Source organism: Oryctolagus cuniculus, chromosome 9, assembly GCF_051225735.1.
Source record: "Oryctolagus cuniculus isolate XC-2025 breed Fujian yellow rabbit chromosome 9, ASM5122573v1, whole genome shotgun sequence".
In the NCBI taxonomy this organism is placed as follows: Eukaryota; Metazoa; Chordata; class Mammalia; order Lagomorpha; family Leporidae; genus Oryctolagus; species Oryctolagus cuniculus.
The window spans coordinates 110,818,948-110,889,760 of record NC_142875.1 but is presented as its reverse complement, the minus strand read 5'-3'; the positions used below and the strand labels follow the sequence as shown (position 1 = coordinate 110,889,760).

General features: G+C 44.8%; 2 protein-coding genes across 3 annotated transcripts in view; both read left to right on the top strand.

Moving 5' to 3' along the window:
• The first annotated feature begins 12,819 nt into the window (after positions 1-12,819).
• On the top strand, positions 12,820-44,956 carry HEBP1 (heme binding protein 1). The gene is made up of 4 exons (XM_002712658.6): positions 12,820-12,952; positions 24,796-24,934; positions 27,115-27,295; positions 44,361-44,956. Exons 1-4 carry the CDS (start codon positions 12,875-12,877, stop codon positions 44,530-44,532), a joined length of 570 nt encoding a protein of 189 aa, XP_002712704.1. The 5' UTR covers positions 12,820-12,874; the 3' UTR covers positions 44,533-44,956.
• A 21,669-nt stretch (positions 44,957-66,625) lies between these two features.
• The window catches only part of GPRC5D (G protein-coupled receptor class C group 5 member D), a 12,443-nt gene continuing 8,255 nt past the window's right edge, over positions 66,626-70,813 (top strand). For both annotated transcript variants that reach the window (XM_008259607.5, XM_002712647.6), the window contains exons 1-2: positions 66,626-66,687; positions 68,750-69,687. In XM_008259607.5, coding sequence (XP_008257829.1) covers positions 68,793-69,687 — 895 coding nt within the window. In that variant the 5' untranslated portion in view covers positions 66,626-66,687; positions 68,750-68,792. The remainder of the gene's footprint in view (positions 66,688-68,749; positions 69,688-70,813) is intronic.

The following is a 70,813-nucleotide window of genomic DNA, read 5'->3' as shown; positions in this document are numbered from 1 at the left end:
AAACTAACCAATTAATTAATTTGAGAGACAGTGAGCTAGCTCCTATTCACTGGCTCACTTTCCAAATGACTGCAATATCCGGGACCAAAGCCAGAAACGGGCACACAATCCAGATCTTCCACATAGGTGGCAGGAACCAAATCACTTAAGTGTGGGATCTACATTAGCAGGAAGCTAGAGTCAGGAGCCTGAGTTGGGAGTTAAGTCCAGCCACTCCAATGTGGAATGCAGGGGTCTTAACACCAGGCTAAACCCTTGCTCTCCTGATGACTTCTGCATCTATTTCCCCAACTTAAATCTCTTCCCTGAGCCTAGTTCTCAGCTTCAGCTTCCAGGGTTCAGAAACTTCACTTACCAGCACCCAAGAGAAAAAGAGGCCTTTTTCTCTCAAGAAAAACTGTTCTAATTGTTACATACTGAAGACTCGAAAGATGTGAGGAGCTATTTTCCTTGCACTGATGTTATTGGTGTTTTGCTAGTATAGTCACCAAAGCAGATATATTTAAATAAAATGACAATTTCTAAAATATGTGAGCAACTTTTTAAAACAACGTATTACAGCCCACCCTTTAGCGGGGAGACCAAAAGAGAAATGGTTCCTCCTGCCTGTGTCAAATATTCTCTTGTTGACTACACTCTACTCAGGCTGTCTGGACTCTTTACCTCTGAGGCTCCTGTGTTCATCTCTGTATTGTCCAATTGTAGCAAAACCCTGCTAAGTCAATGGAGCTAGAATCCCTGCCCTCAAGATTTGATCATCTTCTGTAGCTAATTAGTTTCCTCATCACCCGCCATCCCACAGGCAATGTCCTGTCACCCTGGCCTGTCTGCAGCAAGAATCCCATTAAAGCCAGTTTGGTCAGAATCCCCCCGTTACTCCTTATGCTTCCTCAGAGTCATTTTCTACCCAGTGATCCTACCCTGACACTTGGCCTTTAATTCCCACTTTGGGGGGCTGGTGTTGTGGTATAGTGGGTTAAGCCACTGCTTATGATGCTGACATCCCATCTCAGAGCATCAGTTCAAGTGCTGACTGATCAGTTTCTGATCAAGCTCCCTGCTAACATGCCTGGGAAAGCAGAGGATGATGGCCCAAGTACTTGGGCTCTTGCCACCCATGTGGGAGACCCAGATGGAATTCTACACTCCGTGTGGCCATTTGGAGGAGTGAGCCAGCAGAGAGAAGATCTCTGTCTCTCCATCTCTCTGTGTCACTCTGCCTTATAAATAAAATAAATAAACCTCTTTTTTTAAAAATTCCCATTTTTCCTTCTTGCATTCAGAGTTGAGCCCAGCTCTCTCCCCCACTGATAGAGCCCATTGCGATGATCCTTAAACCTATAATAATAGCCCCTCTTGAATAAACCTTCCTTCTTTCCTTGCTAACATCTTTAGCAAGTCATCAATGGGACTGTGGCGTAGCAAGTAAAGCCACCACCTTCAGTGCTGTCATCTCATATGGCCGCTGGTTCAAGTCCTGGCTGCTCCACTTCCTATCCATCTCTCAGCTATGGCCTGGGAAAGCAGTAGAAGATAGCCCAAGTCCTTGGGCCCCTGCACCTGTGAGGAAGACCTGGAGGAAGCTCCTGGTTCCTGGCTTCAGATTGGCACATCTCTAGCCATTGCAGCCAACTGAGGAGTGAACCATCAGATGGAAGACCTCTTTCTCTCTCTGCCTCTCCTTCTCTCTCTGCATAACCCGACTTTCAAATAAATAAATAAAATAAATCAAAAAAGAGTCATCAGTGGCTTTTTTCTTTAATACCTGGCTACTATAAGGTGCAACAATAGAACAACAAGGCTCCATGATTCAATTCTATCTGGGAATAAAGATTGTGCAGAATGGCACATCCTCAGTGTAAGGTGCATCCTGCAACTTTGACTCAAGGAAATAATAAAAGTAAAAGACAGGGTCAATCAAACGTAACTCTAAAGTTTAATCTGAACCTTTGTCGCTCATCTTACCTCCTCAGAAGGCCAGTCTCTACTCCAAATTCCCATAAAACCCTGCTGATTTGAGAGCCTCCACAGGTTTAGAGATGGAAGAAGGAATCAGCTCCTGGGTCAGAAGGAAAAATGTCCCTTTCAAGTCCCTTTTCCCACAACCATCTTCCTTCCTTCTCTCAACACTCACCTCAGCAGCTTCTCTTTCCATGCCTACAACTTTGTTGATTGAATTCTACTCTGTCTTACTTTACAGGTAAATATTCCTACACCCAAAACTACACTCTCAGGCTAAATTCTATCTCTGAATGATTCTCCCACAAAGCTCCCTATTCTGAGCTGGTTCTTCTGCTGTAGATATTGTAGGGGTGGAAACCCCTACACTGAAGGAGTCATGAACAACATCTCTAGCAAGAAGACAGGATAACGGAAGATAACAAGCATTTTCTTCATAGTTTTATATGACACAGGAGTCTTCAGATTGAAGATCCAAAGATACAAGGGAAGCTGTCCGATACTGTGTACATGTTATATGTTTTGATGAAACAGGACAGCCATGAAGAAATGGGATTGGACACAAAAGGCATGAGTTAATAGAACCAGACTGAGTGGGGGACACCCAGCAAGGCCTAGCTGTCTAGGTCCTTCTGGGCCCCTCGCATAGAACATTTTTTCCCTTGTGGGTATGGGACAGGGTCTCTCTGGAATGAAGATCTTAATTTCTTTATTGTTAAGTATTTTTATTAAAAAATATTTATTTATTTGAAGGCAGAGTTACAGAGAGGCAGAGGCAGAGAGAGAGAGAGTGAGAGGTCTTCCATCCACTCCCACTATGGCCACAACGGCCGGAGGTGCGCATATCCAAAGCCAGGAGCTTCTTCTGGGTCTCCCATGAGGGTGCAGTGGCCCAAGGAGTTGGGCATCTTCCACTGCTTTCCCAGGCCACAGCAGAGAGCTGGATTGGAAGTGGAGCAACTGGGACTCAAACAGGTGCCCATATGGGATGTTGACACTCCAGGCTGTGGCTTCACCCGCTATGCCACAGCGCCAGCCCTTATTGTTAGGTCTTACAGAGTAGTATTTTTAATTTTATGGCTGGCTTAGAGCAGAGGGGTTCTGGTTTCTATGAGCTGTCTCAGAGAAGAGGAATTCCAGTTTCTACTGCTTGACTTGGGAGAGAATGAGGGGTGAAAAACAGGTCAGGAGAAGATCAGGGAGAAACTTAAGACCTTCACTTTGGAGTGTCATTTTCTGAGCCCCAGCAATATCAGACTCTCCCTGTCCCCTCATCTCTTGAATTTATCTCTTTCCCTGGGTATCATTCTCGGGAAAACAATGCCAAGTAGTTGCAAGTTCTTTTAACTGTAAAACCCCCTACCCTACCTCCCAGGGAGCTTAGATTAGCTCTGGCTTTACAGTATCTTCATTTGAATTCCACCTCACCATTACTAGTTGCCTGTTCCTAGGTTCTCTATGCCCCAATCTCCTAATCTGAAACTATGGGGAAATAATAATACCTTCTGTCCAAGTTTATTGGGAAGGTTCAGTGAGATAAACCAAACAGCACATATGATGCTTGCTGGCTCATATACAGCTCTCAAGAGAGTGAGGGGCCAGTGCTGTGGTGCAGCGGGCTAATGCCCTGGCCTGAAGCGCCGGCATCCCATATGGGCATTGGTTCTAGTCCCGGCTGCTCCACTTCCAATCCAGCTCTCTGCCATGGCCTGGGAAAGCAGTAGAAGACGGCCCAAGTCCTTGGGCCCCTGCACCCATGTGGGAGACCTGGAAGAAGCCCCTGACTCCTTGCTTTGGATCAGCGCAGCTCTGGCCATTGCGGCCATCTGGGGAGTGAACCAGCGGATAGAAGACCTCTCTCTCTCTCTCTCTCTCTCTCTCTCTCTCTCTGCCTCTCCTTTCTCTGTGTAACTCTGACTTTCAAGTAAATAAATAAATCTTTAAAAAACAAAATAAAATATACAAGAAATTATATTTTTAAAAAAGAGTGAGATATTATCTCTCATCCACCAAATTCTGCTTAATCATAAGATTATATTCTTAGAAAAAAGCATGAACAATGCATATAATATCTTTTGTCTATAGATTATACACATACACACACATGCATATTATTCCATCTTAATACAGGTTGAATATCCCTTATCCAAATGCTTGGGATCAGAAGTATTTTGGATATTGGATTTTTTTTATTCTAGAATATTTGCATGTCATAATATTATATCTTAGAGATGGAACCCAAGCGTAAACACAAAATTCACTTATGTTTCATACATACTTTGTACACATAGCCTATTTTTAGTGAGCTCTTGTTTTGACTACAACCCATTACATGAGGTCAGGTGGGAGATTTTCCACTTGTAGCATGCCACTGGTGCTCAAAAAATTTCCAGTTTCAGAGTATTTCAGATTTGGGATTTTCAGATTAGGGATGTACAATCTCTACCTAATAAATTGCAAAGGAAACTTGTATCACAACGTATCAAAATTTTCAGATAAAGAAAAATACCTAGCATTTTATGTTTCAAATGTTCTTGAAATAGCTGTGTTTAGTTCTCAATGGCAGAACAAATTTGACCACTGGGGTGGGGAAAGTCCAGCCCTGAGCAGTGTACACAGTGCTTTTAGGCACCTGAGCTGCTATAATCCTCACAAGAGCACTGAGAAACAGCATCATCCCTAGCATTGCAGATGGAGAAACTGAGTCTTGCAGAGATGCAGAAAAGATTTTTGTTGCATAGGACAGAGCCAGACTAGAATCCAGATCTTCTGACCCTACATCTTCTGATTCCCAAAGGCTTTTGCTACTTCACCATGTTGAGGAATGGGCCCCATTTCACAGTAGCTAGTTTAGTCAACAAAATAGATGATTAGATCTAATGTCAACAACAGTTTTGTTACTCATTCAACACTCATTGATTAACTCCTGGGTGTGGCTAGTGAGCAAAAGCTAAAGAAAAATAGATCTTTGACCTTGAAGAAATCAAAACAGGCCACCCTGAAATAGGCTTCTTTAGCATAGTTCAAGTTATTTATTCAGAGGAAGTGTGAATGTCTGCCAGACAGAGGAATGGTCTAAAAACTGTCCTTCTGTAAGTCCTTATCTACATTGATAAAGTAAACAGTGGGAACAGACAGAACTTTCCCCAGTATTCCCCCTCTTTTTTTGCATTGGAAAGATCTTTTCACAAGACAAAGAGATTGGAGGTCTACACCTGGCCTAGAGGGAGGACCACAATTGGTCTGATGACGCTACCAGTGAGACTTTATCTGCACAATGAATTTCTTTTTTTTTTTTCTTTTTTTTTTTTAATTTATTTAATGAGCATAAATTTCCAAAGTACAGCTTATGGACCACAATAGCCTCCTCCCCCCACCCCGTGTCTTCCCTCCCATCCACAACGCTCCCCTCTCCCACTCCCTCTTCCCTTCCCCTTCACATCACAATTAATTTTCAATTATCTTTATATACAGAAGATCAATTTAGCGTATGTTAAGTAAAGATTACCACATTTTGCTCCCACACAGAAACATAAAGTGTAAAATACTATTTGAGTACTAGTTATAGCATTAATTAAACACCTAAGAGTAATTGTGTATTAATTACAGAGCTCAACCAATAGTTTTAAGTAGAATATAAAACACATCTTTTGCATTGTTGTGACTTCCCCCCGACCTCCCTCCCTCCCGTGGCCCTCCCTTCACCCACTTCCTCTCCCCTCTCCCCCCTTCATCACGTTTCATTTTCAGTTACCTTCATATACCGAAGATCAATTTAGTATATACTAAGCAGGGATTTCAACAGGTTGCACTCACACAACCGAACCAGGTATAGGGTATTGTTCGACTAGTAGTGTTGTTTTTGAGTTTCATAGATAAACATATTAAGGACAGAGATCCTGCGAAGGGAGCATGAACCCAGTGACTCCCGTTGTTGATTTAACAATTGGCACTCTTATTTATGACGTCAGCAATCACCCGAGACTCTTGCTATGAGCTGTCTAGGCTATGGAGGCCCCTTGATTTCACCAACTCTGAATTTGTTTAGTCAAGGCCATATCACAGTGGAGGTTCCTTCCTCCCTTCAGAGAAAGGCGCCTCTCTCCTTGATGGCCTGATCCTTCTGCTGGAGTGTTGTTCGCCAAGATCCTTCATTTAGATTGTTTTTTGCCACCGTGTCATGGCTTTCCATGCCTGCGAGACTCTCATGGACCTTTTAGTCAGATCCGAATGTCCCAAGGGTTGATTCTGAGGCAGGAGTGCTTGCACAATGAATTTCATTCACTACATTTTCTTTCTCTTTTCCAACTTGTGTCACCACCTCCCCCTCCCCCAGAAACCCCAATTCCCTATTTCTTTCTGTAGCTAAAAATGCTACTTAATAGGGCAAGTGTAGTGAGGCAACAGGTTAAGCCACCACTTGGGATGCCCACATCCCATGTGTCTAAAATCAAGTCCCACCTCTACTTCTGATCCAGCTTCCTGCTAAAGTAGCTGGAAGTGGATGACAGCTCAGGTTCTTGGGTTATTGCCACCCATGTGAGAGACACTGATGGAGTTTCTGTTTCCTGATTTCTGCCTATCCTAGTCCTGACTATTGCGGGTATCTGGGAAGTAAACCAGTGGATGGAAGCTCCCTCTCTCTCTGTACATCTAGTTCTGTCACTTTGTCTTTCAAACAAATTAATGAATGAAACTTTGAAAACAGAAATGCTACTTAAGCTTCAACTATATGGCCCTTTCTTTTGAATCCTGCATTTTGTGTCTGATTCCTCTGTTTATGTTCATTAATAGATTTATATCCATTATCCTTTTCCCTGTTAATATGCCTATTGTCTTTTTATTTCACAAACTAAAATTAAACCTTCAGAAAGAAAAAATTCAAGAATTTTTAGGAAACTCAGTGAGATTCTAAAGGAGACAGATCTTGAGGAAAGGAAGGGGATTCAGGAATGGGCCCAGCTCAGTGTGAGGGTCTGGTCAGGGATCCACTCGGATTGGGGCTTAGAGTAGGGCTCAGACTAGAGGCATTCATGGTGGTTTCAGAAGAGGCAGCATCCCTCCCAATGGGGCAATGAAAAAAAAATATGTTCTAGAGCAGGGGTGTGGGTGGGGAGAGGCCAGGTTAGAAACTGTGGGATGGGTTCTGTTAGTGGTGAGAGGGAATACCCCTGACCGTAATTGGGCATTGAAGTAGCCTGGGAAGAGCTGAGTGATGTGGCTTAAAGGGTGGGGGTTCCACAGAGACCCTATACCTCTCCCCAGCCCATGGTGAGACAGGTAAGTAATCAGGGACAGAGCCAATAGGTCTGTGGGTAGGCCCATTCTTCTTCCCCCTCTCCCTGCCTCCATCTTGCTCACACCCTTACCCATTCCATCTCAGGTGGTTGGAGGCCCAGTCCAGAGCCCCATCCTGCTGTTGGTAGTGCCTGCGTTTGTGAGTTGCCATTGGTCTGGTTATGGCCCCTTCCCACACACCCTTCAGTACTATTTGAAGATTCCCTCCCTAAGGAAAGACACAATTAAATCCCTCAACCACACAGCAAAGGATATAATTACAACAATTAAGTTTAAAGATGTTAATTGGCCTTATTTTCCATTCCAGAATCAGACAACACTTCATTCCATAAAATAGAATGAGTGTTCCTATGAGCTGAGAAGAGAGGGTTAGTTTTGAAGACAGAAAAGGGCTAAATACAGAGAAACAAGAAACAAAAATAAGATTGGTCATTTTTTTTAAGATTTATTTATTTTAAAAATCAGATTGCTCAATGGCCAGTGCTGGGCTAAGCTGAAGCCAGGAAAGAGAAACTTCATCCAGGTCTCTCACACGGGTGGTAGAGCCTAAACACTTGGAACATCTTCCATTGCTTTTCCAGCCCATCAGTAAGAAGCTGAATGAGAAGTGGAGCAGCTGGGATATGAACCAGCATCTATATGGGATGCCAGTGCCACAGGTGGCCGCTTTACCCATTATGCCACAATGCCAGCCCCAAGATTGGCCATTTTAAAGTTACCTTCTTTGTAAGACAGGCACAGGGAGATGGAACAACAAAAGAAAAACTGATTTACTAACATCAGGTTACTTTAAGTTATCTTTTTTGTGAAAGGATTAAGACCAAGGGAACTTCATTACTTTGCCAACTGACAGTGGCCTGCTTGGGAATTTGGGGTGTTCTCTCTCTAATCCTAACTTCTCAGAAGTTTAGATAAACAGCCTAGTTTCACCTGGTGACATGCAACTTAAGCATGAGTTTTGATCTTTAGAGTGTTCTGTTCAGACCCAGTGCCGGAGCTTGGTCCAAAAAAGAATGACTACCTGTAATTTTTATTTAACATGCCTGAAACAAGACAGAGAGAGAATTTTTTTTTCTTTCTTTTTTTTTTTTTTTCAGACAGAGTGGACAGTGAGAGAGAGACAGAGAGAAAGGTCTTCCTTTTCTGTTGGTTCACTCCTCAATGGCCACTGTGGCCGGTGCGCTGCGGCCAGCGCACTACGTTGATCCGAAGCCAGGAGCCAGGTGCTTCTCCTGGTCTCCCATGCGGGTGCAGGGCCCAAGGACCTGGGCCATCCTCCACTGCACTCCCGGGCCACAGCAGAGAGCTGGCCTGGAAGAGGAGCAACCTGGAAGAGGAGCAACCAGGACAGAACCCGGCGCCCCGACCGGGACTAGAACCCAGTGTGCTGGCGCCGCAGGCAGAGGATTAGCCTATTAAGCCATGGCGCCAGTCTCAGAGGGAATTTTAAACATTCCTATACCCTCTAGGAGAGAAGTCTGTAAGAAAGGACACATGTCAGTAAAAAAGAAAGATCCTGAGACTTTTAAAAAGCAACAAGACAGAGGCTGGCACTGTGGCTCAGCAGATTAAAGCTGTGGCCTGAAGTGCTGGCATCCCATATGGCGACCAGTTCGAGTCCTGGATAATCCACTTCCAATCCAGCTCCCTGCTAGTGCACCTGGGAAAGCAGCAGAAGACGCCTCTGCACTCACGTGACAGACCTGGAAGAAGTTCTTGGTTCCTGCCTTCAACCTGGCCCATTTCTGGCAACTGTGGCCACTTAGGGAGTGAACCAGCAGATGGAAGATCTCTCTCTGTCCCTCTGCCTCTCTGCCTTTCAAATAAAATAAATAAATCTTTAATTTAAAAAAAAAATGACAGTCTCTCATGGAGGTAGACATTTGTCCTAGTGGTTAGGATGCCACATCAGAGTATCTGGTTCAATTCCTGGCTCTGGTTCTTAAGCAGACCTGAGATGGAAGCAATTGTAGTTGGGCTCCTGCCACCCATCCACATGGAAGGCCTGGATTGAGTTCCTGGCTCCCAGCTTCACCCTCCCCTGCCTCCACTGCAGGCATTTGAGGAGTTAACCAGCAAATGGGAGCTCTCTGGCTCCCTGGCTTCTCTCTCTCTCTCTCTCTCTCTCTCTCTCTCCCCCTCTCTCTCCCTCTCTCTCCCTCTCTCCCCCTCTCTCTCCCTCTCCCTCTCCCTCTCTTTCTCTCTCTGCAGTCTCTTATAAATTGTAAGCTAAATGCTATTTCATATTTTAATATCTTTGGATGCATTTAAAATCAGTTGAAAATCACAGTTTACTTGGTAGCATTTGTTTCCTTTATTATTAGAACATGGTATGAGTGCCTCCTACAATCAAGGGTTTATCAGAGCCATGAAATAATTAACTGGCAGTTTAATCCACCATAAAGAAAAATATTTGTCCAAAAGTAAATATTTTTCATACAGTTAATAAAGTTAGTGTTTGTCACCACAAAACTAAGGTCATCACTGTTATTGATCGCCACTGCCTGGCTCAGGCTCAACTTTCTCTCAAGAGACAGGCACAGGGGCCAGCATTATACTGTAGCAGGTAAAGCCGCAGCTTGAGACACTGGCATCCCAGGTGGGCGCCAGCTTCAGCTCTCTGCTAATGCACCAGGGGAAGCAGCGGAAGATGGTCCAAGCGCTTGGGCCGCTGCACCCATGTGGGAGACCCAGAAGCTCCTGGCTCTTGGCTATGGTCTGGCCCAGCCCTAACCATTGCAGCCATCTGGAGAGTAAACCAGCGGATGGAAGATCTCTTTCTCACTCTCTCTCCCTGTAATTATGCCTTTCAAGTAAATACAATAAATCTTTTTTTTAAAAAAAAAAAAGATTTTTTAAAGGCACAGCAAGAAGGCCTTGGTGCAGGGAAGCCTCCACAAATTAAACTAACAAGTTAACAATTTCAAATGACAGCCAGTTTATTAAACCAATGGATTAAAAGTGCATAAAGAACCACCATACATGAAAAAACAGTACAGAGGTTCCTCAAAAACTGAAAGTAGAAGTGCCATATGAGCCATCAATCCCACTACTGGGTATACATCCAAAGGAAATGAAATAATTATAACAGAGAAATACCTGCAGTCCCATGTTTACTGCAGCGCTATTCACATGAGCCAAGACATGGAATCAACTCAGGTGTCCATCAGTCATGAACGACAAAAGAAAACATGAAGCAGACACAATGGAATAGTATTCAGCCATTAAAAAAATGAAATCCTGTCACTTGCATAAACATGGATGGAACTAAAGGATACTATGTTTAGTAGAATAAGGCAGTCACAGGAGGACAAATATCGTATGTTTTCACTACATGTAGAAGCTAAAAAAAGCTGATTTCACAGAAGTACAAAGTAGAATAGCGATCACTAGAGACTAGGAAGTGCAGGGGAGAGGGAATTAGATAGAGGCTAGATAAGGGGTACCAAACTACAGCGAGACAGGAGGAAGAAGATCGCGTGTTCTACGGCACAATGGGGTGACCATAGTTTACAACAATGTATTACATCCTTGATAAAGATCTAGAAGACTGTGAAGGTTCCCAACACAGAGAAATGATAAATGTTTGAAGAGACAGAAATGCTAATCTGATTTGATCATTACACATTATATACCTGCATTGAATTATCTTACTCTTACCCTCTGTGTATAATTATCTATGCATCAATTAAATTTTTAAAATATCTATTTATTTATTTATTTATTTGAAAGGTAGAGTTAGAGAGAGAGAGAGAGAGAGAGAGAGAAATTAGAGAGAGAGACAGATCTTCCATCCACTGGCTCACTCCTCAAATGGCCACAACAGTCAAAGCTGGGCCAGGCTGAAGAAGCCAGGAGCCAGGCGCTTCATCCAGGTCTGCCTTGTGAGTGCAGGGGCCCACGCACTTGGGCCATCTTTTGCTGTTTTCCCAGGCTCGTTGGATCAGAAGTGGAGCAGCTGGGACTCAGAGCAGCACCCATACGGGATGCCGGCACTGCAGTGCATGGCTTCATCTGCTAAGCAACAGCACCAGCCCCCAATTAAAAACTTTTTTGAAAAAAAAAAAATCCACATGGGGGGGCAGCATTTGGTGCAGTAGTTAGGACACAGTTTGGGATGTCCACATCCATATTAGGATGCCTGGGTTCAAGCCCCGACTCTGCTTCTGATTCCAACTTTATGCTAATGCACACCCTGGGCAGTAGCAGATGATGGTTCAAGTACTTGTGTCCCTGCCACCTGTGTGGGAGCCCTCATGGAGTTCTGGGCTCCTGGCTTTGGAGTGGCCTGGCTTCAAGCATTTGAAGAGCGAACCAGCAGATGGAAGATGTCTCTCTATGTCTGTCTCTATCCCTCTACTTTCAAATAAATAAACGCCACCAAAGAATTTTGAAAAGCCATATAGTCAGAACGTGAGAATAAATAAAAAGGACCACACAGCGTTCATGGAGAGTGTCTGCAGTGCATTTTCAGAGAAGTCAAATACAAAGGGGGAGTCCAAGGGGCAAGCTGCCCTGGTGCAGGGGTCCGTGTTGCACAGAGGTGGAACATATGGAGTTTTGGGGAAGCATTGCCACATGTAGACGTGGCTTGGATGACAGGGTGCAAAGAATCGGGGCACTGACACCACAGGAAGACACTCCACACCTGATTCAGCCGCCCCCCCACCCCCGCAAAGTCAATTATTTTGAGGATCAGGTTCCTCCTCTGTAAAGTGGCTATAAAATACCACTTTTTAGTTGCATGAGGAGTAAAGACAACGTTTGTAAAACATTTGGCAGGGAGCACTCAACCCAACAAATAGGGATAAAATTGTTACAAGGTTATGAATAGGAGTGAATGCGCAAAGCTGCTGCCTGGTGACACAGTAGGATCTCAGTAAAACGGACTGTAGCAGGCTGGCCTTTGGGCCAGTGTGTGCCAGTGCACACCCTGGGAGGCAACAGGGATGGCTCAAGTAGTCAGGCCCCTGCCACCCACGTGGGAGACCCGGAGAGAGTCCCAGGCTAGGCTCGGGCCAGCCCCCACCTCCCCCCATTGCTGGCATTTGGGGAGTGAAACAGCAGACAGGAGGTCCCTCTGTCTGCCTTTCAAATTAAACAAATATTTAAAACGACCGTAGGAAAGAAAGTGTTCTGTAGGGAACTCCGTTAGAGGATCCTTCATCGTCTACAGATGAGGTAACCGGGTAGGGTGGGGGCGGTAAAAGACCGTACCTCCCTGAGACTCCGCGGCCAGCAGCCTCCTCCCTTCGCCCCGCCCACCTGGCGCGACTCGCTCAGGCCCACCTCCCGGGGCATCGACCCCCGCCGCAGCACTGTCCCGCCCTCCCGGTTCGCCAGCGCCCTAGCCGTCCTCCTCGCCCCGCCCACTCGACTGGGCGTGCCAGCCAGGCTCTCCCCGCCCACCGGATTCGCTCCGCCCACCAGGCGCCCCCGCCAGTCAGGCTCTCGCTTGGCGCCCTGCTCACCCCGCCTACCCTACTCGCTCCGCCCTCCCGACGCTCCCCGTTCGCTCCGCCCTCCGGACTCGCCCCGCTGGCCCCTGCCGTGCGCTTCGCTGCTCAGGCTGCGCCTTCCCGCCGTCCCCGCACCCTGCAGCAGCCGGAGCGACAGCATGTTGGGCATGATCAGGAACTCCCTGTTCGGGAGCGTAGAGACATGGCCTTGGCAGGTGCTGAGCAAAGGGGACAAGGTAGGCCCGCAGGGCTGCTGGAGCCTGGAGGAGGGTCCGGCCGGAGAGGCCTCTGAGGGACCGCTGTGTGTGTGTGTGTGTGTGTGTGTGTGTGTGCGTGCTGGTTTCTTCCCGGGCGCGGCCCTTTGCGGCCCAGCTCTTGGAAGGAGGGAAGTTCATGGTCCGGTGCAGCGGGTTACAGGGCATTGCGGGGAGGAGGGAAGTCAGAGAGGAGGTTGATGGGGGGAGGACCCCAGCGTGGCGAGTTGGACACCGCCTGTTGAATGCCTGCGTTTATCCGAACATACCAGATGTCCTCAACAGTTTCTGTTTGTTGAGAGACTCTTGACTGCAGAAATGACTGACACAGGCCTTGTGGGCCAGAAAGTCCCCGCTACTGGAGAGCTGAGGACAAGAGCGTAGTGTCAGTACTGCCTGTGGGCGGGGTCGCAGGGCCTGGAGCAGTGACGGTCTTCAGCTGGGCAGAACAGGAAAGCGCTAGCAGAAAGGGCAGCTAGCGCTGCAGGAGTTGGGGGCCTGGAATCCATAACTATGTATTCCCCGAATTTACACCGGTGCCAACATGGACTGCCTCCCTGAAAACAACGGGGCTGCCACCAGACTATCATCTTCTGGCGGGCAGGCCCGCGTCCTGCATCAGAGTGTCTAATTTCAGCTTCTGCCTCCTCATTTCCACTTACTAATGCAGACCCTGGAAGGCAGCGGGGACGACTCTGCCACCCACGTGTGGAACCTGGATTGAGTCCCTGATTCTTGGCTTTGGCCGGCATTTGGAGAGTGAACCAGCAGATGGGAGTTCACTCTCCCTTTCTGTCCTCTGCCTCTTAAATAATAATAATAATAATAATAATTAAGTTTCTTTTGGTGCAAAACCACTTGAAACCCATGTATATGAGAGGATCTTCAAAATGCTCATGACATTGTGTATTATGGAAAAACTATGCATGGGTTTCAAACATTTTTCACACCGATACAAACTTACAGTTGCGTTTTCCCATCAACTTTTTGAGGTGCTGGGTATGGAACTCCCAGCACAGCGTCTGATTTATTAACAGACTAGCTGAGGAGTAGGTTCTAGTACCTGGTGCAGTGGTCGTCACACCGAGTCCCCAGTGAGACTTGAGACTGCACTCGTCAAGCAACCAGAGAGACCTGTCGCTTCACCTGTCCCTTTCTCCGTGTCCCGCCACTGTACGTGGAATGAGCAGATTACCCCTAATCAAGGGTCCCAGGGTCAGGTGCCTACAGTAGCCTGGCAATGATGGATATGAGTGAGGCTGAGTGTTGAGGACTATATGGCATGGTGGGGACTGAGGCAAATCACAGAGAGATTCCCCCATCTTCAAAAGGGCAATTCTATCAGTTGTTGCCATACAGTGATGTGAGCCAATATTGCCAGATTTTTAAGGAAAACTAAAATCTGGTTTATTTGAGAAGCATAAAGAGAAAGAAAGAGTTCGCATCTGCTGGTTCACTTTCTAAATCCCTGCAATGCCTGGGGCTGGGCCAGGGCTGGAGCCAAGAGCTGGGTCTCCCAGATGATTGGCGGGAACCCCATTTTGTGAATTATCACCACTGCCTCCCAGGCTCTGCATCAGCAGGAAGTCAGGAGCTGGATCCAGGAAACAAACCCAAACGCTACAGTATGGGACATGGGGATCTTAACTGGTAGGCCAAATGGCCACTGTTATAAACAAACTGCTTTTTGGGTGCCAGTTATGTGCAGGGCACTCTTCTAGGCAATGGGGATAAAGAAAGGACAAAACCAACACAAATCCCTGCTCTCCTGGAGCTTATGTTTTAATGGCTAATGATCAAGTCAATAGAGAAAATATAAGAAAAGCAAACAGGGAAGAGGAGGTTAGGGCTGAGCTTATGGTTTGTGGGTAGGGCGACTGCATCAGTTTTAACTGGCTAAAAATGTTTGTGAACACTGATTATGCCTTGGTATGAGGCCGTCTATGGATCTGGCCTGATGAGAGTTCCTGCTGGCACTAGCATTTCTGAGAATCCACACGCTGGGGCTGACATTATTGCGCAGCGGATGAAGCCGCCACCTACACTGCCAGCATTCCATAGAGCGTGCTGCTTCAGCTTCGGGCTGCTCTGCTGCTTCTCCGGCTCCCTGCTAATGTGCCTGGGGAAGCAGCAGAAATGGCCAAGTACACGAGACCCTGCCACCCACATGGAGACCTAGATGGAGTTCCTGGCTTAGGTCTTTAGCCTGGCCCACACCAAGCCATTGCAGCCATTTGAGGAATGAATCAGCAGCTGGAAGATCTCTTTCTCTCTCTCTCTCCCTCTCTGTCTCTCTCTGCCTTTCTAATAAATAAAATACATCTTAAACTAAACAAATAATCCATGTGTTACTGACAGTGCCCAGGAAAGGTTCCATCCTGTACTGGCTGGGACTCACCTTGTCTTTGGGGTTGATGATGACTGCAAATGCAAACGGAGGGGCTGGGCTGCTCTGTGGCCTCTGCCCTCAGTTCTTCCTCACCATTCCTTGCTCTGCTGTTGTGCCCACACGGAGTGAGGCAGACCCTTGCCGGCTCTGGTTCCCAGGCTCAGGTGTCAGGCAATAACGGGAGACAGGAAGAAGAGAGAAAACAGTCATTCTCTCTCCTGAATCCACATCAAGTCTCTAATAGCAGGAGCTTCTCCTCTGATTTCTGCAGCACAGACTGCCCAGGTCTGGCCTCTGCCAGGTGATCCAGGTGTCTGAGCTCAGGAAACAGGTCATACTTCCTTCCTCCATCTCTCCTAGGGCACTAACTCACCTCAGGTTGCCTCCCTTGGCCCTGTTGGGCATCTCAGCTCTTCTCTTATCTGTGTACCAATTCGATAAGTCATGGTGCCTCTGCTCTAAATATGTTAATGATTTCTCATATTGTGTTAGGCCCTCACTGATAGGGTGTCACCTGTTGCTGATTTGGCGCCTCTGGGATAAATGCAGCTCCTTTATAAGCTTCTTCCCTCTTTTACTGGGAATATGGAGCTGTATGTGATATTGTTACCAGGCTAAAGCAAACCGTTTATCCCAACTGAACCTCAACAACTGAACCTCAATTTCTGACACTGTAGAATGGGTATAAAAATCTTTTCCACGTACTTCCAGGATTACTATAAATATTAAATTTTTAAAACATGAAAATGTTTTATAAACTGAGCACTCTACAAATGCAGTAATATCATTATGTAAGACCTCAGCTCCAGTCTTACTAGCAGGCTAATCACAAGTGATGATAATAGTTCCTATCTCTGTAGATTGTTTTTAAGTTTTACTGAGATCACACAATTACAAATGGTTCAACAGAATACCTAACACTTGGTTGGGCACAGTACATGGTAGGATCCCCTTAGTTTTAAAGGAAATTTTGGGTAGGTTACTTAATATCCCAACCACTATGAATCCACAGATTTCTCAACTCTCTGACAAGAATGGCAAAGCCAATGTGACAACTAAATACTTGAAGATATTTGTAAACTTTTTTCTTAATGTACAAAGTCATGTGTTATTTTGAAGAGAGCCTCTTCTTGAAGTTATTTCTCTTTCCCTAGAAAGAGTCTGGGCGTGTGGATAGCACACTGTGTGTCCCAGGTAACAGGGATGTTCAAGACTGATTATAGGTGCTGGGCGGGAGGCGCACACAGCCTCAGGCCTTATCAGGTGCCTTCGTCATGGCTAAGAGAGAGAGGATAGATAGCTTTCTGTGTCGGATTGGGTGTTCCTGTGGCTGCTCAGAGTAGGACTGATGTTCTGACTTCCTTATTAGATTTGTGTCCAACCTTGTACACATTGATTAGGACCTGATAGCTTGGGTTTGAATCCTGGCTCCACTGCTTGTCCACTGTAACACAGGCGTGTTACTTAATTTGTTCTCCATTTTCATCTGAAAATGACAATTAAAGCACCAATTTTTTTACAGGGCTATTGGAGAGGTTAAATGAATAAATTCATGTAAAACATTTAAAATAAAACTGGACACAGAGAAAGTACCCTGTTAGGCTAATTTTTATGATTAATATTTTCATAAAATGAGAGGGCAGGCTTCCAGGACAACTATGTATATACACGACATCAGAGGTCAAGAGAAAAACAGACTTTGCAGTGGGCTGGAAAACCGTATAGTCAGAGGCATCCTTGTGAGGCCTTTGTTTGGGACTTGAATATGGCTAGGGTCCCTACTGAATGTCGAAACTGGTGTTTATAGTTAAAGCCTGCAATCCTCATCTAAAATCTGGCTGGGAGGAAAGGCTAACTGGACAGGGAGTGACGGAGGTCTTTGACTATGTTCCATGTAACCAGAATGTTAAGAGAATCAACACTGTATTTACTTAGATGCCTTATGCTCAGCAAATAGAGAAATCTGGTTAAATAAATTTCAACAGAGCTTCCTGGAGAGCTAGATACATTTATAACATCTGTCTCTCACACCTAAGTGGTCCCAGTGGTACAGTGGTTCCGATGAGAGTCCATGGATACTGTGCAACAGGTGGACCTACAGTAGAACTGGTTTTACACATCGTGACCCTGCTTTACTCCAGGAGCTGTTTTAGACTAGGTTCTCATCTATCTACCTCTATGACTATGGCATTCCTTGTCCTTAGAGGAAAACCAGGTTTCACTCTGCTACCCTCCTTTCTCACCAATATTTAATGCAAGTTGTGTTAGTCAGCTCTTCATTCCTACAACAAAATACCTAAGACAAGCTACTTGTGAAGGAAGGAGGTTTTATGTAGGCTCACAGCTTTGGTGGGTCTAGGCCAAGGTTGATTGCACCATCTGGTGGGGCCGGAGGACGGCAGTGGTGGAGCATGAGCAGAAGGGTCACAGCAAGCAGAGCGAGGCGCTGGGCCTGACTCAGGCCTTAGTAACCAACACTCTCTGCAGAACTGCCTTCCAAAGGTGCACCCCCCGATGACTTAAGGACTTCCCACTAGGCCCACCTCCCAGTCAGCATAACAGGATTAACTTTCTGCTTTCTGAGTACTATCAACTTAGGACCTAGGGATTTAGCTGCATGAGTTTGGGAGCCAAATCCTATTCAAACTGTAGCATGGAGGTACTTCAAAAAAAAGATATGGACAGATGGAATTAAAAGATAAATTTAGTGGCCTGCGTTGCCAGCACCCCGGGTTCTAGTCCCGGTCGGGGCGCCGGATACTGTCCCGGTCACTCCTCTTCCAGTCCAGCTCTCTGCTATGGCCGGAAGGCAGTGGAGGATGGCCAAAGTGCTTGGGCCCTGCACCTGGATGGGAGACCAGGATAAGTACCTGGCTCTTGGCTTCGGATTGGCGTGGTGCGCCGGCTGCAGTGCGCTGGCCACGGCAGCCATTGGGGGTTGAACCAACGGAAAAGCCAAGACCTTTCTCTCTGTCTCTCTCACTGTCCACTCTGCCTGTCAAAAAAATAAAAAATAAAATAAAATAAAAATGTAAAAAGAAAAAAAGATAAATTTGTTGTGAAAAAAAAAATTGAGATCATAATGTACAGTTTCCATTAACTTATTAGGGTTTCCCCCATGGAATGCATGCAACGTGCAAGACGCACCAGATAAAAAGAGATCCAGTGCTGAGCAACAGAGACCTCATGGGGTTTATGGTTCAAGATGGGGGTTAGACACATTATTACTTAATTGTAATTACAGTAAGTGTTGAATTGTGAAAGTAAAGGGGCTTATTAAAAAAAATCCTGAGAAGCCTGTTTTAAAAATAGGATCCTTTTTATAGCTTGGAGGTTGGAATCTGTTGGATGAGTAGGGAGTCATTGGACAAAGACGGGAAAGAATCATGCAGGCAGAGGAAGCAGCAGGTGCAGAGACCCTAGGTAGGCATGACCATGACATTAAAGGAAATAAAAGGCCAGTGAATAGGTGCTTTGGATGTGGCAAGGTAGATGAAAGCTATGTGGTGCCTGGATTATCTAGGGCAGGTTAAAAACTCTCAAATCTATATATCTGTGCCTGTCTCCCATTCTACACCTGTGTGTGCAACTACTTCATGGACAGGACAGTTTGGTCATCTCCCAGGAGACACATGAGCTAAGAGACTGTCAGTGAACCATGTAATGCTCCCTGAACTGAGAAGGAATCCTGAGACTGACGAACGAAGAAGGAGCTCCATACAAGAGTAAAAGGGTTTATTAAGCCAGTTTATGTATGGGATTCCAGACCAGGTGGACAGGCAATCTAGCCTGAAGCTGAAGTAAGATTTCTTCCATAAAGGGCACCAGATGAGGCAAGATTTTATACATTTAAAAATAGGGAGCTGGGGTAGAACTTGTGTTACAACAATTCTCGACTGTTGCTTAGGATTTAGCCCCTCAGGTGCCTGGCTGGTTTTTCTGACCTCAACAGAAAAGCTTGTGATAGCATTTAAACATCATAGCTGGAGAGTGGCAGCAGGTAGCCTAGCAGGTAGTCAGCATCCTCAGAGAGAGAGAGAGAGAGAGAGAGAGCACTATGGAGGGGCAAGATGGTATTAGTGTGGTTTGCTGTCACACACACACACACACACCCCTGAGGGCCCCAGAGTTAGCTGACTTTCAGAGTTCACAGAAAGGAGTAATCACTCGGGAGGAAGAGGTGAAGCTGACTAGGCCTTACGGGATGGTAGACTTTATTACGGGGTTCTCAGGATCCAGCTGCATTCCTTTCTTAACAGCCTTTCTTTCCTTGCTGTGCACTTTGCCTGGGAGTAGGCTGAGAACTTAGGTCACTTGTCCTATTTCCAAGAGCTCTTTTCTGCTCCAGAGACCCTCCACTCAAGCCTCAGACATACTTGCATATCTTTAGTTTTTAGAAATGTATTACCCTATTTATTTTCATTTGTTGGTAAAGCATCGAGATAGAGATTGTCTATATGCTGGTTCACTCCCAAACTGCCTACAAATTGTCAGGGCCAAGCCAAACTAAAGCCAGGAGCCCAGACCTCAATCCAGGTCTCCCATTGGGTGGCAGGGACCCAGGTATTTGAGATGTCACCTTCTGCCTCCCAGGATGAACATTAGCAGGAAACTGGAATCAGAATCAGACCTGAGATTCGAACCCAGGCACTTTGATATGTGGTACAAGCATCACAAGGGGCATAGTAACACTGTGCTAAATGTCCACCCCATAATCCTATGTGTAAATCCCAAGCGTAACTTAAACTAATTTAAGGTGGATGAAACTGGCTTGCTGTCAGGTCACCATCATTGGGCTACTGGCTATAAAATCCAGCTCTCTACCACAGCCTCTGAGTTCTGGGATTTGGCCATCTCCCTTGCTGTGGCCTGCCTGCCTGGCTTTGCTCCAAGTCATATTGTCATGGGCCTCTCTTACATTTGGGGACCCCAACAGCTGGAATCCCCATTCCCAAATCATCAGAGGAATCACTATATCATATCAGTCCAGTGACGTGGTAGGCATCCCTCTGTGTTCCCACACGCCCTGGCAGTCCTCATCTCTTAAACAGTCATCAAATAATAACCTCTTGTTTTCCTGGCTTCTTCCCCACTAGACTGTGCCTTTCCTGATGTCAGAAACCAGAAATCATCTCTTTAACAGAGTATCTGGCACAATGCTCAACACATAGTAGGTGCTCCATAGTTGATGCTTGAATAAATAGAAGGAAAGAAGGACCAAAATAAATAGCCAACTGGCCCTTTCTCCAGTAAGATCTTGTCACTGGTTCTCCATATGTGAAAGAAGTGACAGCATAAAATGATATCTAATACCCTTGTTCTTTTTTTTTAACTTTTATTTAATGAATATAAATTTCCAAAGTACGGCTTATGGATTACAATGGCTTCCCCCCCATAACGTCCCTCCCACCCGCAACCCTCCCCTTTCCCACTCCCTCTCCCCTTCCATTCACATGAGGATTCATTTTCGATTCTCTTTATATACAGAAGATCAGTTTAGCATACATTAAGTAAAGATTTCAACAGTTTGTTCTGAGTTCAACATGGGCATGCAAATGTCTGCCCAAAATAACTAACACAATGGCTAAAGAAAAGAGGTTAAAATGCTTGCTTCACCCCAAAAGAGGTAGAAAGTCTTGCAGCAGGCATGAGACTGGAGACTGGGGGCTGGAGGTCTCCTTCCGGTTTCACCATTTAGTAGCTGTGACATCTTGGGCAACTCAGTCTCTATTTCTGCATTTCCTCTCTGGTGAAATTAGTTAGATGAGGTGAGCTCCAAGACCTCTTTCAGTTCTGAAATTCTGTGATTCCCAGAGTAGTATTTTTCACATTTAAAACATTACAACTGGAATCCCATATGGGAACTGATTCAAGTCCCACCTGCTCCACTTCTGATCTAGCTCCCTGCTAATGTACCTGGGAAAGCAGCAGAAGATGGCCTAAGTCTTTGGGCCACTTCACCATGTAGGAGACCTGAATGGAGTTCCTGACTTCTGACTTGCAGCCATTTGGTCTGAACCAGTAGATGGAAGATCTCTCTGTCTCTTCCACTCTCTCTCTCTATAACTCTGCCTTTCAAATAAATAAATAAATCTAAAAAAAAAAAAATTACAAATGGGCCAGGCATTGTGACTTAACAGACTATGCCACTGCTTGAGGTATCTACAACCCATAACAGAGTGCCTGGGATTGAGTCAACCTCTACTTCCAATCCACCTTCCTGTTAGTGTTCCTAGGAGGCTGCAGGTGATAGCCCAGGTGCTTGGATTCCTGGGGTACCTGAGTAGAGTTCCAGACTCCTGGCTTTGACCTGGTGCAGCCCCAGCTATGTGGACATTTGGGAAGTGAACCAGTGGATGGAAGATGTCTCTCTTTCTCCCCCCTCCATTCAAATAAATAATTACACACATATTTCCAAAAATAAAACATTACAAGTAGCAAAAATCAAATGAAGGGGAAATCCTGGAATTCTCTGCTGTGACGGGGAGAGCCAGAAATAGCAAAAAGACCGTGGCTCAATAGGCTAATCCTCCACCTTGCGGCGCCGGCACACCGGGTTCTAGTCCCGGTTGGGGCGCCGGATTCTGTCCCGGTTGCCCCTCTTCCAGGCCAGCTCTCTGCTATGGCCAGGGAGTGCAGTGGAGGATGGCCCAGGTGCTTGGGCCCTGCACCCCATGGGAGACCAGGAAAAGCACCTGGCTCCTGGCTCCTGCCAGGATCAGCGCGGTGCGCCGGCTGCAGCGGCGGCCATTGGAGGGTGAACCAACGGCAAAAGGAAGACCTTTCTCTCTCTGTCTCTCTCTCTCACTGTCCACTCTGCCTGTCAAAAAAAAAAAAAAAAAAAAAAAAAAAAAAAAAAAAGAAATAGCAAAAGATCTTAAGTTCACATGATAGTTTGCTACATAGATGTTAAGACACCACTTGAGATGCACACACCCCATATAGGAGTACCTGGGTTTGGGTTCCAGCTTCCGTTATGATTCCTGGGAAGTAGCCAGTGATGGCTCAGGTAGTTGCATCTCTGCCACCCACACCAAAGACCTGGATGGAGTTCCAGACTCCTAGCTTTGGCCTGGTCCAGGCTCAGCTGTTGCGAGAATTTGGGAAAGTGAGGCAGCAGATGGAGAATCTCTGCCTGTCTCTCTGCCTTTCAAAGAAACAAATAAATAAAAGTAGTCTGCTATTGAAGGCGCTTTAGAAGTTAGACATACAAAGTAGGGGACCTCACAGCTATCCTCAGAATTAATAGGCACAAAGCCCCAAAGTCAAGGCCAATTAGCTGCCCCTGGAATGTTGGTGAGGTGCAGTTCTCTCCACCCCACCTGAAGGGGAGTCTCAGCTTGAAATTGGTGTTTAGAATTTCCTTTCGGACTTCCCTGACTTCTTTCTCTTTTCTCTCCTTTTATTTTGCATTTCAAATCCAATAGACATTTTTACATTCAGATATAAAATTAAATATAATATTAAATATACCTGTGCAGACCACTCACGACCCCTACCATCCTTGCCTCCCCCAGAGATTCATTATGTCCGCCTTAGAGTCACGCCCCTATCACTAGTTGAGAATCTTCAGTTTAAGATCTTAGGAAAGCCTGCCTTCCCAGCCTAGAGCAGCCAAGTCCTCTGCCACGTGTCTATTTTTCATCATCATGAGTAGCAGAGACAGATCCTTAACCAAATAAATATCTACTGAACTCCTAACAGGTTAAGTTCTGTGACACAGTTCCTGTTCAGATAAATTTCATTGCAGATGTTTTAAACTACAATAATCTTCATTCCCAGATAGTAAAATCTATATAGCCCGACTTTTCTTCTTTTAATGGAATAGAATATAATCCATTCCAATAGACTAGGAGAAAACAGGATAGAAAACAAAAGTATCAGAATATATCCCAGGGCCAGTGCTGTGGCACAGTAGGCTAAGCCTCCGCCTGCAGTGCCAGTATACCACATAGGCACCAGTTTGTGTCCTGGCTGCTCCTTTTCCAATCTAATTCTCTGCTTATGGCCTAAGAAAGGAGTGAAAGCTGGCGCTAGTCCTTGGGCCCCTGTACCCATGTGGGAGACCCAGAAGAAGCTTCTGGCTCCTGGCTTTGGATCAGCTCAGCTCTGGCCATTGCAGCCATTTGGGGAGTGAACCAGTAGTTCGAAGACCTCTCTGTGTCTCCCTCTCTCTGTCTATAACTATGCCTCTGAAGTAAATAAATAACAATCTTAAAAAAAAAAAAAAAGACTATATCCCATCCAGAAGCATAAAGTACTATTTGGTGAAATTTTGTTTCAACCATATTTGTTTTCATGATAAGGCATGATGCAAAAATGTTTTTTTGTGAATTAAGATTTTATAAAAGTTTGAAAAATACTGTTTTACAGCAAATCCAAAGTTATAGTACATGAGATCAAATACCAAGGTGAAGGGGGGGTGGTGGTTAATGCAAAGGGGTGCCTGGGTTTTTAACAAATCTAAACACCAGAGGGAAAATAACAACCAAGCATTATGATCCTAGGACACAGACTCCATGAAGAGAATGGTGATGAGGAGAGGTAGGCAGGATTTGTGTGGGAAGAGACGGAGGAGGTTTGGAAAGCTCTGATTTAGTGAGACAAGAGTTTAGGAAAGGACACCGTGTCTGAGTGTGCGGTGGGTACAGAGCTGTGCTGGCCCTTCTTGAATTGCAGCCATGCTACAAATATGGAGCTTATTTTCGGGCCTTTGAGTTTTGTGAAATTATTGTTATTAATGTTTCTTTGTTTCCTGCCTCCCAAGTTTTTCTTTCTTGTTTTCTGAATTTCTTATTATTCAGATGTTGGATCTCCTGGCTTGATCCTCTATTTTCTTTTCTAATTTTTACTTCTTTTAGTTGGCTTTCTGAAATATTTCCTTCATCTTCATCTTTCAGTCTTTCTACTGAGTTTTTAATTTCTGTTACCAGATTTTTTCTTATTTCTAAGAATTCTTGTATTCTCTGATGTTCAATTTTTATAGCATTCTGGTATTATGGAGATGCAGTGTCTTATCTCCTGTAGAATATCAATTATAAGTAGTTTCCTTCTGCTTCTAATGTCTCCACTTTTTAAAGAATCCCAGAATCTATTTATTACAGCCCTCCAAATCCAGTCCTGTGTCTTATGCTCTGTCACCATACCCATGATGGAAAGGTCCTTAGGAGCTAACACCTCTTGTAGCTAGACTCTTTAAAAAAAAATGATTTATTTGAGACAGAGAACATGCTATCATCTTCTGATTTGCTCCCCCTACATGCCCACGATGGCCTGGGCTGGGCCAAGTAGAATCCAGAAACTGGGAACTAAAAGTAGGTCTCCCAGGTGGGTGGCATGAATTGAAGTACTCCTTTACAGCCTGATTCTTGCTGGTTCTAGAAGCATCACAGGTTGCTACTCTGTCTCGTAAGCACAGTATCTTCTGTGTCTCCAGGAAGAAGTCTCCTATGAAGAAAGAGCCTGTGAAGGAGGGAAGTTTGCCACAGTGGAAGTGACAGATAAGCCTGTGGATGAGGCTCTCCGGGAAGCAATGCCCAAAGTCATGAAGTATGTGGGAGGCACCAATGACAAAGGTGAGTGCCCCTGCAGACTCAGAGGCGAGCTGTGTGTGTCTCACTTCATCAGCAGAAAACACAAGGGAGAAGCTACAAGGTACCAGTAATACCTGCTTCAGTGGCACATGAACCTCCTGTACTGCCTGAGCCCATTGTGGGAAGCTCTGGGGAGGCCACTCTGACATCAGCCCAGCCCACCCCTCACCTCGGATGTCCCTGCTCAGTATCGCTGATTTCATGCTTTTCTTCCAGGAATGGAGCCATATGCTCTTTTTGCTCTGTTGTTTGTTTAACCCTATCATGTTCATTGTATCTTTGAACTGGTTCATTGGGTGAGAAGTACCCACAATACTCTTAAGTCATCACACAAGGCAAAGCCAGCATCTGATCTCTACCCGTAAACTGAACACTCCCAGAGCCAGCCCCTGACAGCTGATTCTGCTGGGTATAGGGGCTGAGCTACAATGAGTGTAACAGATGCCAGCCCCTCCATTCTGGCAAATGAACAGGCTAAGAATTCTTGGACTGTCTCACTCTTAAAGACTTGGTCATCTGTGGTGGCTGCCCCCTATTTAAAATGATAGGGCCGGCGCCGCGGCTCACTAGGCTAATCCTCCGCCTAGCGGCACCGGCACACCGGGTTCTAGTCCCGGTCGGGGCGCCGGATTCTGTCCCGGTTGCCCCTCTTCCAGGCCAGCCCTCTGCTGTGGCCAGGGAGTGCAGTGGAGGATGGCCCAGGTGCTTGGGCCCTGCACCCCACGGGAGACCAGGAAAAGCACCTGGCTCCTGGCTCCTGCCATCGGATCAGCGCGGTGCGCCGGCCGCAGCGCGCCGGCCGCGGCGGCCATTGGAGGGTGAACCAACGGCAAAAGGAAGACCTTTCTCTCTGTCTCTCTCTCTCACTGTCCACTCTGCCTGTCAAAAAAAAAAATAAAATAAAATAAAATAAAATGATAGGCCTGAAGTTTTGCCTAAGATGTACCTATTATATGTAAACCATGTTTAAATAGGAGTTTGACTCCTTGGGAAGCTTTTGGAGTCAGCATTTAGTCTAGCAGTGAAGTTGCTTGCATCCCACATGGGAGTGCCTGAGTTCTAGTCCCAGCTCTGGCTTCCTGCTAAGGCACACCCTGGGAGGCAGCAGTGATGGCTCTCCTGCTACCCAAATGGATTGAGTTCTCAACTCCTAATTTCAGCCCAAGTCCTACCCTGACCATTGTAGGCATTTAGAGAGTGAACGAGCAGATGAGAGCATTCTCTGACACTCAAATAAATAAATCGTTTTTATCTATTTTCATTTTATTTGAAGGGCAGAGAGAGAGAGAGAGAGAGAATCTTCCATCTGCTGGTTCATTCCCCCAAATGCCCACAACAGCTAGGGCTGGACCAGGCCAAAGCCATGAGCCTGAAACTCAGTTCAGGTCTCCCACATGGGCTACAGAGACCCAAGTATTTGAGCCATCACCTGCTGCTTCGCAGGGTGCACTCAGCAGGAAGTTGGAATTGGAATCAGAGCCAAGACTCTAACCCAGGCAGACTGATAGAGAACACAGTCATCCCAAGCAGCATCTCAACCACTGTACTAAGCACCTCCCTCTAATTTTATTCTAATTTGGGTAGTACTTTGGACTCACTGTAATCCAAAAGGATCAGAAAGCAAGGTAGAAAAAGAAGTGTGTAATTTTTAGGATGTGTCTTAAGCTGATAATTTAGAAAGTTGGAAATTTGTATTAACCTTACTAATAGTTATTAGGACCAAAGTAATCAGACTTGAGCTCCCACTTGCTTGATCTCTCCCCAAATGCCCACAATGGCTGGTTACTAGGCTGGGGTTGGAGCTGGACTGGGGCTGAAACTGAGAGCCAAGAACTCAATCTAATTCTGCCATGTGTGCACCAGTAGCCCAATTGCATGACCCATCACCCACTGCCTCTCAGAGTGCACATTAGCAGGAAGCTGGATTCAGGAGCTGAAGCCAGGACTTGAACCCAGGCACTCATGTGCGAGATACAGATGTCCTAACCACTAGGCTACATGCCCAACCCTGACTGTTCATTTTAATTCCTGAAATGTTCATTGTCAGTATTAAGAACAAAAAATACTGCCATGGAAGGAGAATGAGAGGAGTATGTCTTCCACAGCCTTGAGCACACCCTGTGTCTGATGCCTACCTTGCCTGTGTGCTGTTGTGTTTTCAGGAATTGGGATGGGGATGACAGTCCCTATTTCTTTTGCTGTGTTCCCCAGCGAAGATGGTTCCCTACAGAAGAAATTGAAAGTCTGGTTCCGGATTCCAAACCAGTTTCAAAGCAACCCGCCCACCCCCAGTGATGAAAGCATCAAGATAGAGGAGAGGGAAGGCATCACTGTCTATTCCACGTAAGCAGATGGTGCTCTGGGCATCCAAGGGAGCACTTGCATTTTTATAGGTGCTGAAGTAAGAAATACTGAATCTTGACAGTTTCTCACTCTAGCTTCTTTAAACTACAGCACACAAACTCTTGCATTTTCTCTGAATAAATACCTTGGCCAGCAGCCAAACTGATGAGTCAAGAGACTGTCCCCTGAGCTTATGCTTAAAATGGACACCCACATCAGTCATTAGCAGAGGGCTCGGGTCCCTACAGGATGGAGGAGTAACTGGTTTTCACACACTCCCACTCCCTTTGCATGCCAGAAAGGCAGGGAGTGTTTGCCAGAGCTGAGCTGTCATCCCCACCCCACTTGTTTGGCCTGTGGTCCTTTGGGTGGAGCATACACCCCTCCTGTTGTCTTTCTGGTGCTCTTTCACAGATCTGATCTCGGGCCATGTTCCCCTGACAGTAGAAAATAGCAGGTGTGAATGATTGGGCCCCCCACCCCCAACCTCAGAAGCCAAATATCTTCTAGATAATGGTGAGTCCCCATTTGTGGCAACCCTACTGTGTGACGAGCACCAAACTAGGGAGAGGGGAAGCCTGGGATGTTTACCAGTAGCAACCATAGGCAGGGGTTTAATTCTGCTCTAGAGCAACCTCATGAAAAAGAACTGTACAAATAATATTACACCAGACAAGGTTTTGGTCCAATCTCAGAGACCTCCAGACTTAGTGATTTCGCTGTCCTACTCCAGCTTTGCACCCAAGCGTGGGACAGATTTTCCTGGAGCTAACGCCAATGCCAAGACTCTGAGATTACCTGCTGCGGGCAGTCCTAGGGCAGGTGACACGAGGCCCCCTAGAGGACAGTGGGTGTAATGCAGCTGTGCAACTGGCACGGTTCCTCCAGCTCTTGGTGCTTCTGCAGAGTTATAGGGAAAGCAACTCTTTCCAACAGTGAGGAAGCAGGGCACCTATGGAACAGAGTTTAAGGAAGCACTCATTCTAGCAGCATCCAAGTGCAGGGCGGGTCCTGAGAGTGAGCGCCTCCTTAAATTTGACTCCCTTCACAGCTGCCCATCTCATTTTTCCTCTCTGTCTTTCCCATTCTCTTTTCTGTGCTTTGAGAGGTAGCCTAGTGAAGTATAACACTGCATTTTATGGTCTGTTAAGTGCTGATAATATAACCTCAAGCAGGTTAAGCATCCCTGATTCAAAACAATCTGAAACTTTTTGAGCACGTTACTTCTCAAAATCCTAAGTCCATGTTGTTTGGGTTTCAGAGTTTTGGATCAATAAAATCTCAACCAATAAAGTCTATATAGATACTCCAAAATCAAAAAAAAAAGTGAAGAAATCTGAAATGCTTCTGGTCACAAGCATTTCAATTAAGGCAAACTCAACATGTATGTGTGTATAGGAGTATCTTTGGGTATCCACTAGGACACTGTTAATAAGTTACTTACTGCTGTGACTTAGTAGACGTCGATAATTTTACTCTCTTTGTCCCTTCTTACTGTATAAGGAGTGAGATTGGCATGAGACTTACATCAGGTAGGAGCTGGTTTCCAGTCATTTGCTTTACCAGACCCAGTGTGATGAGTGGGTACAATGTTTTTTTCTTTTAACTTTTTAGTATGGAAATTTTGGGATTTATAAATTGGTAGAGAGGCTAAGATAATGAACCATATACATTCATCACCTACCTTCAACAGTGATTCACTCAAGGCCAATTTTCTGTCCTGTGCACCTTCACGGCTTCCATCTAGTCCCCGCCCTGTGTTATTTTCAGGCAAATTCCAGGTATTATACTATTTCATTCATAAATATTTCAGTGTAACTGCTGAAGATTTTTTTAAATAATCACAATACCTTATTTCTCCTAAAGTTTTAGCAATAATGCATTAATGTTATACTTCTGTAGAATATCTAGAGTCCCAATTTCCCCCATTGTCTTATGATTTGTTTATATATTTTCTTTTAAATTTTTTTTATTTATTTATCTTCATTTTATTTAAAAGGCAGAGAGACAGACTGAGATCTTCCATCCACTGAGTATCTCCCCAAATGCCTGCAACAGTCAGGGCTGGGCCAGGCTGAAGCCAGGAAACTGGAACTCCATTCATGTCTCCCCCATGGGTGACAGGGACACAAATACTTGAGCCATCATCTGCTGCCTTGAAGGATACACAGTAGCAGGATGGTGGATTGGAAGCAGAAGAGCTAGGAATCAAACCAGGCATTCCAAAATGGGATACGGGAATCCTACGCAGCATTGTAACTTCTGCACCCAACACCAACCGCTCTACTTTTTGTTTTAATCTGAGTCCAAGTAAGGCCCATTCATTGTAATTAGTTGATACTTCTCTTTTGAAAAGACAGAAAAACAGAGAAAGAGAGAGATATCTTATCCTCTGGCTAACTCCCCAAATGCCCACAAGAGCCAGGCCTGACACAGGCCAAAGCCATGATACTGGAACTCAGTCTAGGACTCCCACATGGGTGGCAGGAACTCAAGTACTTGAACTATCATCTGCTGCCTCCCAGGGTATGCATTAGCAGGAAGCTGGGTCAAAAGCAGATGAACCAGGACTCAAACCAAGTACTCTGATATGGGATACAGGCATTGCAAGTAATATCTTAACCAGTGTGTGAAATACCCATTCCTGGTTGGTACACATTTAAGCTTTTATTAATCTGTAAATTTCTTCACCAACAGACTTTTTCTTGTTCCTTGTAGCCTGTGGATTGTTTGTCCTATTATTTCCTACCATCTGGACTTTGCTGGTTGAGTTTCCATGGCATTTTTATGTGCTCTGCCCACCATGTTGCCTGTAGATTGTAGTTGGAACCAGAAGCATGATCAAATTCAGGTTTTGCAGTTTAGGGCACAAATATCTCCCAGGTGGTGCTGACCTCCACTGCGGCCTCGTCCTGGCTTGTTGTCCGTTTTTGTGATCCTTATGGCCTAGCTGCCGTATGCCATTGGAGCTTCTAAAATGATAATGGCCTCTAATTCTGTTTCCTTGTTTTTTTAACTGGCATATGTCAACACAGAGAAATTTCCTTTCATCTACTGTTTGTTTTCTGTGAGTCATGTAGAAAAAGCAAGATATGTGCTTGATGCCTTCTGTTTAGTAGTTTTCAGAATAGTGATGTCATTCCTTAAGATCCTCCAAGCATGAGGCAGTCTGCGTCCTTATTTTGTTGATATACTTATACACATATGAATTCGATATGTTATAGAGTATTGTAATTATTGCTGCCCAAATTATACCACCTTTGGCCAGTGGGGGCTCATCAAGTTAGCTTCTTAGTCCTTTGGACAAGACTCGTAAGAGTCTTCAGCAGCTTCCTTGCTCGCTGACATTAGATGTTTCAAGCATTTCTTAACATTTCTTACTCTAGAACTGGAATCAGTCATCTCTCCAAGGAACCCTCATTCTTTATGATGCAAAAAGGCATCTATTTAAAAGGTACTGTTAAACCCAAGTCTGTGGAAGTTTCCTTTAAATTCTCTGAAATCTAAACAGTTGAAAGTAGCAAGGATAGTGTTTAGCTGTGAACTTGTTTCTAACATGTACTTCTAATTTAGTGTATAAACATTCCTCAGTTAGCCACTTGGTGTCGCTGCACTGTCAAATGTGCATTTAAAAATAATCATCTGCCCCCCCACACATTGTGTTATTTCTGCTTCTATTGAAAAAGATGAAAAAAGGCAAAAGGACTATTTCAAATACAAGTGTACAATTCCAAGTAACACAATGAGTGCGTTCGATGACAACTTTGATTCTAAAATGAAAAGTCTTACAGCCTTAATTCCATCTTTGCTTTTTATAACGGTGTGAAAGGATGTCTGCAAAGGGATTATACATGTATTTGCAGTATTAATTTCCAGTGCTTTTTAGATGAATAGAATGCTAAGAAGAAATAACACTCTCACAACATCTTAGTCCTCACAGGAGACAATGAGATTATCCTCATTAGACCAGTGGTGACATTCCAGGCCACTGTCCCCCTGCCATTCTATAAAGGCCACCTAGGTTAGAACTCAATTTCAGCATGGGTTTCTCAACAGCAGGAGAGATTGGATGGCTTTAATGAAACTTGCACAGTTTTCAGGAAATGTCTGCATATGAAGGAAAGAGTTGAAAACGAGGAGATCCATGCTGTAATCCCAGCTCACCACCTACTAGCCATAGGACTTTTTTTTTTTTAATCTTTTATTTAATGAATATAAATTTCCAAAGTACGACTCATGGATTACAATGGCTTCCCCCCCCCATACCGTCCCTCCCACCCACAACCCTCCCCTTTCCCACTCCCTCTCCCCTTCCATTCACATCAAGATTCATTTTCGATTATCTTAATATACAGAAGATCAGCTTAGTATACCTTAAGTAAGGATTTCAACAGTTTGCTCCCACACAGAGACATAAAGTGAAAAATAATAGATGATTTTTTTTAAATGATGATGAAATCAGATCAGACCTATTGTCATGTTTAATCCCAGTGAGAGTCAAGTTGGGAATTGATAATTTCTTTTTTTTTTTTTTTTTTTTACAAAAGATCAGTTTAGTGTACCTTAAGTAAAGATTTCAACTGTTTGCACCCCCATAGAAACACAAAGTGAAATATACTGTTTGAGTACTCGTTATAGCATTAAGCCTCAATGTACAGCACATTAAGGACAGAGATCCTACATGAGGAGTAAGTGCACAGTGACTCCTGTTGTTGACTTTACAAATTGACACTCCTGTTTATGGCATCAGTAATCTCCCTATGCACCAGTCATGAGTTTCCAAGGCTATGGAAGCCCCTTGAGTTCTCCGACTCTTATCTTGTTTAGACAAGGTCATAGTCAAAGTGGAGGTTCTCTCCTCCCTTCAGAGAAAGGCACCTCCCTCTTTGAAGACCTGTTCTTTCCACTGGGATCTCACTCACAGAGATCTTTTTGCCAGAGTGTCTTGGCTTTCCATGCCTGAAATACTCTCATGGGCTTTTCAGCCAGATCCGAGTGCCTTTAGGGCTGATTCTGAGGCCAGAGTGCTATTTAGGACATCTGCCCTTCTATGAGTCTGCTGAGTATCTCACTTCCCATGTTGGATCACACTCCCCTTTATTTATTCTATCGGTTAGTGTTAGCAGGTACTAGACTTGTTTATGTGCTCCCTTTGACTCTTAGTCCTTTCATTATGATCAATTGTGAACTGAAATTGATCACTTGGAATAGTGAGATGGCATTGGCACATGCCACCTTGATGGGATTGAACTGGAATCCCCTGGTATGTTTCCAACTCTACCAATTGGGGCAAGTCAGCCCGAGCATGCCCCAAGTTATACATCTCTTCCCTCTCTTATTCCCACTCTTATGTTTATCAGGGATCACATTTCAGTTAATTTTCAACACTTAAGAATAACTGTGTGATAATTGCAGAATTAAACCAGTCATATTAAGTAGAACAGACAAAAAAAAATACTAGGAGGGATAATGTATTAAGTTGTCCATTAACAGTCAGGGCTATGCTGATCAAGTCACCATTTCTCATAGTGTCCATTTCACTTCAGGAGGTTTCCTTTTTGGTGTTCAGTCAGTTGTCACCGTCAGGGAGAACATATGGTATTTGTCCCTTTGGGACTGGCTTACTTCACTCAGCATGATGTGTTCCAGATTCCTCCATTTTGTTGCAAATGACTGGATTTCATTGTTTCTTACTGCGGTATAGTATTCTAAAGAATACATATCCCATAATTTCTTTATCCAGTCTACCGTTGATGGGCATTTAGGTTGGTTCCAGGTCTTGGCTATTGTGAATTGTGCTGCAATAAACATTAGGGTGCAGACCGCTTTTTTGTTTGTCAATTTAAACTCCTTTGGGTAAATTCCAAGGAGTGGGATGGCTGGGTTATATTCAGGTTTCTGAGGAATCTCCAGACTGATTTCCATAGTGGCTTGACCAGTTTGCATTCCCACCAAAAGTGGGTTAGATGACACCGTGCTGAGCCTTGCTGTGCTCAGTTTCCTTATCTTTGAGATGATGGTAAAAGTTCATTGCTCATAGGTTTGCTGTGAGGATGAAATATGATAAGATCTGTAAATGCCTACACAATGCTAGATACAAGATAGATGCTCCATAAATCTTAGCTTAGTCTCCCCTTCTTGATTTCATCTCCCTCTGAATTTCAGAAACTTATTAGAATTAACAATGGAGCCGGCGCCGTGGCTCAATAGGCTAATCCTCCACCTTGCGGCGCCGGCACACCGGGTTCTAGTCCCGGTCGGGGCACCGGATTCTGTCCCGGTTGCCCCTCTTCCAGGCCAGCTCTCTGCTATGGCCAGGGAGTGCAGTGGAGGATGGCCCAGGTGCTTGGGCCCTGCACCCCATGGGAGACCAGGAAAAGCACCTGGCTCCTGGCTCCTGCCATCGGATCAGCGCGGTGCGCCGGCTGCAGCGGCGGCCATTGGAGGGTGAACCAACGGCAAAGGAAGACCTTTCTCTCTCTGTCTCTCTCTCTCTCACTGTCCACTCTGCCTGTCAAAAATAAAATAAAAAAAAAATTAAAAAAAAAAAAAGAATTAACAATGAAAAAGTCAAAACTACGACAGATACATTTGATCTGAACCTCAACTCAAATGATAAATGAGTTTTCTGACTTTTGGCAATTTGTCTAATCTTTCTGAGCCATAGTTTTCTCATCTATAAAATAAGACTTAAAAGGCATTGTTCTAAGGGTCATTGAAGCTGTGCATATGGTCAGCTCTCGGCATCTGGGGTTGTTGATGTTATTTCTCCCTGTAAATGACCAGGCCCCAGTGGAGGCCACTAGCACTTGGGAAGCTCTGTCTAAACTGGAAGAGAAGTTTGGAAGAAAGAGCCTGTCCCCTAAGCTCTTGGGTGGTCCCCATAGAACCACTAAGGAGCTCTACAGAGCAGGGTTGGCTCAGGCTCCTGGACAATTCTAACACTCAATAGTAGCCACAGGGAACTGGGCCCAAGACTGGGTCTGACTCAGCAACTCCTTGTTTTGCTCCTTCACTTCAATTTAAAAGGGCCTTGCTTGGCCATTCTATCAAAAATAATACTCTGTTTGCTCCCTCATCCTGCTTTGTTTTCTTTGCATCACTCATTTTCAGCTGTATTGTTTATCTGCTTGTCTACTTATTTGTTTCCCTCTCCTCTGCTGGAATTCATGCTTCCTGAGGGCAGGACCTTTGGCTAGAGTCTGGTAGATACTCAGTAAGAAGTGAAAGAAGGCTCAGGTATGTTGTGCCTCCTGCCCTTCTCTCTCTCCCCGTAAGAACCTGGTCCCTTTTCATAGCTTCCACTGTCCCTCACCTCTTGGTCACGCCCTACCTTGACTGCTGTCTGGCTCCCTTGAATGACTGATATCATCAAACTCAATGTAAACACAAAGGCAATGTCATTTGCTCATTCCTTCCTCCATTCATTCAAAAAACAATGAATTCATTGCTCATTTACTCTTTCCCAAGGAATTGTGCAGGTGCTGAAGATAGAACAGAGAACAAAGTCTCTGTCTGCTGAAATGGGTGACACATTCTGGAGGCAAACAGGCAAAAAGTAAATGTCCCAAGATACTTACACAAGATACTGTGTTTTTCAAGATAAGAACTGGTATCCATGGATTGAAGGTATAGGGAAGAATGTTTCTTTCTTACTTTTTAAAGATTCATTTATTTATTTGAACATTTGAAAGGCAGCATTACAGAGAGAGAGTCAGAGAAAGAGTTGATCTTCCATCCTCTGGTTCACTCCCCAAATGACCGCAACAACCAGGACCAGGCCAGGCCAAAGCCAGGAGCCAGGAACTACATCCAGGTTCCTGCATGGGTGGTAGAGACCCAGGTACTTGGGCCATCTTCCACTGCTTTCCCAGGTATGTTAGCAGAGAACTGGATTCAAAGTGGAGTAGCCAGGACTTGAACTGGTTCTCATACGGGACGCTGGTATCACAGACAGTGGCTTAACTCGATTCACTGCAACACCAGCTCCAGGGAGGAGTGTATCTACTGAAAAATAAAAGCATTGTGACAGAAGGTATCTGACACAACTGGACACATGACCAGGCAATGAAGTCCTTGCCCTAGAGGGATTCCAACCCCACCTGGAGAGACATGTGACAATTCTGCTGAGGCAGAATGTCTGGTTCTGTTTGGCAAATATTGATTGAGTGCTTCTAATCAATTTTTAAGCCACCTCCAAAAGCTTTGCCAGTGGAAAGGTTGTATATCTTAAACCTAATCAATCGCCATTTCATTTCATTTTCCCCAGTTGTCCCACAAGCCTTTTGCAAACTCATCCTTGCAAGGGGCTTCCATCACCACATCGGCATGGGTGATGCCCAAGTCAGCACACTGAGGGCTGCCTTTTCTCCAAGCGGCAGCCTCACATTGCCAGCTCCCCAGGAGGCAGCACCAGAGAAGGCTCCGCAAGCATCTTCCACATCAGTGTGTCCCAAGCAGAACTCAGATCCTCCCAAACCTGGAGCCTATCTGTGTTCTCTGATTTTCCAGAAGTCCCACTCAGCTCCCACGTGGTCCTGACTTTTGCAACTTCTACACCTAATTCTTGGCCTGGTCCTGTCATCTCCCCATTGTCCCTTCCTTCCTGTCAACTCTGCCACAGGTCTTCATCACCACTTACCTAGCAACTGCTGTGACCGACTGGTTGGTTTCCAGTGCTCCCTCCAAATCATTATTTTATCTCCACTAGCCTTAAAGCACAGCACGAATTATGTCACCTCCCCTCTTCTCAGAAACTGAGCCTTCTGCTGGGCATTTGGCACCTCAGTTAAGACACATGCGTACGATACCAGAATGGCTGGGTTGGAGTTCTTGCTTTTCTTCCAATCCAGCTTTCTGCTAATGGGCACCCTGGGAGGCAACAGGTGGTGGCTCAAGTACGTGGGTCCCTGCCACTTGTATGGGAGACCAGATTGAGTTCCTGGTTCCTGGCTTCAGCCCAACTTGGCTTTGACTATTGAGGATATTTGGGGAATGAACCAGTGGTTTGAAGATTTTCCTCTGTCTCTCTTTCAAATAAAATGAAAATAAATAAGTAAAAAAAAATTTTTTAAAGGAAAAAAAAGAAACTGATCCTCCTCAGAGGCTGATTAGCCCTGGTTGTGGGCCTCAGGGCTGCCCCAACCTCAGCACACATTGGGTTTGTACCAACACCCAAGATAGTAATGAAGCATTCCATTCCCACAAGGAGGGTGGTGAGTGGACTTTGGGTCCCTGATAGCATACCAGACAGTAAAGCCTACTAAAAATGCCAGGTCTTGGTATTTACTTCCCCCACAACACAGCCCCCTCTGACTGTCCATCTGATCTCAGAGCATCCCACCCACCAGCTCCCACTACCTCTCAACAGGTCCCCTCTCCACCTGCATCCCCTCCAGACCTTTGTTCATCCTCATCCAGCTCCTCTCAACACCGCATCCCCTACTCTGCTTGTTGGGAGCTCTGGGAGGCCAGGAATTTTGTCACGTTGTTCATTGCCAGCATCTAGAAAGATGCTTAAAAAACAATGGCTGTGGCTGGGACAGTTCCTACTCTGATATTCCCTTTACCTTGCACACAGCTGCATGCCCAGCCAATTCTCTGCCACCGTGCATTGACCTGTTGAGTGTTAAAGTTTTAGACAAGCCCAGAGGCACTCTATTTCTCTTTCTTCTTCACAGCTTGCCTGCACCAGACACTCCCTAAAAGATAACACATGATTTTTGGCCTCCTTGGACCAGAGCCTCCCTCCTTGGTTAGCCAAGTCTTACTAATGCAGCGTCATCTTCCTCCCACCCTAACTCCTCCAGCCCTTTGCAGTCAGCTCCCTTTGTGTTTCGGGAATCCAGGGCACGCTTATGTTTGATTCCTTTGTTCCCATGGTAACCTGATTCTTCGTTTTGGCACTGGCTGAGATAAAATATAATGCCCTGGAGGAGAGCTTCTTTGAAGAGAGGGAGTTAGAGACTTATTAACAGACTTACAAAAGTAAAGTCTATGCTTTGTGTTTATCTCCTTTCAGGAGCTCAAAGCACTTTATGAGCATTCCTGAACTCACACTCAGACACGCTTTTGAACTGGGAGAGCTGGGGCACTGTGTCATTCTCCCTGTGCAGACAGGAAGCCAGGGCAGGGAGGAGGGAAGCCACCTGTCCAGGATCATGGCTGAGTGCCCCTAGAGCTGGGCTTCCTTCATACTCTGGGGCTGAGTTCCTGGTAGGCATTTTTGTGCAGTTCGGTAATTGGAATTAGCGTGAACTGGGCTAAATGAGCAGAGAAGTCGTGGGGTTCTTGTCTTCACTCAAGAATTTAGGCCTGAGACAGAGAGCAAAGTAACAAGGTTTTACTGGGACAGGGCATCCGTCAGAATGGAAGGGGCAGAGGTGGAGTGCCGAGGTTACATGGTTAAATGGAGAGAATACCCCTGACAGGCAGGCTGGCGGCCCAGCGGAGACTCCTAGTTTTTAAGGGAGTCTCTTTACGCCCTCCCCTTCTCCAGGACAGAGGGTTTGTTGGGTGTAAATTAGGAAACTCCTTCCCAAGTTTGTTATCAGCCAGAGGGAGTCTTGCTGCACCAGGCCAAGGGGCTTTCCCCTGGGGTGCCTGCCCAGGAGGAAAGATGTTTATCAGCCAGGTAACCCATTTGGTGCTGAGGAGAGAGAACTTGGGGGAAGGGCTGGGATCACCTGGAAGGTTACCAGGGTCTGGGCAGGACTTTGAAGTGCAGTGCAGATGCTGGATTGCTGTGGATATCAATTTCCTCAGGCCCTTTCACACACACATAGGCTAATTTCTAACTTCTACCTAACATTTCCATCGCCCACCCAGCTTTGTTCATTTTCTAGTAAAATCCTTCCATGATGGGCTGGACCTTTAGCTTGGTGATTCAAACTTGCCAAGTCTCACATTAGAATGCCTGGGTTTGATTCTCAGCTCCCACTCCTAACTCCAGCTTCCTGCTAATGCAGACCTTAGGAGGCAGTGGTGATATTCAAGTAGTTAAGTTCCTGCCACTCATATGGGAGACTTGGCTTGAGTTTCCAGCTCTGGGCTTCTGCCTGGCCTAGCCCTAGCTTTTGTAACTATCTGGGGAGTGAACCAGAGGATAGGAGCTCTCTTGGATTCTCTCTCTCCCAGATTTTTTTAAAAAATAAAATGCTTCCTTGATGAAACAACAGGGACGTTCTTACCTTAATTGCAAATATTTCAGTCTGCCTGGAAATAAATACAAAGAATGAGGATGACGCAGGAGTTTGGTGCAGTGATTAAGACACCTCTTGTGACACTCACATCCCATATCAAAGTGCATGCGTTTGAGTCTTTGAGTCCCAGCTCTGCTTCCAAGTCAAGCTTCTGCTAATGTGCACCCTGGGAGACAGCAGGTGACGGCTCAAATACTTGGATCCCTGCCACCCACATAGGAGACCTGGATGGAATTCCAGGCTCCTGGCTTCAACCCCAGCCTAGCCCTGGCTAGCATGGGCATTTGAGGAACCAGCTGGTAGAAGATATTTCCCTCTCTCTCTTTCTCTCTCTCTCTCTCTCTCTCTCTCCCTCTTTACCTTTCAGATAAAATGAAAATAAATAAAAATTTATGAAAAAAACACAAGCTATTAAAAACTTTAAAAAGAATAGGGGGTTCTCCAGTAGTGAATTGTGACCCTCACCCTGTCGCTCTCTGCTGGGTCTCCTTTTACTTCTCCGATAGGTCCTTCTAGGAGTCCCCTGCTTAGTCCTCTCTCTCCACCCCCCAGTTGGGCATTAGAGTTCCCAGGAGCATAACAACATCTGGCCCTATTTGCACAACAGATGGGCCTCACATCATTCCTTACCATGTGCCAGGGTTACAGGAGATGGCTGGAACAGGAATTCTTGTCTTCCCCTAGGAAAAGAATTTCAGACGTGGGCTGAGAGTAGTGGTAAACAAGGTGGCATCCCCCAGAAAGGTTGGGCACTTCTCCAGACAGTTCTGAGACAGTGTCCAGTCCACATTTAGACTGGGATTTTTAAGGATGTGGGGTCCAGGTTTTCCCTCCATTTCTCCTTCCCTGCCACCCACTTCTCCTGGACAAAGGATATATTGAGTATGAAATAGGTAAAATTCCTCCTGTTTTTATTACCCAATGTTATCAGACTAGGTAGCCCTCTTGGCACCTGGCAGAGAGGATTCTCCTGGTGCGCCTTCCTTGGGGAGAAGGCTGGGACCTCTTATAAAGTTACTGGGTATGGAGGACTTTGTAGTATAAAATACTGGCCTGCTTCCAATGTGAAGGCTGCTGGAACCTGCTACACTCCTTTCCATGGATGCTTTGTTTTCCTTAGGCACCCTTCACACACATAGGCTAATTTCTATCTTCCTACCTAACAGCAGAACCTACTCTCTGGGGACTCCCAAGTTTCTGCCACCAGATCCATCTCTACCAAATCAATGTCTCTCTGACTCCAGTTCTTTCCCAAGTCTTAGGATATTTTCACAGTATCAGAAATACATTTGATGCTCAGTTGATAATTGTGTGAAGGGCAGGCATTGTGGTGCAGTGGGTGAAACACCACTTGCAAAGCCTGCATCCATGCTGGTTCAAATCCCGGCTTCTCCACTTCCCATTTAGCTTCCTGCTGATGCATCCTGGAAGGCAGCAGATGATGGGTCAAGTGCTTTGGTCCTCCACCTTTCAAGCAGATGAAAAATAAATAGTAACTTTAAAAATGGTTAAGATGGGAAATTTCCAAAAATGTTGTTGTACACAGATGTACCTTAATATTGACACATCCACAGACCACATCAGTAACACCCCACCTGCACCCTTGCTGTGATCCCTATGCTAGCTGGAGCATACGCTGTGACCCAGAGGCTTGACAAGAGGCCTTGAGGAGGCCTCTGCTCTTCATTTCCCTTCACATCTGGTCGCTTCTCATGACTGCCCTGTCCAAGCCTTCACCAGTGCTAACTTGGTTTTCCTGGCTTCTAGTGACTCTGTGTCTCAATCCTCTGCCATTTCTCCTATCCTTCCACTGCCACTAGTAGGATCTACCTAAAACACAATTTGATTGCATCAGCCCCCTACTTTACAATCCTTTTGTAAGTTCAGTTTTGTGTCTAGGGTCAGGTTCCAACTCCTTTGCCTGGCAGGTCCCTTCCCCGTTTGGCTCCTGTTAATTCGTTTTAGTCCCACCACTGTTGCCATAGTATGTACTTAGATGTTTGTGATAGGAATGAATGAGTGAGTGAAGGTGGGGGCAAACAGACCTAAACATAAACCCTCACTGCACTAGTAGGATTCAGCACTGTTACCTTTCGGTTCATCAGCCAGAAGGAGAAGCTTTGCCTACCCTAGAATTGTCTCTTTCACCAAGGTGTCGGATATGTGTCAGGCACTGAGACAGATGCTCTGGGTGCATCAGTGGACAAAAACTGACAGAACCCTGCCATCATGGAGCAGAAAGAAGAAAGCAGATGAAGAATAAAGATTGGGAATAGGGGTGAGGAGCTGTGTTACAAGATGCAGCAGGGTTTGAGAGCAGTCCTCATTGGGAAAGTGAGAATTGTTCATTGAGCGGGATCATGATATTTTTAATTTCCTTCATGCTCCTCACCTCTGGAGTCCAAGAATTGAAAGGCTATATTGAAAGAATAAAGAAACTAAAGTCAATTCCTCTGCATTCATAGAGTCAACCAACCACAAATCAAATATACTTTTTTAAAAAAAAATTACATCTGTACTGAGCATATACTGACTTTTTTCTTGCCTTTATTCCCTAAACAATACAGTATAACAGCTATTGGCATAGCATTTACATTGTGTTAGGTGTTATAGATAACCTAGAAAGGAATGAAAGTAGACGGGAAGATGTATGTAGGATTCAGGTGAACGCTATGCTATATGTATAAGAGAGGGAGCACTGAGGGCTTGGATATCAGCAAGGGGCCTGGAATCAAGGCCCCATGTATGTTCTGAGAAACTGGAACAGGCATAGCTTTTCTTTCCTTATTTCTTCCTTCCTTTCTTTTTCTTTCAGATTTATCTATTTATTTGAAAGGCAGAGTTACAGAGAATGGTTTTATTACAAGGTTCTTATCTCTGCAGGAGAGAAGAATTCAAAGCAGAGCCATAGATAAAGTGAAAGGATGGGAACAGGATCTAAGAAAGGAAAAGAGAACACATTCAGAGGGAGGGTGGGCAGCCCATGAAGAGAAGAATGCACCCCCAGTTCAGAGCTCCCCTTAGTTGGGCAGGGGGTATTGCCCTAATGGAATGCACAAATGAAGTGGAGTTTGGGCTGGGTTCAGTGTACATGATGGTCTCTGGGAAGATTTTCATGGAGTTCCACGTGAGGAAGGTTCTCATAGCTCAGTGTACACGTGTTCATCCTGGCATCATTCATGCTGTAGAAGACTCAGGAGGATCATGGGAATGTGGCTACATGGTATAGCAACCTCCTCAATGAAGCTAGAGCGCAGCTTTCTTCACCTGCCTTATAATCTTCCTCCAACATATTTAAAGAATCCACTTCTATTCAAATTGGTCTCAGCCTCATCTGGGTTCCTCTGTTGCTGTCTAGACATTGGAATAACCAGTCCCTCACAGGTCCAGCCCTGGGTGTTTTCCCATCGCTCACCCTGTAATGAACGTGCTGAATGCTTGCCTAGCATGACTAACCACTTACAAAAGGGCAAGTGTGATTCAGAGAACTCCACCAGAAATAATGCACTATTTGGTCTGATCTGATGCAAATGCAGGCGTTTGAGTCATAAAGCTCATCAGGAAAAGCGATGTATCAGACTCCAATAAAGATTTTAGCACAACCCGGATTTACAGTGGTATATTTAGGGTAGGCAATGGGGTAAATTTGGAAACAGGGGCAGATGACACAGGAAAGAGATTAATAATCTTGAACAAAAAGACTATTTTGCTTCTCTGTGCCCAACTTCTGCCAGGAAAATACCTGATTTAGGAAACACCTCTCTGCTTTCCTGAGAAAAGATGGCTTCTGTGACCTGAGCAGGAGGGCTCGTTAGGGGTGACCCCCTGCTTTGGAATCTGGGTCAAGCTTGCGTTGGGCCCCCCTTGCCTACGTCCTTGATCCCTGAGCTTTGTTGGTTCACGTTTTTCTGTTTTTGTCTTGTTGTTCAAAAATATTTAGTGATATGAAACAAGCCTTATGTGAAAAATCAGGATATAAAATGATTTTACAATATAATCTCAACTGGATGAAGTTTTTTTTATATTTAGAAAAAAAAAAAAAAAAAAAGAAAAACTAGGGGCCGGCACTGTGGCATAGTGAGCTAAGCCTCTACCTGTGGCACCAGCATCCCATATGGATGCTGGTTCTAGTCCCAGTTGCTCCTCTTCCAATCCAGCTTCTTGCTGATGGCCTGGGAAAGCAAGGAAAGATGGCCCAAGTGCTTGGGCCCCTGTACCCATGTGGGAGACCTGGAAGAAGCCCCTGGGTCCTGGCTTTGGATCAGCCCAGTTCCAGCCATTGCAGCAATTTGGGGAGTGAACCAGCAGATGGAAGGCCTTTCTCTCTGTCTCTCCCTCTCTCTCTAACTCTCCCTCTCAAATAAACAAATAAAATCTTTTTTAAAAAAGATATAAAAAAGTACAAGGAAGTAGATGTCATTAATAGTGAGTTTATCTGAATATCTAAAATTTTCTTCACTGTAATTTTTGGATTTTTCTAAATTTTCTGCATGAATGCATACTACTTTCCATAATCAGAAAAAATATTATTTAAGATACATAAATTTGCATGCCATAAATAAAAAAGGAGGCATCCCACAATGATAAGAAAGATTATTTTTGTGTGGTAGATAATAAATTATTTTGTTTCTCCTTTATAGGGTTCACTGTTTTCTAAATTTTATAATGAGCAATATTATTCTTAGAATAGCATTTTGAAAAACAATCTTCGTAGGCTAAGTAGCATTCTAATTACCTTTTTTAGTGATTATTTTAAATTAAATGTTAAGTACATATGCTAACTAGCATATTAGGCATATTATCTCACAGTTTCCCTTAATATGAATGTTTATGTTATTAAATATTCATCTGAAATATTTTTAATTGCTGAGTAATATTTTCCTGTGGCTTTTGTTACATACAGATGGTTTCTCTTCAGATCATATAAATCTTTTGCCTTTTGCATGCAGATTATTTTCTTTATATTTTTCAAGTTCAAACTCTTCAAGGACCATTCTTACTCATAAATCTTCCAGAGTCCTCTAGTTCTCTACAGTCTTCCGAGTGAAGGCAGGACAACCTTGGAGCACTGGTGTTTGCTTTGCTTTTGTTTTTTATTTTATTTATTTCTGTGCTTGAGAGACAGAGGAACCAGCAGATCTTCCATCCACTGGGTCACTCCCCAAATTCCTGCAGCTGCTGAGAGGACCATTCAATGCAGGTCTCCCACAGGGGCGGCAGGAAGCCAGTCACTTGAGCTGTCGCCTGCTCCTGGGGTCTGTATTAGCAAGAGGAGGGAATCAGGAATCAGAACCAGGAGTTGAGCCCAGGAAACCCGATGTGGGATGCGGGCACCTTAGACACTAGGCCACACGTCTGCTTCAGGAGCTTCTGTTTGCGTGAAGCTGCTCTTGTGACGGCTGAGTTGTGCTGAGTCACTAGAGCTGCTGCTGTGGAAGGGCCTTGAACTCCAGCCCCACCCTGGCTGCAGCTTTGTTCTTCCTCCTCCTTCAACTGGTAACAGAAGCTCTGGGGCAGCAGAGGGAGCTACAGAAGGGGGAAAGTTGTGGCCTTGGGGAAAAGTCAGCCTATCATCTCTGTAGGAAATTTCAAGAAGGAGCCAGAAGCTCATTTTGCATGTGACTACTGTGTTTCAGGCCTTGCATTAGCATTTTTCACATCCACTATTGCATTTTAATGATCATCACAACTTTAGAGGAAAGAGAAACTGTGTCCCATTTTCACAGATGAAGAGACTGAGGCTCAGAGAGGTCTGATGCACCCACACTTGAGGATGCTTGTTGTAATAGGTGTGGTGAGCAGCCTGGTGTCTCTTAAAGATCCCCTCTTTCTTCAAGGTCATGTCCTTTGTCTTGTATCCTCAGGCAGTTTGGTGGTTATGCCAAGGAAGCAGATTATGTGGCTCACGCCACCCAGCTGCGTGCTGCCCTGGAGGGCACTGCCACCTACCGGAGTGACATCTACTTCTGCACCGGATATGACCCTCCCATGAAGCCCTACGGACGTCGTAATGAGGTCTGGCTCGTGAAGACATAAGTGACTCGGAGCTGGGAAGTTGCTGGAAGCTTCTGTGTGTCTTACTGGGGGCAGGAGTGGGAGATGCTTCTCGGGTTCCAGCCACACCTAACCCACTTCCCTTCATCGCCGGTGACTGCCAGTTTTCTGAAATCAGCATGTCCCATAGACTGAGGCTCTTTTTCTCATGGTTGGAAATAATACAGTCAAGATAGGAAGCTTCATTCTCATTGATTAAAACACTCTATGGCTGACTAGAAAAACCTGGGCAGCATTTTCTCAGTCATCTGGGTCATTTAAAAGCTGATTTTTAAAAAAAAAAATATATTGAATTTGTACTTTTGGTATTAAAGGGAAAATGTGATTTGTGCATGATCTTTCATGTGATTCTTACAAGAGATTTGTCTAAAAAAGGGACCAAAAATAAAAATCGTTGGCTTAAACAGCTGAGACAAATCCTGAGTGTAGTTATTTCCAGGGTTCTGCAGTCTTGTAGATAATATGAGAATACTTCAAAAAGTTCATGAAAAATGGAAGGAAGTGATGAGATGATTTTGGTGCACAAAGACTTTTAAATCCATGCATAGTTTTCTCATCATATAGGTGTTTCATGAACTTTCATTTATTTAATTTTTGAGACACAGAGAGAAAAAAAGAGAGATCTTCCATCAGTTGGCTTGTACCCCAAATGCCTGTCATGGCCAGGACTGGGCTAAGCCAAAGCCAGGAACTTGGAACTCCGTCCCAGTCTCCTATGTAGGTTGCAGGAACCAAATCATTTGAACCATCACTGCTGCCTCCACGTAAGCAGGAAGCTGGAGTCAAGAGTTTGAGCAGGAACTCCCTCCCTCCCTCCCTTCCTCCTTCTGTAACTCTGCCTTTCAAATAAATAAATGACTCTTTTTTAAAAAATAAAATCTTGCCTCAAGAAAAAGAAGTAAAAAATTAAGCAAAGGGAGGCAGGAATGGAGATGTGGAAACCAGTTAAGAGGCTGCTGCTGGGACCGGCACTGTGGCTCACTTGGTTAATCCTCTGCCTGCAGCGCCGGCATCCCATATGGGCACCGGGTTCTAGTCCGGGCTGCTCCTCTTCCAGTCCAGCTCTCTGCTGTGGCCCGGGAGGGCAGTGGAGGATGGCCCGGGTGCTTGGGCCCCTGCACCCACATGGGAGACCAGGAGGAAGCACCTGGCTCCTGGCTTCGGATCAGCACAGCACCAGCCACAGCGGCCATTTGTGGGGTGAATCAACGGAAGGAAGACCTTTCTCTCTGTCTCTCTCTCTCTCTCTCTCTCTCTCTCTCTGTGTATGTCTACAACTCTACCTGTAAAATAAATAAATTTTAAAAAAAATAAAAATTAAAAAGAAAGGCTGCTGCTGGAGTTCAGGCAAGACTGATACTGCTGTGTCTTGGATGGTACCATCAGAGATGGCACTTCCTATGCTTCTGCTCCTGTGAATCTGTTTTACGTCAATTCAGTATATAGACCCCAGCATAAAGTTTAAGAAGGTAGAAGAAAAAGTATTTTCCCTGCTACAGGGGCAAGTACAATGCCTGAATTTTGGCATGGGCCTGTGGTTTGATAGGGCTGTCACTCACTCAGGTAGAGAGCACAGACAAGAAGCAGGTTACCTGGACAACAATGTCTAGAAAGGCATAGTTAAGTCTGCAGAGCATCCAAGAGAAACTGTCTTGTGAACAATTGGAAGTATGGGACCTACACTAAAAAAAGAAAGAAAGGAAGAGAGAGAGAGAGAAGAGGTGGAGAGAGAGAGAGGGTGGGAGGGAAGGGAAAAACCTGTGGGGTGGGCGTTGTGGCACAGCAGGTTCAGCTGTGTTGTGGATGAACACATCCCGTATCAGAGTGCCTGAAGTCTGGCCCCCACTACTGACCCAACTCCCTGCTAACTCACCTGGGAGACAGAAGATGATGGTCTAAGTACTGGGCCCCTCACCACCACATGGGAGACTCAGATAGAGTTCCTTCTCCTGGCTCCTACCCGGCCCAGTTCGGGCTGTTGTGAGTATTTAGGGAGTGACCCAGCATATGAAAGATCTCTTTCCCTCTCTCTCTCTCTGTCTCATTCTTTCTGATACTCTCCCTTTCAAATAAATAAAATAATTATTTAAAAGAACCTCTAACTTGCAGGTGTATGTTAGAACACATAAATAAAGAGATGGAGTGGATGAATTATGAACTCTCCTAAGAAAGGCCATAAGGAAAAAGAGAAGAGAACCTAAGTAAAAACTCAGAAGAACCCAAATATTTAGAGACAAACAAAGGAAAAGAGCTTGACAGTGTTGGAAAAAAAATAGCCAGTGTTATAGGAGAAATGTCAGAAAATCCAAAAAGAAGAGATGATCAACAAATGTTAATGTGATGTGTAGACACCATCCTGAGTAGTCCTGAGGCCCTTTCTGCTGGCCCCATCCTAAGACAGTCACCATCACTCTTACCTCAGCTCAGTAGCAGCCTCCTAACTGGCCACATGTCCACTCCTGCCTTCCTTTGCCCCATTTTCCACACAACATCCAGAAGGCTCTCTGCTTTAAAAAGTCTCATTTTGTGCTTAGATCAAACTCTAGACTCCACTTCATTACATGCAAGGCCTGATGCAATTTACTCCTAACTACTTCAACAATCTCCCTTATTGTCCTCCTGTCACAATGGACATCTGGTTCATTGGAAACATTAAAGCGTTCTGCCCCAGGGTCTTTGCACTAGCTATTATGTCTCTTGAATCCCTTTTCACCTCATTTTCGAATGGCTGGGTTTTCTCATCCGTCCTCACTTCATGCCCTCCCTCCCCCAAAGAGACTTTCAGTGGCTCCTCTGTCAAAAGCTGGGACCCTCCTATACTTCTGTCGCATAGAGTGATGTATGTGTTCTTCCTCCTAACACAAGCCACCATTTGTGTTTCTGGACTTACTCATTTCGTTGGTTTCTGTCTCTCAGGCTAGATGGTAAATTGAATAAAAGGTGGCCCATACCACCTCTGCTCTTCAGAGCATGCCCAGCACCTCGCTGGGGGTGCATTGTTTAGGATGCATTAAGTTGTACATGAAAGAAAACTCAGCCAACTGTTAAGACCCGTAAGATTTTCTTTTCTCACATAGCAAGACATGCAGAGGGAGATCCAGTGACTTGGGGCCAGCACCTCTGCCCTTGGTCTTGCTCCTTTCCTCAAGGCTGCAAGATGGTTGGTGCAGCTCCTACCATTTGCATCTACATTCAAGATAGGAAAAGGAGGAGACCAGAAAGGCTTATTCGTTGCATCTATCCCATTTAATGAGGATATCAGCTTTTCCAGAAGTCCCCTAGCAGAGTGACTGTTGCGTATCATGGGCCAGAACTGACTCACAGGACCACCCATAACTGCAAGGAAGATGGGGGAAAGGTGTGTGTGTGTGGTTTTCCAGCCTCACAGTGAGGGACAGCAAGGGAGAAGGATATTCTGGGTGGTTTCAGGATAGCTCATCAACAGCATTTGCTGCAAGGGTGCACTGAATAGAAGGGTATACCTGGGGCCGGCTCCGCGGCTCACTAGGCTAATCCTCCGCCTAGCGGCGCCGGCACACCGGGTTCTAGTCCCGGTTGGGGCGCCGGATTCTGTCCCGGTTGCCCCTCTTCCAGGCCAGCTCTCTGCTGTGGCCAGCGAGTGCAGTGGAGGATGGCCCAGGTGCTTGGGCCCTGCACCCCATGGGAGACCAGGAAAAGCACCTGGCTCCTGGCTCCTGCCATCGGATCAGCGCGGTGCGCCGGCCGCGGCGGCCATTGGAGGGTGAACCAACGGCAAAGGAAGACCTTTCTCTCTGTCTCTCTCTCTCACTGTCCACTCTGCCTGTCAAGAAAGAAAGAAAGAAAGAAAGAAAGAAAGGAAGGAAGGAAGGAAGGAAGGAAGGAAGGAAGGAAGGAAGGAAGGAAGGAAGGAAGGAAGGAAGGAAGGAAGGAAGAAAGAAAGAAAGAAAAGAAGGGTATACCTGGAATCAAGGGTGTGGGAAGGTGGAAGGTGGGAGATGACTGGAAACAGGGGTTGAGGCCAAATGCAAAGGCTCTTAAAGGATTTAATTCCTCATCCTTGGGATGGGCGTTGTGGTGTAGCAATTAATATGCCTCTTGGGTCACCTGCATCCTGTATCAGAGTTCCAGGGTTTGAGACTTACCTCCCCTTCCCATCCAGCTTCCTGCTAATGCACACATTGGGAAGTAGCAGGTGATGTCTCATGTACTTGGGTCCCTGCCACCAATGTGGAAGATCTGGATTGAGTTTTAGGCTCCAGGCTTCGGCCTGTCCCAGCCCTGGCTGTTGAGGGCATTTGGGGAGTGAATCAGAGAATGGAAGACTCTCTCTCTCTCTCTCTCCTCTCTCCTCTCTCTTCCAAATAAGTCTGCATCCTATCTTCTGATCTGATGCACATGGCTCAGGAGCATTTTGCTCCCATTCCTAACAGTGTATCTCTCTTCCCACTGTCTTCCCTCCCTTTGGAAAACCACAACAGTGGAGCACCATCGAGGGGCAGAGGGAGGAATGCTATTCAGTCTCCTGTCCCACAGTAAGGACACACGGGGAGGATGGATGATGGTGATAGTGAATTAAGAGAAAAAAGACAGGAGCTAAGGACATGAAATAAGCATGTCCTCATTCTGGATTTAATACTTTTTTGTAGATTTATTTATTTACTTGAAATTCAGAGTTACACAGATAGAGGAGAGGCAGAGAGAGAAAGAGGTTCACTCCCCAATTGGCCACAATGGCTGGAGCTGCGCCGATCTGAAGCCAGGAGCCAGGACCTCCTCCAGGTCTCCCACGTGGGTGCAGGGGCCCAAGGACCTGGGCCATCTCCTGCTGCTTTCCCAGGCCACAGCAGAGAGCTGGATAGGAAGCGGAGCAGTGGGGCCTCAAACCAGAGCCCACATGGGATGCTGGCGCTTCAGGCCAGGGCATTAACCCACTGCGCCACAGCGCCAGCCCTCTGGATTTAGTAATTAAACAGAACCACAGAGACCCAAGTTTCTAATTGCCAATCTGTGGACTAGTAAAGCAATTCCCACCCAGTGTCTTCTCAGTGTTTCCCCACATAGAAGCTGATGACAAGACCCTCCAACCCCATCTCCTCTCTAGGATCTGGAGTCTAGCACATGGCTGATAATTCAGATTTTTGTATAATTAAGTTGGAAAACAATAAACAGAAGAGTTCAGATACTAAGAAATATCTAAACTCTACTCTAGAGATGGGATCTGGAACAGCAGTTGAAACACTGCTTGGGACACCCGCATATCGGAGTGCCAGGGTTCAAGTCCCAGCTCCACCTCCAGTTCCAGCTTCCTGCTAATGCATACCCTGGGAGGCAGCAGATGATGGCTCAAATACTTGGGTCTCTGCCACCCATGTTGGAAACCTGGATTGAGTTTCAGTCCTGGCTTTGATTTGGCCCAGCCCTAGCTATTGCAGGCTTCTGGGGAGTGAACCACCAAATGGAAGATACCTCTCTCTCTTTCTCTGTCTCTCTTGCTCTCACTCTTACTCTTCTTTCAAATAAATAAGTATTTTAGGAGTGGACATTGTGGCACAGCAGTTAAGCCATTGCTTGGGATGCCCATATCCCATATTGGAGTGCCTGGGTTCAAGTCCTGGCTCCACTCCTGATTCTAGCTTCCTGCTAAGACACATCCTGGAAGGCAGCACATGTCGGCAGAAGTAGTTAGGTTCCTGCCATTCATATGGGACACCCAGATAGAGTTTGTGGTTCCTGGCTTCAGCTTGGCCCAAACCTGATTTTTGTAAGCATTGAGGAGAGAACCAGCAGACTAAAATGTGTGTGTGTGTGCGTGCGTGCGTGCGTGTGTGTCTGTGTGTGTGACTCCACCTTTCAAATAAATACAACTGAAGAAGTATTTTTTTTTTAATTTAAGTACCCAAGCCAGGGTTTGCTTTAATAAATATATAAATAAATAGCATACTCTTGGTTTAATGCTCAGGTTCACAGCCTTAAGGCTGCTGTTTCTACAGAACTGTGCATGAATTTGTGGTAATTAATATACAGAACACAAAAAATATAATGTATATGGAGCAAAATTGACATTCTGAGATTTGATTATTTTTTATAGCCCTTGTCTATACTCCTAAACAGTGGTTGTTCTACTTACTGCTTATTGAATTATTTATTTAGTTGAGGGTTAAGCTTGTGATTATAAAGTGAATTGAAAATATGTCATTGTGAAAATTATAAGAAAAATAAGAAAAGAAGGAGGAGAGTCAGAGTGAGTGAGGGAGAGAGGGTAAGGTGGGAAGTATCATTATGCTTTTAAAACTGTGCATATGAAATACATGAAGTTTGTTCTTTTTGTATAAATTTTTTAAAAATAAAAGAACTGTGCAAAAAAGGGTACTTTGCTTTCCCCCAGAGGCCATCTCTCTATGGCATTAATATTCTTTGCATTTTTGTAAGTACCACCCAGTAAAATTTGTTCTGATATACCACAACGCAACACCACACTCTTACACTCTGGTGAGTGTTTAAAGGTCATAGGGTGATTGTGTATATAAATACTGTGTACTGTGGACACTTGACTAACCCAGTGAAGCAAGTTGTCATCCTTATTTAAGGACAACCTCCTTAATTTACATTTGGCTTCTCCACTCTTGAGTCATGTGACTTTGATCTTGGGCACAGCAATTAAAGTTTCGTAGCATGCCATGAGCATTTATTTGGTTGGATGCCCTGGATTTTGCCTTTTAATTTATATTCTTAACTAGCTCCAGGCTTTTTCTTTAGATATATTTTTGTTTCCATAGCAACATTATTTTATAGGGATTTGAGGACAAACAATACCCACAACTGCAGAATCCAGAATCAGCCATGTAAGGTAGAAATGTCAGAGCAGACTGAACATGTGGCAAGAATTGACATGGCCTGTGTAGATTATCTGATAATCAAACCTCAGATAAAATTACCTCATTTCTTCCTTGACAATGAATTAATTAGACCCTCATCAAAAACTCATTTTGGAGCTAGATCAAACCCCAGCCTCCTCCTGTTTCCTGGCTGGGTTCCTTATCCTTCAGCAAAACTAGAGTAATGGCTGGTTCCCCTGAGATGTTCCCATCTGTCTCTTCTGTATGCTTTGCTCCCACCCCTGGGACCTCCCATCCCTCTGTATCCATCTCCTACCATTCCTCCAGTCCAATCTGAAACTCATTGACTTCTTCCCTGATGCTTCCAGTAATGCCCGACTTCCTCTTTGATTTATAATATATACTCCTAGTGTAAGGGTGTGTGCACAGTAGACACTCGGTTTTGTTCATGGACACTGATTAGAATTTGTTAAAGTAAGAGCTTTTGATAGCAGAAATTTATTGAGCAGTAATTGTGTCCCAGGCACTGGACAAACTCATTCCATGAATCATCTCATTGATTGAACACAATCACCCTATGAGGTAGTCACTAGCACTGCCATCTCTCCCCCATTTACAGATGAAGTGGGGCAGCTCCAGGAGGTTCATTGACATGCTCCTGGCTCTACAGATCACGTGACAGAGTCAGAACTTGGACTTCAGCAGTTTAGTGGAAGATCCCAAGCTCTTGCCTACTCTGCAAAGTAACACTTAGCCCTCAGTTTAGTGTCTGGGTTCCCTGGCTGGCAAGAAAGGAAATATGGCAGGGAGTGAACCTGCAAGGGATACTCACTCCTCCCTGTGTAATTTACTGTGTGGTTCAGCCAGTGATGATGATAGAATCCCTGTGTCTCCCGGGTATATGCCGCTGCATGGGATTTAGATGAAGAAATGCTGTGAGCTGGAAACTCCGGGAACAGCGTAGATTCCCAGCAGCAACCTATTTGTCACTTGTCAAATCTGTAGCCCTGATTTTTTTTTCTCATATATTAAAATTAAGCTAAAAATATACCCTTATGCCACCAGCATAAACATGGGGCTATTTTTCGTCCTTAAATGATTTCCATGACACATTTTTAAATAAACAAAGGTGCTTCATAAGTTCATGGAAAATGGAATTCCAAGTCATGTTGGTCTTTGCCAGGTTGGACAGCTCCTCCATACCAATTGATGATGAGAACTCCTCATCTCCCTTGATACCTTCCTTACCCATGAACTGCCATTCACCAGGGACACTCAGACTCTTGCCCTCCTTTCTCCGTAGGCTGCTCTCTCCTGTCCAGCACATGTTGGTGTTCTGGTGGTGGGGGGTTGTGGTGGAGAGAGGATTACTTCCTGCTAATTGCCACCCCCTCCCAAGGTAGGCCCATCCTTGACCATGCAGATCACACATGGGGACCATGATCATCCATATCCTGTTGACCTCCAAGTATTCATTTCTAGCCCATTGTTCTTCTTGACATAACTTTTTGCATCATCCCATCTCCTTTCAACAAGTGATTCTTAGGCATATTGGAGTAAGAAATGTTTTTGTTTGTTTGTTTGTTTGTTTTGTTTGCTTGTTGACAGGCAGAGTTAGACAGTGAGAGAGAGACAGAGACAGAGAGAAAGGTCTTCCTTCCGTTGGTTCACTCCCCAAATGGCCGCTGCGGCTGGTGCGCTACGCCGATCCAAAGCCAGGAGCCAGGTGCTTCCTCCTGGTCTCCCATGCGGGTGCAGGGCCCAAGCATTTGGGCCATCCTCCACTGCCTTCCCAGCCACAGCAGAGAGCTGGCCTGGAAGAGGGGCAACCGGGACAGAATTCGGCACCCCAACCGAGACTAGAACCTGGGGTGCCGGCGCTGTAGCTGGAGGATTAGCCTAGTGAGCCACAGCGCCGGCCCAGAAATGGGTTCTTTCAGCAAACATTTCAAAAGAATCACTTGTAAGAGTTTATAAGAAACTGGTGTGATCTAGTCTCTTTTTGGAGGGTCTCTTTCTAGCAGGAAGGGAGTTAGGGGAGGGAAATATTAGTTTATTCTTCAGGTTACACATACCTCACAGTGAATAGATCTCAACCACTTACTAACATATATCCCTAATTAAATGAAAGTTTCTTGAGTGCAAATCTTGTTGTTTTTCATTTAGTAATATTCAGTGTTTTTCATAGTGGTACTTGTACTCTGAGTACCCAGGAGAAGAGACCAGTAATGAGAGTACTTCAAAAAGTACATGGAAAGAGTAATTAAAAGATGAGTTTATTTTAGTGCAAAAAAAAAAAAAAAACTGAAATCAATGGGGTGTTCAAAAATTTAATGAAAAATGTGTTCTAAAAAAACTATGCATGGGTTTCCAAAAATATTTTCGTCAAAATAAAACCCACTGACTCCCATTTATCAATGATCTTTTTGAGTTACCTTCATATGTAAAAAACTCAATGTCTGGTTGTAGGATAAATAAGTAAATGAATGTGCTTCCCAACTCATGAAACTAACAAAATACAGCTAGGAAATGAGGATGGAGACGCATCACCTCTCTGACTGTGATACCCAGCCTGTGATGCCCATGCCCATGATGCCAGCAGAAAGCTGTTGGCACATGAATAAAATGTAAAAGTGCAGAAATAAATCTACACACTCCAGGCCGGCGCCACGGCTCACTTGGCTAATCCTCTGGCTGCAGTGCCAGCATCTCAGGTTCTAGTCCCAGTTGGGGCGCCGGATTCTGTCCCGGTTGCTCCTCTTCCAGTCCAGCTCTCTGCTGTGGCCCGGGAGTGCAGTGGAGGATGGCCCAAGTGCTTGGGCCCTGCACCCACATGGGAGACCAGGAGAAGCACCTGGCTCCTGCCTTCAGATCAGTGCAGTGCGCCGGCCGTAGCGGCCATTTGGGGGATGAACCAACAGAAAAGGAAGACCTTTCTCTCTGTCTCTCTCTCTCTCTGTGTCTAACTCTGCCTGTCAAAAAAATATTTTAATAAAATCTATATACTCCAGAGGCATATACCCCATGACCTACTCCCACAAGTAACTCACAGATATCTCAGACTCAGCATGTACAAAACTGAACTCTCCATATACACTCTCCCATCCTCCAAAACCTTTTTCTGCCTCTGTCTTCCTTGTCTGTCTACGTAGCACCACCATTCACCTAATTGCTCAAATCAACAGCCTGGAAATCAGCCTGAGAAGAGACAAACGATCCTGTGGCTGGATGCCCTTAGGCAGCACCCTCCTCGGCTGTAATCTGAGATCAGAATGTTCTGGCCAAAACAAGGCCCTCCCCTCCCCCTTTGGACAGTCCCCACTTTTACGTGACCAGTTGGCTGGTTGTTTCTTGGCTCCCCCCAACTTCCCTTAGGTATGATGGAGGAATGAAGGAGAAGAGTGGGAACCCTCTCCTGGAAAACCATCCCACAGTGCCTCTAGATATGCCTGGCTACAAATGAGAACTTGGGAGCCCACATGCATTTTGTTAACCCTCTGCCTATAAATCTTCCCTATTAACCATGCCTTAACCTGTACTTTGTGTTGCTTGATTCTACCACCTGATTTTATGTATTTTTCATACCGTCTCATCATTCGTTCTTTTCCCAAACCTTTACCAAGCTCCTCTTACAGACCAATCTGTGTTCTAGACCATGAGACTTACCAGTGAGTGAAACTAAGGTCCCTGCCCTTGTAGAGTAGGGGATGTAACAACATATAAATATTGTATTTTAGAAAGTAATCAGTGCTGTGGCAAAATTAAGAAGTAGAACAGGATAAAGAGAATGGGTAGCATTAGGAAGCATGGTGTGGAGAGGATGGGATGCAAGTTTTACTAGTGTGACCAGGGAAGCCCTTTTGGAGAACAAGGACTTGAAGGTACTGAGGGAGTTAGCCACATGGATAGTTGGGGGAAGCATGTTCTACACAGATTAAGCAGCCAGTGTGGAGGTCCCAAGACAGAGTAAGCCTGTGTAGCTGAGGAAGAGCCGAAAGAGTGAGCCAAGGGCAGTGTAGAGAAGGTGAGGTCAGAGGCAATGAGCAGGCAGAAGCTTTAGAGGTTATTATAAGGCCTTGACTTTTCTTCTCCATAAAATGGAGAAGCCCATTGTAGAATTTAAGTAGAGTATTGACATAATCAGACTTTGTAGTTTTTTTTTTTTTTTTTTTTAGATTTATTTTATTTATTTGAATGGCAGCATGACCGGGGCCGGGGGCGGGGGGGGGGGGGTGGACAGAAGGAAAGAGATCTTCCATTTGCTGGTTCACTCATTAAATGGTGCAGGTCAGGTCTGAGCCAGGACTAAGTCAGGAGCCTGGAACTCCATCTGGGATTCCCACTTGAGTGCAGTGGCCCATGGACTTGGGCCGTCTTCCACTGCTTTCCCAAGAACATTAACAAGGAACTGTATCAAAAATAGAAATCTGGGATGCAAACCAGTGCTCATATGGGATGCTGGCATTGAAAGTGGCAGCATAATGTGCTGTGCCACAGTGCTGGCCCCCAAAGTCAACTTTTAAAAGACTGCCTCTGGCTGCCATATTGATGATGCACTGTAAGCGGAACAGGGTTGGAGCTGAGGCTGGCTTTCAAGGACAGGGCAGAAGCACACCACCTGTTAGGAGGCTACTGCAATAAAGCCCACAAGAGATGATGGTCACTTGGGCCCTGACGATGATGTTGGAGTGGTGAGAAGTGGTCAATGTCTGTAAATATTTTGAAGGCATAACTAACAGAATTTCTGTACATGGGTTGTGAAAGAAAAGGGGAATCAAGATGACTCCAAGTCTTCTGGTTTGAGCAATGAGAAGGATGCATTTGCTATCAACTGAAATGTGGGAAGCTGCGGGTCAGTAGGTTTGGCAGTCTCAGCAACTGTTTTACTTCACTGTCTGTCTCCTACTATCAATAAAACAGAGAATCCAACTCCAGGATATGTCTTGAACCTCAGTGGCTCTCTCCATCAACCCCACTCCACTCTGGGGAACTAGTACCCCCCCATCATGTCTCTCCTGGACTCTCAAGATGGTCTCCTGCCTCATGTCCTGGTACTTTCTAATCCTTCCAAATGCCTGATGTTCCTTAGGACTTCAGGTAGTCTGCAGCTAAATTCATTCTCTTCCAACATCAACTAGACCATGCCGCTTCTCTGTTAATGCCTGTAGTGGTTTGCTGATGCACCAGACTCCATTCCCTAGGCCTCCAGTCCCTGTACCTCCTAATGCCCACTTCCTACTTCACTCTAGCCTTTGCTGTTCCTCTCCATGCTGCAGACAATGGTCTTCCTTCAATTTCCCAAGCACACCCTGCTCTTTTGCATCTTCATGCTCCTGCCTGTCTTTTTTTTAATTAAAAAGATTTATTTATTTGAGAGGCAGAGTTACAGAGAGACAGAGAGAGAGGGACACAGAGAGAGAGAGAGAGAGAGGTCTTCCATCCACAGGTTCCATACTCAAATGGTTGCAATGGACGGAGCTGAGCCAAACCAAAGCCAGAAGCTAGGAGCTTCTTCCAGGTCTCCCATATGGGTACAGGGGCCCAAGCACCTGGGCCATTTTTCACTGCTTTCCCAGGCCATCAGCAGGGAGCTGGATAGAAGTGGAGCAGCCAAGACTCTAACCAGCACCCATATGGGATGCCAGTGCCACAGGCAGAGACTTAATCTACTACAACACAGCGCCAGCCCGACTCTTGCCTGTCTTGACTTTGCCACGTGGAGTACCCTTCCTCCCCCACTGCACGGGTATGTCTGGATCTTTCCTATCCCTTAAGTCTCTGCTTCAATGGCACCTTCTCAGAGAGGCCATCCTAACCTACCCTAATAAAGGAAGCCCACTCTATTATTCTGTCATAGCATCTTTTTCAGAACTTCCCACCACCAATAATTATTTATACATTTTGCTTGCTGTTCTATTGGCCACTCTCCCACCCAACTGTTAGTTCACTGAGAGCAAGAGCCAGGTCTGTTGGGGCCAGAATCGTGGCATAGCAGGTAAAGCTGCTGCCTGCAGTGACAGTGTCCTGTGTGGGCACCGGTTCGAGTCCTGGCTGCTCCACTTCCCATCCAGCTCTCTGCTGATGGCCTGGGAAAGCAGTAGATGATGGCCCAAGTCCTTGGGCCCCTGCACTCATGTGGGAGACCTGGAAGAAGCTCCTGGCTCCTGGCTTTGGATCAGCACAGCTCTGGCCATTGCAGCTATCTAGAGGACTGAACCAGCAGATGGAAGACCTCTCTCTCTCTCTCTCTCTCTCTCTCTTTCCCTCCCTCTCTGTCTTTCAAATAAATACAAAAATCTTAAAAAAAAAAAAAAAAAGAGCCAGGTCTGCTTTGTTCATCACTGTATTCCTAGCATTTAGCACAGTGATTAGGTCTTGATGCCCCATTACAATGTATTAAGTAAGTCAAGGAGTGAATACTAAATATCATGTGATTTTTAGCTTAAGTGTAATAAATAAAATTGCTCTCAGAGTAACATCTTGACTTCTCAACACAACATATGAAGCCTTGAGGGATTGGGGTATGGGTCCCTCCTCCTCTTCTCTCACCTATTCCTGCTCCCAGTGCACTCACCCTACCTGCCATTTGGAGAAGAGGCTGTGGTCTCACTCTGGCCATCGTGCAAGCTCAGGTGTCTGGTGGGTAGGCAGACATACCCAGTGCAGTTTCCACAATTTATTCCCTGGTACACAGGTTCCTCCCCTGGTTCCTCATTGGCTAAGTACTACAGGGTTACAATCTTCCTGGCTTTTGATTCAACTGTTTTGGCCACTCCTAACATCATGTTTGCCTAAGAACTTTTCAGATGCATATAACCTAGCTGTTATGCTAGCTAGCAGCTGGTCACTTTCCACACATCTCCAAGCGATGTTAGTTAGTTGTCTACTCACAGCTAAACACCTGACTTTGAAAATGAACCAAATGTCTTTAGTTCTCACACATCACATTGCTTAGACATCTCCTCCTCTGAAAGGTCTTCTCTGAACCTTTTCCCTCTGTGTACCCACAGAATATTTGCTGAATATCTATGATGGTTTTCTTGCTTGTTTACCTTGCATCCCCCCGAGCTGGTAAACAACTTGTATATGCACCACATAATGTTTCAGTCAACAGCAGACCACACATAGGACAGTGGTCCCAGAAGAGTATCGCCCAGTGATGTTATAGCCATCTCAGTTTGTGTGCATGAACTCTGTGATGTTCACACAGCAACAGAATCACCTAACAGTGCATTTCTCAGAACATAGCCCCACTGTTAGGTAATGCATGACTAATAGAAACAGAAATCTTGACATGATGCTTATTTAGTGACCAGATGGGCTAACAAGTCATAAATTCATTCCAGTGGTATAGCTGAGGACAGGACAATATGTACATCTGGTACTTTGTTCAACCTTCTTTCCTTTTTAAAATCCAAAGTTGAAACTGTAAAAATTCATACAATAGGCTTTTGTGGTTTTTAACAATGGTAATATGTAGGAGCACTGGAAATTTTTCTTAATTTTAATTGAAATAATACACATAATGCCTTTTAATCTCTCTCCTTTATAAGAATTAAATGCTATCACTTATGCTCTTGTTCATCAACTTTAACCAATTATTATTTCAGAGTTTTGAAAAGGAAATAGGTTTTTTTAATTAAATGTTTTTCTTTCAAGAGTCAGGTTTTTTTCTCAAAAGTAGTAATTGTAACATTGAAATAAAATGACATGTAATAATCTCTAATTTTATTTCACTCAAACTGATTTTGTAATGTTCTCTTCTGTGTATTGCACCTACATTGGGGAACATGCAATAGCTATAATCGCTACACTTATAGGGAAAGTTTTAAGACTTTGGAATGTGCCTTTTCAGTGGAATGCTGGTGCTTCTGGGATTATCTGATCCTGTAGGGATATGTATCCTTAGATTTGACTAGGCTATTTTAGAACTCTTTGGAAATAACAAAAGTCAATATGTAGAAAACTGATAACAATGCAAATAATCCTTGCATATAGCCATGTACATTAATTTTCTTCAGTGGAGAGTCAACTGAACAGATGAGATAAGACGAGCCATCCTCAGATGGCTTATCCATTCACATACCTGGTGCTTTAGCAAGGAGAACTGGGAGGCAGGGGTCTGCAGGTGCTGTTGACCAGAGAACCTGCACGTGGTCTCTTCTGTGGCTTGGGATTTCCAGAGCATGGCAGCTGTGTCCCAGGAGAGCACATCTGGAGACCACATATTCTAAGAAATCAAAGCAGAAGCTGCAAGGCTAGTTTTAACCTACCCTCAGAATTCATATGTCTTCACTCCCACTGCATTTTATTAGCTGCAAAAGAATCGCCAAAGCCAACTTAAATTCAAGGGGAGGGGAATTAGGTTCCACCTCTTGACAGGAGAGATGTCAGATAATTACAGCCATGTCTTTTGGAATCCTTACATGTGTTTGACATATTAAAATATGTCATAGGCTTGCCCAGCTTTTAAATTTTAGTTAAGAATGCCCCCAAAATCAATCAGATTTGCAATTTCATTATCTAAATACCATGTCAAAGAAAATATACCAACTGAAATAGTTTTTCAGTTCATAAAATCTGATTTTATCTTGAACTTACTGGGCTTAGCTTAATATTTTCCCTACTGACAACTAAGAATTTGGGTATGATAATGAGTATTGTCAGCTCCAATGCCTGAATAAAGTACTTCTGTGGGTTTTGTTCCTTGGCATCTCATTTGATTTCAACAAATCCATGAACTTCAGTAAAATTTCTTTAGGTGCTGAAATCTCATGGTTATTGATGATTTTCTTTTATTTTTAATAATGACTATATTTTAATCATATTTGTTGTCCCCCTTTGTAATTCCAAGTTTTCAGTTTCAATGTTGAATCAACATACTTTTCCAATTAGGACAGTATATATAATCTAGTTTGGGGAGGGAATTGAATTTAAACAATGCAACAAATTCTCTATAAAAATTGCCAAGTCACTCCTATGTGACCTAATTGAAAGTTTTGGGGATTCTTAACATCAGTGCTTTTACCAAGTTGAATCACAAAATCTTCTTTGTTCTGCGGTAGTACAGATTTGATGAGCTATTATGGAATAGTAACAGGTATGATTTTTTTTTTTTTTTGACAGGCAGAGTGGACAGTGAGAGAGAGAGAGAGAGAGAGAAAGGTCTTCCTTTGCCATTGGTTCACCCTCCAATGGCCGCCGCGGCCAGCACGCTGCAGCCGGCGCACCGCGCTGATCCGATGGCAGGAGCCAGGAGCCAGGTGCTTTTCCTGGTCTCCCATGGGGTGCAGGGCCCAAGCACTTGGGCCATCCTCCACTGTACTCCCTGGCCACAGCAGAGAGCTGGCCTGGAAGAGGGGCAACTGGGACAGAATCCGGCTCCCCAACCGGGACTAGAACCCGGTGTGCCGGCGCCGCTAGGCGGAGGATTAGCCTAGTGAGCCGCGGCGCCGGCCCAACAGGTATGATTTTTAATTTGTCAGCTGCTTTCTCATTTTATCATCAAAAATCATATGCATCATTCCATACATCCTGGAAGAATAATTTTTGACAGCCACGTGACCCACTTTCTTTTTTACTGCTTTATAAATGAAGGTATTTCAAAAAATTCATAGAAATGGAATTTTAAAAAATATTCATATCAGTGCAAGAAATTTTGAAATCCATGCATAGCTTTTTCATCATTTGCATTTTCCATGAACTTTTTGAAGACCCCCCTCCCCATGCAACTAAATAGGTAGTTAAAAGACTCTCTCATTAATAGTAGTTGATAACTTAGAAATTATTGTGACTTTATGTATTTTTCCTTTGGAAACCTGTGAAAGATTTACTTACAGATTATAATATTTCCCCAGGTATGCTTTTCAGTGTGAAGGTTTATTGTAAGTAATATGTTGGGTCTATTATTTTTATTAAGACTTATATATGTTATAAAATCACATTTAAAGAATCTTCACTATAAGGATTTGCATCTGCTTTTCCCTTTTTAGAATACAATTCTAATAAAATGAAAAATGTTACTAGAATCAACATTTTTCTCAATAGTATTAGATCTATGGCCGGCGCTGGGGCAGCATAGCAGGTTAAGCTGCCACCTGCAGCACTAGCATCACATATGGGCGCTGGTTTAAGACCCAGCTGCCCCACCTCTGATCCAGCTCCCTGCTAATGCATCTGGGAAAGCAAAGAAGGTGGCTCAAGTCCTTGGGCCCCCACACCCAAGTGGGAGACCCAGAAGAAACTCCTGGCTCCTGGCTTCAGACCAGCCCAGCTCCAGCCCTTGCAGCAATTTGGGTAATGAACCAAAGGATGGAAGATCTCTCTGTCTTTGCCTCTCTCTCTCTCTCTGTAACTCTGCCTTTCAAATAAATAAATATATCTTTAAAAAAAAAGTGTTAGATCTGTACTTCTAGATGCAGCAGTTGAACTAGAACATACAAGAGTACTTCAAAATGTGTGGAAAATGAGACTGAAGATGATTATTTTGATACAATAAAAGCTTTGAAATCCACATTCATTTTCCATGAATCTTTTGAAGACCACTCATAAGCATGGATTACAATTTTTACATCAAAATAAATTTACCTTTTTAAAATAGTTATTGTATTTATTTGAAAGGCAGAGTATTTATTTATTTGAGTAACAGAGAAAGAGGGAGAGACAGACAGATCTTCCATCTACTGGTTTAGCCCCCAAAATGGCTGCAACAGCCATGGCTGAGCCAAGCTGAACTCCATCGAAGTCTCCTAGGTAAGTGGCAGAGGTACTGCTTTCCCAGGCACACTAGCAGAGAGCTGGATCGAAAGTAGAGCAGCCAGGACTCAAACTGGCACCCATATGGGATACCAGTGTCAAAGGTGGCTGCTTAACCCATTGCACAACAAGGCTGGCCCCAAATTTATCTTTTAATTCTATTTTCCATGAATTCTTTGAAGTTCTGTATTCTTCATGAACTCTCCTTTCTTCCAAACAATCCAATATAAGGAAATGTATACCAGTTCAATCAAAATGTTTTAGTAGTCACAATCTAAGTGAAAATGCACAGTAATATCCTTTGTGATAAATCCCCTACCACGCATAAAAGTCACTCTGCTGAGAATCTGAACAATTTGCTTTGCCAGGCCAACTATTGTGGTACTTCTCGACTAACTTCAATTTCTGTTTAGCATACAATTAAACTGTGTAGTGTTTACATCTGATATCAAATTGATCAAATTATCTGTCATCTACCAGAAAATTAAATGAGATGCCCAAGGCCAGGTACATAATTTCTGGGGCCCAATACAAAATGAACATGTGGGACTCCTCGCTTTCCAAGGATCTACTGTCCCAACCCATAGCAGATGGGTGAGCCCAGATTGGGGGTGATAGCAGTCATGGGGCAGGGACTGGATGGGGACCCAGGGCACCAAGGGGCAGCATAGAGTAGGAGGTCAAGAAACTGTCTCAGGGAACCAAGAGGCTGTGGAGGCAGGATGGAGTGTGAGTCAAGCTCCAAGCCCCCACTGGACACTCCCTTATCCCATCCCACTTCACTTACCAAAAATAAAATTAATGAGAATAGTAACACAGTGACCACTGAGCATCAAACTCCAAGTCTGTCTGAGTGGGGAGCCCTGTGCCCCTGCCCTGGTTGTACCCCTGCAAAGCCAGCCCTGGAGATGCCAGTGAGCAAAAGAACAAATCACCCATTCCTGGCCACAATATCCCTTCTCCCAGAGGCTGTCCCCACCTGGGCAATCGTAGGTGCAAGAACGTGATAAGGGACAGCCAGCCCCGGCTCTAACATTCCACACCTTGAGCACACCTCTCCAAGCTCTGCTTCCTTAGCACTAAATTCCTCAAGTTATAATATGGGCTTCCTTATTGCTAATGAAAGGGTTAGGCCAGGTTAGACGACCTCTAACATCCCCTACAGCTCTGTTTCTGTGAGATGGAAACAACGCAAATAGGTGTTGGGCAAAAGGCGTCTGGCCTCTTGACTGTGTCATCCCATTTTTCATGGACCCGTCGTAATCAATCTATTTCGGTTCATCAAAGCCATATCTGAGCTGTTTGTTCTGATGTTGTTGCCGCATAGAAGCCAAAAGAAATGAGGGGTGAGTAACCTGGATATGTGCGGGCAAAATGGGCCATCATATCCTTAAAGCTAGCAGCAAATGGGTTAATTCTACCACATTAGATTTAAAATAACAATAATTAATACCTGGGACAGATCCTTTTATCTAAGGTGCTCAAAGGACTTTGCAGTCATTAAACCATTAATTCACCTGCCTCAAGCTATGGGAGGTCAGGAGGAAACTGTTTAGAAGCCAGGCACTCCAGAAACATTGCAACAAAGAGGAATGACCGTGACTAACTAGCAGGACAGGGAGGGGGGAGGGGAGTGAGGGAGTTACCAAAATGTCTCTCTTCGGAGAATTTAATGGAAAATCTTCCTGCTATTGTAGCGACAGCAGTTTAACCACTCACCATGCTCTTTGAGTGAATGCTCATGGTCGTCCCATCTCATGGACTGAGAAATCTCTTTATCCTTAATGTTAACTCCAGCCTTTCCAGCTGCAGACAACAATTATGCCCAAAGCAAAGAGAGGGGAACAGTTGACCCTAGCATTTTCTTTTGTCCAAGGAGAAAATGGCTTTTAAAGTTAAGGAGTCTCTAAAGACAGAGTTCTAGTGCAGGATGAATCCCTGGAGTTTCTGACTTTTTGGCAGGTGGTTCCCATTTAAAAGCATCTATTGAAAAACCACACCTTCTGAAAAGACTGGAATATAGCATGAAAATAATTTAATTAATCCAACCATTCATCATCCAAGAGGCACTCTGCAAATGGCCAGGTGCTCTGGGAATAGAGATCACTACAAATCTAATAAATATATGAGATTAATGAACATAATATAAGTTGATACATTTCTTATTTGTTAATATTCATATATTTCAGCCAGTGCCGCGGCTCAATAGGCTAATCCTCCACCTAGTGGCCCCGGCACACCAGGTTCTAGTCCCGGTCGGGGCGCCGGATTCTGTCCCAGTTGCCCCCCTTCCAGACCAGCTCTCTGCTATGGCCCGGGAGTGCAGTGGAGGATGGCCCAAGTGCTTGGGCCCTGCATCCCATGGGAGACCAGGAGAAGCACCTGGCTCCTGCCTTCGGATCAGTGCAGTGCGCTGGCCGCAGTGCGCCGGCCGCGATGGCCATTGGAGGGTGAACCAACGGCAAAAGGAAGACCTTTCTCTCTGTCTCTCTCTCTCACTGTCCACTCTGCCTGTCAAAAAAAAAATTCATATATTTCTATTTATTGTTAATATATTTACTTTTGAATATCAACTTTGTCTTTTTAAAGATTTATTTACTTACTTACTTATTTGAAAGCTCATTATAGATAGAATGAGACCAAGAGAGCAAGAGAGAGAGTGGGGAAGAGACTCTTCCATCTACTGTTTCACTTTTCTTTTTTTTTTTTTTTTTTTTTTTGACAGGCAGAGTGGACAGTGAGAGAGAGAGAGAGAGAGAAAGGTCTTCCTTTGCCGTTGGTTCACCCTCCAATGGCCGGTGCACTACGCTGATCCGATGGCAGGAGCCAGGTACTTATCCTGGTCTCCCATGGGGTGCAGGGCCCAAGCACTTGGGCCATCCTCCACTGCACTCCCGGGCCACAGCAGAGAGCTGGCCTGGAAGAGGGGCAACCGGGACAGAATCCGGCGCCCCAACCGGGACTAGAACCCGGTGTGCTGGCGCCGCAAGGTGGAGGATTAGCCTAGTGAGCCACAGCGCCAGCCCTGTTTCACTCTTTAAATGGCTCCAACAGCTGGGGCTGGGCCAAGCCAAAGCCAGGAGCCAGGAACTCCATCCAGGTCTCCCACATGGGTGGCAGGGGCCCAAATTCTTGGGCCATCCTCTACTGCTCCCCACCAGGCACATTGGCGAGGAGCTGGGTTGGAAGCAGAACCACCCGGGCCTCAAATTGGCGCTCTGCAGTATGGGATGCCAGTGTCACAGGCAGTGGGTTAACCCACTGTGCCACAATGCAAGCCCAGTTAATATATTTATTAATAAATTAACTAATAAAATTACAGAAAATAGAATTCTGTACTTTTCAATTGTATAGACCCTACGTCTTGTGGAGTTCATGGTGGGAGGTGTTGGAAGAGGACTAGAATAAGCAGGGAAGGCAAGAGTCATGCATAGAAGAGATAAGAGGAACCAGATCTCAGAGATGAGAAAGGGTTTGGATTAACAATCGAATCAATGGGAGTCACACCAAAGACAGTTCTCAACAGGGACAACACCTAAGGAAGGGGACCAGGTGAGAAGTTAGAGGCAGTAGAAAAACCAACCCGGCTAAACTGTGGTGCTCAGAGACCAGGAAGATGCATGGTTGAATGGGAAAGGAGAGCCAGATCACAGAGCACCTGGCAACCAGAAATCAGGCACTGATCTGGGGGTCCTGAGACCTCTGTCTGAAGGAAATTTCTGGAGGAAATTGGGGATGGGAGGCATTCACCGTAGGCTGCACGCTGTACCGTGTGCTTTATTAAATGTCACTGTAGAACACATTCCAATCTCAGCTGGTGACCATTAGTGTAAGTTCTTTTGTTTCAGAACCCAAGAATAGTGCAATGGAAGTACATTCTGGGGGGAGTGAGGAGAAAAGGATAGAGGGACATTTTAGCCAAAGTCTTGGACATGCCAGGAATAGCTGGTCCAGGTAGGTCCAGGTAGGAGCCCACCCATGATAAATAACCAGGGCCTGAGGAAGGATATTCCAGAAGAGAGGAAAAGAAATTAGTAGAGTTGAGAAGATAAATTTCACCCAATTCGCAGTTTTGCCTACCGTTGGCCATTTTCATATCCGCATAGGTGGAATCACTGTTTCTTATCACCTATTAATTTGTTGAATGGATGTTCCTTTATTCTTACAATTAAAATCAAGAGCTGGGGAAGTCTCTGGATTCCTTGTGTATGGCCAACTGAGGGTTTGTGTAGCTTCCAAAGTACACTAGAAGACACAGTCTTTCCTCAATTCATATCCCATGCAGGCCCACCCTAAGGCCAGGATACCTCCGGTCAGCAATAGGATGGAAAAAGAATTGTTCTCACCAAAGGAATCTGCAGAAAAGTTGCTGTGAAACTGGAATAGGTGTGTCTTTCTGTCCTTCCGGTTCTTTTTATAGGCACTGAGGAACCTGAGTGAGGGCCTGCAGTTCTTCCGCCCATTTGGGGAGAGATTAAAGAAGCTGAGGTCGTCTCCTTCTTACTCATTTGCAGTTACAACCTTGCAACCTCCAGCCTCAGCTCCCAGAGTGGACACGGAGAAGGTGAGTCGGAATGAAGAGGCCATGGCCTCAGCTAGGAACCTGAATCTCTCCAGATGGCTGGAGTCTAGCTTGGGAATAACTGAGGGGAGTAGGGTTAGTGTTATTTAATTGCAAGGTTTTTGTTTTATTTTGTTTTGTTTTGTTTTTCGAAATGAATTTGTAGGATTTTTTTTTCCCTAGGCCACATCTATCAAGACTTGGACTTCAGGTCTAAATAGTCCAAAAAACTATTTGAAGGAAAGAGTTATTTTGTATAAATCTTTTTGTTTTAAGATTTATTTATTTATTTGAACAACAGAGTTATAGGGAGAGAGGGAGAAACAGAGAGAGAGAGAGAGAGACAGAGAGACAGAGAGACAAAGAAATCTTCCATTTGCTGGTTCACTCCTCAGATAGCTGCAACAGCTAGAGCTGGGCCTATCCAAAGCCAAGAGCTTCTTCCAGGTCTCCTATGTGGGTTCAGGGGTCCAAGGACTTGGGCCATATTCTGCTGCTTTCCAAGGCGTATTAGCAGGGAGCTGGATCAGAAATGGAGCAACCAGGACTCGAACCAATGCCCATATGAGATGCCAGTGCCACAGATGGCAGCTTTACCCACTAAGCCACAGTGTCAGCCTCTTGTATAATTTTTTGATGAACAAATAGGTGTTTATTAATAACCTTTTACATTTGGATTAATTTGAATTGCTTTGGAAAGAAAAACAGTCATTAAAATTACTGGGAAAAACTATTTGCCCATCTCCTTCAAGCAATGCATCATTATCTAGAATAATCAAATGATCCACTAATGTTGGCAGTCTTTGTTCTATAACCTGCTATAACTGGTATCCTATTCATAATGCAAATATTGTTATATACCCATTTTATAAAAAAGATTCTGCCTTCAAAACCCATGAGACTGTGATATGCAAATTGATGAATTTTAAGAGCCACTGAGTAAAATCTATTCTGCTTTTCCTAGCAGAAAGATAGAACTAAAATAGCTTTGATGGTTTTAGGTTGATTGTTTCATTTCCTTTACCAACATTCTATATGCAAAGAGTATTCAATACTGTTTCTGGAAAATGTGTATTATGAAAAAAGTGTGTATAGATTTCCCTTTTTTTAAAGATTTATTTATTTATTTGAAAGTCAGAGTTACACAGAGAGAGGAGAGAGAGAGAGAGAGAGAGAGAGAGAGAGAGTCTTCCATCCACTGGTTTACTCCCCAGATGGCCGCAATGGCTGAAGCTGCACCAATCCGAAGCCAGGAGCCAGAAGCTTCTTCTGGGTCTCCCACACGGGCGCAGGGGCTCAAGGACTTAGGCCATCTTCTACTGCTATGCCAGGCCATAGCAGAGAGCTGGATCGGAAGAGGAGCAGCCAGGACTAGAACTCGCGCCCTTATGGGATGTCGGTACTTCAGGCCAGGGCATTAACCCACTGCACCACAGCGCTGGCCCCATAAACTTATTTTTTAATTCTACTGTCTATGAACTTTCTGAAGTACCGGTGCATGTGATAGCATTTCCCATCCCCTTAGACTGTTGTTGTGTGTATCTATGATTTTTTTTTTTTACACCATGAGGGATATTAGCATTTAGATAAATATCAGAAGTCAGGGTAACTTGGATTCTCTCCAGTCAATGTCAAAGCTAACTTGAGTCTCTCTGGTGTCCTAGTGACAATTTTTATAAAGCTGGTTTATTTTTAAAGATTTATTTATTTATTTGAAAGTAAGAGTCATAGAGAGAGAGAGATGCCAGAAGCCAGGGTCTCCTATATGGGTGCAGGGGCCCAAGGACTTGGGCCATCTTCTGCTGCTTTTCCAGGCTATAGCAGAGAGCTGGATTGAAACTGGAGCAGCTGGGTCTTGAACCAGCACCCATATGGGATGCCGGCTCTTCAGGCCAGGGCATTAACCTGCTGCACCACAGTGCTGGCCCCTAAAGCTGTTTGTTTCATATGCCCAAGTATCTTTATTTGGGAGTGACACTATTAAGCCCTACATAGGATTACCCATCAGGCATTCCTGTGGGTTGATGTAAAGTCTTAAGCTTGTTTCTTCTTTCTCTTTCTGCAGGGCATCAGAAAACCATTCTCGTGAGGTCCACTTAGAAGTCACCATGTATGAGGACTGCATTGAGTCCACTGGAGACTACTATCTCCTCTGTGACACTGAGGGAGCCTGGGGCATTGTTCTGGAGTCCCTGGCTGCAATTGGCATAGTGGTTACAATTTTGCTCCTCTTGGCATTTCTCTTCCTCATGCGAAAGGTCCAGGACTGCAGCCAGTGGAATGTCCTCCCCACCCAGTTCCTCTTCCTCCTGGGGGTGCTGGGGCTCTTTGGACTCGCTTTTGCCTTCATCATCCAGTTCAATCAACAAACTGCCCCTGTGCGCTACTTTCTCTTTGGGGTTCTCTTTGCTCTCTGTTTCTCATGCCTCCTGGCTCATGCCTCCAACCTAGTGAAGCTGGTCCGGGGTGGTGTCTCTTTCTCTTGGACAACAATTCTGTGCATTGCTATTGGTGTCAGCCTGTTGCAGACGATTATTGCCATTGAGTATGTGACACTCATCATGACCAGAGGTATGATGTTTGTGCACATGACACCCTACCAGCTGAACGTGGACTTTGTTGTACTCCTGGTCTACGTCCTCCTCCTGATGGCCCTCACGTTCTTCGTCTCCAAAGCCACCCTCTGTGGCCCGTGTGAGAACTGGAAGCAGCATGGAAGGCTCATCTTCGCCACTGTGCTCATCTCCATCATTATCTGGGTGGTGTGGATCTCCATGCTCATGAGAGGCAACCCACATCTCCAGCGACAGCCGCAGTGGGATGATGCGGTCGTGTGCATTGCCCTGGTCACCAACGCTTGGGTTTTCCTGCTGGTGTACATCATCCCTGAGCTCTGCATTCTCTACAGATCTTGTAAGCAGGATTGCCCTTTGCAAAGCAATGCCTGCCCCGTGCCAGTCTACCAACGCACCTTCCGAGCAGAGAACCAGGAGCTCTCAAGAGGTAATTGCCTGGGGAACTTGGGGTGTGGAAAGGTGTGCATTTAGGAGAAATAGGCAATGGGATGAACCATAATGGAGCAAGAAGGGAATGGTCACATTTTGAGTGAGTGACTTCATAGTTCCTACATGGAAATGAAGACTCCCAGAACTAAGGTTGAATTTTAAAGAAAAACCAGTTCTTCCAAAACCTAGAACTTTATGGGGATAGACCAAGACTGAAATGAATCAGAAACCATTTAAAAAACAAAGTGACTATGACTCTGAATACTCATGTAAAGAAAGGCACCAACAAAAAGTTAACTAGACCCAAATAAGATTTGGACCAATGCAATTGCTAAGGCCAGATGCACTGACTTCCAAGTACAAAAGTCAATCCTAACAACAGTAATTGACATTTAAAAATTTTAAATCTCAAAGGTAATTCACACAAAATCTTAAACTGATTCATGAAATTCATAAGACTCACCACTCAAAAAATTCAGTCTAATAGCTTCTGAATTTCTGCTTTTTCAAGCCATTCATAGTTTTAAATTCTTTAATGTTTACGAAAACAGGAAAAACATTACATCAGCATCCTTAGTATTCTCAGATGTGTGACCATTAGGAGAAATAAAGCAATGCATCACATTTTCATAAGAATTTCTGGATCATATTTTTAGCCTTATGTAATCCCAAGCCGTTCAACTATATTTTGTTAAGGAATGAAATACATTTTCCATGATAACAAGGATGTTCAGACTCCCATTAACCTGGGGGAAATGGTGGTTAATTTCAGTTATCTGGAAATATGACAGAACTCATTCATTCCTTTTCTGAAACATCTGGTCTATTATTCATAACCCAATATTATAGTTTTATATCAAGTGTTTTGCCTTAAAAGGCATCTGATTTTTCACATTTTATTTCTAATATGTAACTACGATGCTATTTTATATATTATATAGTACATATAATAGTCACCAGGCTCAAAAATATTAATATAAGATTTCCTTTTAAGTACATACACGTCTTAGAGCTGTAATCTGTGGTTAATTACACATTCAAATTAAATCCTTTTTAGATAAATACACCAATTTGTTCTTTTCAGTTCAGTAGGCTGAAAGTCAGAAATTGACACTATACATCCT

Excerpts from the sequence above, each read along its gene's own strand:
- HEBP1 (XM_002712658.6), top strand. The coding sequence starts at position 12,875 with ATGTTGGGCATGATCAGGAACTCCCTGTTCGGGAGCGTAGAGACATGG. Across the intron at positions 24,935-27,114 it reads GGGAGGCACCAATGACAAAG|GAATTGGGATGGGGATGACA; the intron begins GTGAGTGCCCCT and ends TTGTGTTTTCAG. Across the intron at positions 27,296-44,360 it reads GGCATCACTGTCTATTCCAC|GCAGTTTGGTGGTTATGCCA; the intron begins GTAAGCAGATGG and ends TTGTATCCTCAG.